At 31.8% G+C, this 72,089-nt stretch overlaps 3 protein-coding genes across 5 annotated transcripts in view; 1 reads left to right on the forward strand and 2 right to left on the reverse strand.

Moving 5' to 3' along the window:
- LOC143056241 (C-type lectin domain family 10 member A-like) overlaps positions 1 to 6,005 on the forward strand; it is a 7,340-nt gene extending 1,335 nt beyond the window's left edge. Inside the window, exons 2-6 of the mRNA XM_076229328.1 lie at positions 1,662 to 1,756; positions 2,393 to 2,483; positions 3,194 to 3,325; positions 4,532 to 4,625; positions 5,924 to 6,005. Of these exons, the coding sequence (XP_076085443.1) occupies positions 1,662 to 1,756; positions 2,393 to 2,483; positions 3,194 to 3,325; positions 4,532 to 4,625; positions 5,924 to 5,954 (443 nt within the window). The 3' untranslated portion in view covers positions 5,955 to 6,005. The remainder of the gene's footprint in view (positions 1 to 1,661; positions 1,757 to 2,392; positions 2,484 to 3,193; positions 3,326 to 4,531; positions 4,626 to 5,923) is intronic.
- Positions 6,006 to 6,941: 936 nt separating this feature from the next.
- On the reverse strand, positions 6,942 to 25,788 carry LOC143056240 (sushi, von Willebrand factor type A, EGF and pentraxin domain-containing protein 1-like). Of its 3 annotated transcripts, none has more exons than XM_076229324.1 (14): positions 25,547 to 25,788; positions 25,142 to 25,203; positions 17,416 to 17,433; positions 16,446 to 16,661; positions 16,013 to 16,270; positions 15,130 to 15,156; positions 14,435 to 14,644; positions 13,239 to 13,490; positions 12,384 to 12,410; positions 11,389 to 11,418; positions 9,957 to 10,133; positions 9,254 to 9,430; positions 8,545 to 8,721; positions 6,942 to 7,944 (listed from the first exon to the last, which is right to left on the reverse strand). In XM_076229324.1, the coding sequence occupies exons 2-14, from the start codon at positions 25,191 to 25,193 to the stop codon at positions 7,694 to 7,696; spliced, it is 1,872 nt and encodes a 623-aa protein (XP_076085439.1). In that variant the 5' UTR covers positions 25,194 to 25,203; positions 25,547 to 25,788; the 3' UTR covers positions 6,942 to 7,693. The 3 variants fall into 3 exon arrangements, with proteins under 3 accessions (XP_076085439.1, XP_076085440.1, XP_076085441.1); XM_076229326.1 differs by having other exon boundaries at positions 7,807 to 7,944; positions 8,555 to 8,721; XM_076229325.1 differs by lacking the exon at positions 9,957 to 10,133 and having other exon boundaries at positions 6,943 to 7,944.
- Positions 25,789 to 28,270: 2,482 nt separating this feature from the next.
- On the reverse strand, positions 28,271 to 56,126 carry LOC143056189 (SCO-spondin-like). Its single transcript, XM_076229270.1, has 34 exons — positions 56,117 to 56,126; positions 54,795 to 54,908; positions 53,451 to 53,621; positions 52,912 to 53,082; positions 52,263 to 52,433; positions 51,330 to 51,500; positions 50,582 to 50,752; positions 50,046 to 50,216; positions 49,508 to 49,678; positions 48,771 to 48,941; positions 48,240 to 48,410; positions 47,703 to 47,873; positions 46,967 to 47,137; positions 46,428 to 46,598; positions 45,888 to 46,058; positions 45,150 to 45,320; positions 44,659 to 44,829; positions 44,160 to 44,330; positions 43,680 to 43,850; positions 42,674 to 42,844; positions 42,176 to 42,346; positions 41,677 to 41,847; positions 41,195 to 41,365; positions 40,713 to 40,883; positions 39,985 to 40,155; positions 39,490 to 39,660; positions 38,987 to 39,157; positions 37,849 to 38,019; positions 37,311 to 37,481; positions 36,515 to 36,685; positions 35,393 to 35,569; positions 32,641 to 32,817; positions 32,137 to 32,151; positions 28,271 to 30,889 (listed from the first exon to the last, which is right to left on the reverse strand). The coding sequence occupies exons 1-34, from the start codon at positions 56,124 to 56,126 to the stop codon at positions 30,807 to 30,809; spliced, it is 5,364 nt and encodes a 1,787-aa protein (XP_076085385.1). The 3' UTR covers positions 28,271 to 30,806.
- Between the last annotated feature and the right edge of the window lie 15,963 nt (positions 56,127 to 72,089).

Here is a 72,089-nt window from a genome sequence, read left to right on the forward strand (position 1 = left end):
TGTACTGTTTAGCAGTCAATGATTATAACATACAAGATTATATAAAGTATCCAATCCTGCATCTGTCTCCAGTCCACATCTTACAGTATGCCTATTTGTCAATTAAAGTATACATTTTCTGCCTCAAATGGTTAATTTAGAATTCTTGTCACAATAGTATCATCTGTAACCATATATCTGACACAATTTAGCTAATATATATACGAGAAGTGTTCAAACAAAGCCACATTTGCAATAGTTGTATGTATGCAGATTCCAGTCTGAGATATAAATTCACTTAAAATGTTATAGAGATGACTGCTCACATCTGATTTTTGCATAACTTCCAAGCATAGTTATTGTTTTCTATATTAAGAACTTGAAAATCATAAAATCAAAGCATTTACAAGTTAAATTATTTGTTTTATGACACAGGGGGTAGGCAATTTTTTTATGTTTTTTGCCCCTGGGGGCCTCAAATTTCCTAAATCATTCTGCTGTTTCTAGCAATTTGGAATATTCAGTACATATTCAGGATAGAACACACTATTGTAAGTTTTGTTGAGATATTTTTGTGTTTCTAGCTAGTATTTATTATGCCGTGGTTACAAAAAAGCAGATTTAGGTGTTACGGCTAACTTTTGGCTAATCGACAGGACACAAACACCCCATACATAATAGTCAGGAAGGATCTATTAGTTTCAATGACTGCGAAGAGTAAATATAAGCACTTTTTAACAATTTAACTTACAAATATGCAAATATTATGAATTAATTTTGTATTCAGGACTTTAAGTAAACTATGCATAATGTAAACTGTGAATTTATGCTGAGTCATCATATTGAAGGCCCAGAATTCTATCAATATTCATAAAATATTTATAAAACTTCATATTTGAGTTAATTTCTTTAAAATATGTGAAAGAAAGCAAATTCGGTTTAATTCTGAATGTTCTCTTTTTTCACCCAATATAGGTTGCATTTCTGTAAATATTGACAATGCAATTTCCCATAGGAACTCCTTTTACGGATAAAACTGTACCACTTTTATTATGAAGTTTTGAAAAAAAAAATCTTATCCTAGAATTGAAAGTTCATATGCACTACAATTTTTTTCAAAGGTCAAAATATAGGACTGTGCGGCATATTTTCAACGTTTATATGCCCTGAACTTCTCAGAGTTTAAACTAACACTAATGTTCTTAACTACCCCTACCTCGAATGAAAGGTTACCACAGATTTCAATGTAAACAATATGCACATGTTTATTTACTGGTAACATTCCCAAGTTATGTCTCTGTGGGATGGAACACAGAGAGCATAACTGAGAACCAGTATGTAAACAAAATTAATTTTCTATGAATATTCAAGATATCCCCAAAAGAGGCGTTGTTTGAGAAACAGCTGTATTTACAAAGTGCAACCTTAAATTGTTTTACAATTGTAATTTTGAAGCTCTTTATAGCTTGTTTTTCGGTGTGAGCCAAGGCTCCGTGTTGAAGGCCGTAACTTGACCTTTAATGGTTTACTTTTATAATTTGTTATTTGGATGGAGAGTTGTCTCATAGGCACTCATACAACATCTTCCTATACCTATATAAGCATCCTTATTGATTTCTGATGCTTTTATTGGTAATATCCCAATACTTACCCAGTCGTTTATGTATTTATTTTTTTAAAAGGGACTTCTGCTATCCATTGCCAACCTGGCTGGGATCATCATGACAGCTCATGTTATCTATTTAGTAAAGACACAGCAACTTGGGAATCTGCGAGGGTATGAAGTTTAATTTTTATCATTTGCCATAAAACTGTTTAATAATTATCTAAGGTAGCAGCATTAGCTCTGTTCATAATGTACCGAATTAATGCAAGTTAAAATGAAGATCTAATTCACAACTCAGGTGTTATGTTGAAACATACAGAGTGGTATTCCGTGTCGTGTGGTTGAGTGTATCAGTTTAAAGACACATTTAATATAACATGTCTCCCACAACGACCTATATATTTCTATAAACACATTGTGGAAAAAGTACAACATTGTTTAATCCAAGGATTCACTTTTTTGACAAAAAAGTGCTGTTCTTTACTCTGAACGATTATTGATTTGTTTCCCTCAAATTCAAAACCCAAGATGACATTATATCTTTTGAGTAAGTATAAGGCTATAACTGGAACCAAACCAACAATTACAACTCGTGTTCCTGTAACGAAATAATCGAGTACAATTGATATGACAAACCAACACACAGATTTTGGCAAACAAAAGGCTAATTTGAATAACACTGGAACGCGTGTGTTTTGATTTTGGAAAAGCTAAATCAGCAACCCTCTTTACCATGGGAAGTAGTATTGTAACTTTTTATTACGTGTACTGTTGAATGAAATTATGCGTGTTATATATTTTTTCCAGGATATATGTCAGAGCGTATCATCATCTCTTGTGGCGATCGAATCACAATCAGAGGAAGCTTTCATAGAGGCACGCCTTCACCATGAGTTCGGTAAAAATACATTTTAATAGTCTATCTACTACGGAAAGACAAACATTGATAATCTGATCCTATGGATATATGTGTTAGCTGGTTCCTGTTATCATGGTTGCACGAAACGATTTATTGGTTTGAATTTCTGGTCGATAGAATATAGTTAAGACCGTTTGTACAAGGACAATTAAAACACATCGATTTACCTTTTGAAACTTGCTCGAGTCTGTATATTAGTTTTTGTGTTCTTATTTTTATATCTAAGAAACAAACATGACAAAAGGAGAACATTGACATATCCATTTTTCTAAATTTAGGCATTTAAACGGCTTAAATTCAAAGTGATGAACATTGTCATGGGTTGCAATATCAACAACTTTCATTTTGGTTGACAGACCTTATTTTAATGATACTCGTTATTAATGGTATACTTGTATGTAAGCTCTTTACTTGTTTGTATTCATTTGGTAAATTGACATAAAAATAGCTTTAAGAAGATACCAAAATACTAACACTGCATAATGTGTAATTTGTTTTCTATAACATTGTATAAATAACGTTTACTACCGGGTTGTTCTAATGCAAACCAGAAATGTATGTCCTGCTCCACAATGGTTTCCCGTTTATGGTGTTAATGGTAAGAATCATTTTGTTAATACATTTAAGTCTTATTCTGTGATGTCATTGGTTGTAAATCGTTTTATTTCTTTTTTGTGTACAATAACCAGCAAGTTTCATGTTCTGGCTTGGAGGAACAGATCAGTTTGACAACAACAGTACAGAATGGACCTGGGTGATGACAGAGCAGAAGATAAATGAAGGATATACAGACTGGCACCCTACAGAACCAGATCATCCGGGTATGTTAATTAACATATAAAACAATACCACGTTTACAAATTTTATGACCAGGTACAGGTATTACCACTATTCTTTCTTATAATGGCAAGTGCCGAGTTGGAAATATGGCAGTTATTATCAAATAGTCCTTTTCTTTGTATGTTGGAGTTTGTAGAAAATTTTTGTTTCGGTTGTTCCGTTGTTTTTCCCTAAAAGTTGACGTGTTTTTGTCAGTTAAGGTTTAAATCTATTTAAAAGAGAGGCGATATAACAGTCAAAAACATAAATCGAAAATAAACTGACAACCCCATGGCTAAAAATGAAGAAGACAACAGGCAAATAATAGTACACAAGAAAACAACATAGAAAACGAAAGACTGTGCAACACGAACCAATCTAAAAAATGGGGATAATCTCAGGTGCTCCGGAAGACTTTTGAACAGGGTATACTTCTGTTGACTTTATTTACATATACAATCCTAGATTATATATGAAATACACCTACTCTTGCTAAAAACAATATCATCATTAACTGGTTTTAATTTTTAAACGGGAATCAATAGATAGGAAGTGACAATATTTTACAAATAACCTAGAGAATCATACTGATATGTAAACCAAAATAAGTGAAACAATCCAAACGGAGAGAGATCTTTGTAAAAGTCCAATTACATCCATCACGCATCAATCCGCATGCGAAATGAGACTCGTTTAAAATATGTTATGACAGATAATATGATTCATTGGTCAATTAGAAACATTTCAAGTAAGATTCTGCTGTCTTACTTTCTTACATTTTTCTGGTCAAAAAGACCACAGGCACATTGTGTCGGTTAACCAATTCAGACAGCGATGGCAAAAATGTTCAATTGTTGACAGACAGAAAAGTGATCATTGATGATGTAAAGCAACTCCGAATCGGAAGCCATAAAAAGTAAAATAAAAAACAGAACTGAGCTCCTAGGAAAATTCAGAACAGAAAGTCCCTAATTTAATGGCAAAATCAAACACATCAATCAAATGGACGACACCTGTCATATTCCTGACTTGGTAAAGGCATTTTCTTAAGTAAAAAATGGTAAAACTATCAAAAATAGGGGTTAAGGAGTCACCATTGTGTTATATTTATAATAACTTAAAAAAAACATTAAATGATGTTCCCGTAAATCACAAGCCATAAATTAAACATAATGATAAAATAACTTCTAATGTTTCTTATAATGTAGGGAAACAGCATTGTCTGGCAATGAGAAAAGATTTTAATTACAAATGGACTGATGACTATTGTACTGAAAACCATGGATACATTTGTGAATCAAAGTAAGTATCTAACAACTATTTTGTATGGAGAAACATTGGTCATGAGTTTGGATTATGACCAGGTACAACTTGTACCAGGTTTCTCCTGTTAAGTGTAGAATAACCTGTTTCAATCCTTTGTACAGTCCCATTGATATTTATAAATACAGCGTTCTGTTTGACACCTTTTTGGAAATATAAAGCAGATAATTTTTGCGGGTTGAAGTAAACGAATATCATACTTTATAAAATTATACTATAGAAGCATGTTTCTGGACTTACCTTCATATAAAACGCCCAAATACCAAAGTTTTTCTAACCTACAATGCTCAATTTCCGAATATTTGAGAACATTCACAAGTTATTCCATGTTTGTATTATAAAAACCGAAAAAAAGTAGGTGAAAATAAATGTTCGAACGATTCATAATCTGAAGCGATGTTTAACCTCTAGTTCTTAAATAAATGGTAAACAACAGTGTTGACGATACCGATTTTCGTTGGAATTAAATTTGTTTCTTCGAAAACCTTCTTCGTTATTAATTTTGTAAATACAAAATAAATGAAATTCATTATAAAAACACATATTACTAAATGTTTGCCTGTTAGAATATCAACAAACTGGTTAGGTCAAAATACGTTAAATTGTAAAATATGCACGTTATAGTTTACATGGTATATTTAAGATCAATATATAAATAAAATTAAAATTAATATAAGAGAGGTGAACGATACCAAAGGGATGTTAAGGCCGCATAAGTCAACGAAAAACTGATAATGCTAAGGCAAGAAAGGGAAACACGATCAAACAGCAATTAACACCCTATACAAAAACAAATAAAAACAACATACTAAGAGGCATGAAACTTACTAGAAACGGATTCAATCCTCTTTGAATATTACGTTCATAACAAAACATTAGTATTTTTGTGATTTTACTTTTTAATTGACTGCTTCATGCCCCATGCAAACATGTGTATTCTTTGTTCTGCACGAGGTCGGAGTAAATTGTTTATATTTTATGGCAGGTTAAACCGAATCATTTCACATGTTGTGATAAACTATTATTGTTAGCCAACTAGCATTAGATATGAGACCGAGCACATAACAGAATAAATGCGAAATAATTGTTTGGAACAAAACTCTATTGTAGTAACACATTCAACAACTGACAGCAAAAGATTTAAAAAAACACGACTCTTATGCGTGAAATATGTAGTGAATAGAACAATATTTTCTATTTATAATTATTATTTGAAATATTTATTTTATTATAGTTGTTTTATACTTTATGCTTATGTGTCAATTCATGTTTTGTAGCACCGAATCCGGTGGAACTATTATTGGATAAAAACCAACTATCTGAAAAGTCTAAATAAAAAACGAGACAATTCCAAATGGACCATGTTGTTCACTTTTAACATATACATATAAATGCATGATTTGCTACAAATTCTTTCGGACACCAGGAGGAATCAGTCTGCAAATTTACACATAATATTCTACTTATTGACTGCGAATATTTTTCTGTTCTAAACGCAATCTAGAGGGTCTATAGGGAACCTAATTGTTGCCCTTTTAAGTACTCCTACTGCCATCTGCATCTTTCTTATAGTGATATGTTTGGTTTTTTTTTGCTATTTTCACATTTCATGATCGGTGTGCGATAAATATGTCTCCTCACTAGTGAAATATCTGGTCTCTGCAAATGAAATAACGTCTTTTTGTTCATGGTTTCTCCTGAATTTTGGAGAAAAAAAAACGGCGTCATATGAATAACACTGTCTCGGGTTGTGAAATATAGTAACACACTTGTTGCCGTGGTGAATTCTCTATTTTGGATTATATGCTCAAATTTGTGAGACTGTATCAAGTAAGAAGATATGTATATATCTCTGCTGTTTTCTTTGTTTTAATGTATCTGTTAACGGGGTATTGGTGGTTAGTTTGGGCTGTTTCTAAGTTGGAATTTGGTTTTATATTTTTGTTATTCTTGATATGTATCCCACCATTTTCAATATTTATGGTATTTGCAAACATGATTTAAGTTTAGATGCATCGGAGAAAAAAATTAAGCAGATTACAAAATTCAATGAAATTTAATTATTAATTTGATAGAGATTTTTTTCGAAAACCTCAGCTATACATCTGGCACACAGCATTAAAGTTTTTTGTATTCTTTATAGATCTTTATAGATTTACAAGGGAGCGAAGTCATTTAAGTCAATAAACGCAGGGAAACTGCAATTAAATACATCACATCCACCAAATGAACGATCAATATTATGTGTGTGTATTACGTAAACCGTTGCCTCCCATATACATATATTTTTCATAGAAAAAAAACATTTTGTATCTTTTATTGAAACGTCTAGCAAAGCGTCCATCGATCATGGATACATGTTGGTTGTGCAAAGTCATTCATCATGTTGATTGAATATAATTTGTCTAATTAAGGAATATGTATTAATGATGCATTTCATTTAATGAAGCAAGCGAGTGATCCTAGATAGACCGATTATAGTTCTCAATAAAGCATGCTTACTATTTTGTGTAAATTACTTTCGATACTAGGGAGGAGAAAAGTGGGAATAAGGACCAAATATATAAAGCTTGTTTTTTGAAAACTTTATTTCTAAACTTAATTATAAATGGTTGACCGTTTAACACTTCATAAACAATACTGTAACGCTATACTAAAATTAACAATAAATAAACCATATAGTAGCATGTAGTTTTGCATTTACCTTCTCAATAAGTCTCTTTGTCAAAATTTAGGAGTTAAAATATATTCATTTAAAGATAGACAACTAAGAAAACATTACAAAATTCGAGGCGCAAAAGAATAGCATTCAGATGATAACAAATAAAACAAACTTACAAATCAACACTCAAAAATATACCAGAGTGTAACATGTACACCATTAGTTTTGAAAAGAAAAGAAAACAACTTCATACATAAATGGTCGTTTTAAAGCATGGCTGCAATAACAATTTCTTTGGCAAAACGTAGTCAATAAAACATATATCTGAATCACAATATAAATAATAATTTCCTTCTGTACTAAAATGTTTTAACGATTTCAAGAATCATGGATGTCGAATGTAGCATGTGTCACTTCCGGTACAAACAAGATTACTTCCGGCCATTTCAAACATATACAGACGACATGCCTTTACGCTATTATCGAATGTATATGAATTACACAACGAATCCTTGTTACATTTTTCTGCACAGTTTAAGTTAGACCTTGCTTTTGGTTGATACAGCTGAGAATAGTTTGGTAAATCTTGAGTTGCTTTCTTATAGCCACGATCTGTATTTTGACCGCTTACAATTTCTATGAAAAGAAAATGTTATCAAAAAACAATGATACTTTCTGACCAACTGATTTTAGCGGGATTTGTGTTTCTCAATCTATCTTTTTTTGTGCAGTGTTTTGTGGACAGTTTTTTTTGACGGATTTTGATTCGTTTGTAAAGTGTCACAAAAACAGTTTGCTTACAAATGGTTGTCAATCAATCAACCATACGAATGCAATTATGTCAAACAAAGTTCAAAAATATGTCAAAATATATATATGTTACACAAATGTCCCATGTAAGGAGTGGAGATTGGCACTAGCACAAATGTTTCACCCAGCCACATAGTTTATATGCCTGTCCCAAGTCATGAGCCTGTATTTCAGTGGTGTCATTGATTTAAGTCTGTCATATAATTTTTCGAAAAAAACCAAAACAAGTCGAATTGTTTCACATGTTTTGGTGTCGGGGCCTTTTATTGACGACTTTACCAAGGTATTGATTTTTCTCATTATTTAAGGTCGTACAGTTGTTAAAATTGGCTACAGTCACTGTATTTGAACTTCAATAGATAGTTGTTTCATTGTTTTTCTACCACATCTCTTTATTTTGAAACTTCTTATACCCTTGTGACTTACGTATACAAACCGGATTGATTCCTTCCCATGACAGACTAGTACTACAGACATGTTCTAGATCACCAGAGATGGCAACAAATCCAGGAATACAACTGTAGACTACTTTGTCTCCGGGACTTCTTCCTTGTTCTTCTATAACAGTGTTGGCTATTATTGGTGGTGACTGACACAAGGCAGCTGTAAAAATGGATAAGACAGCAGAGTTTATAGAAAATAGAAAGAAAACATATTTCTTTTAATCTTTGAAAATTGTCTTATCAATCAAATCTTAACATATACATATATCATTACAAATACTATACTTTTTATATTGTTGACGTTGACTATTTCATATTTGAACTAAACATTGGTGAATACATTTTGGCTCAACTTACGTTTGTGGCAGTTTCAGTCAAAATTAATATTATGTAGATTTAGGTACATGTTTACTGTGCACATTTCAATTCCTGTCATTTTTTCTCTTTCTATAAAGACTTGCATAACAGAATATTGCTGCATTTTCATACCTGTTTTTAAAGTATTGATGGCTCTGTTCGTTGTCACCGAGACCATCAGACATTTTTTATTTCAACAACTCAAGGAAAACTGTATTTAAATATGTTAAATATGGTTTTAACTGGCCCTCTAAAATCATAATTTTTTTCATAGTTAACGAACGTCGTCACAATGCAAGTGATGGTCTCGGTAAGCTAAATAAAAACTCCTTTACCACTGCAAGTTGGTCCTATCAAATCCCATGTCCCTGAACTGGTACATGTTCCAACTAAATTCCCAGCAGAATGTACGAATCCATCGTCACACACATAAGTTACTGTATGATCAACGTTGTATCCCAAAACAGAATAACTTGCATTCGGAACTAGTGGAGGTTCTGCACAGGTTACAACTGCAATAATGTCATAAATTATAAAATAAGTTAACGCATTCTTTTAACATTTTGAAAATTCCATCAAAGTCTTTAGATTTAAGATGAATAATGAGATCTGCATGCCCTTTAAATCATTTTTAAAAAGTCATTCTAGTAGTATGTAAAAACAAAAACCCTATTTACTAATATTTTCTTTATCGTAATGAAGATATGAATGTGTGAACAATGAAGTATAGATTTTATAAGATATTAACAGGAAATAAATCCGTCTAGATCTATTCAAATCAGGAACGTGTTACATCTTATCTCAAGCAGAAATAAATAAAGATATCAAAATGCAAGAAAATTAAAGAAACTTTAAAGAACTAGTATTTGCCAAATTTTCAAAACAATAAAAGCTGACATCGAAATCGAAAAAAAGAGAAAAGGCAAAAGGACAAACAACAATATACAAAACACAACATAGATATAAAACTGTCAAAATGAAATTATAGTAATCACTCGATCTTAATGACTTTTAAAATGCACAATTTACTGAGCTTACTTGTACAAACTGGCAAAGCCCCACTCCATACACCATTCAAATCACATGTGCGAACAAGATCGCCAGATGTGACGGCATATCCTTGATTACATACATATGTGACATTGTCACCAGACAATAGCCCAGTGTAGGAATTTGTAGAATATGTTATCAATTTTGGTATTGGACATGATGGAGCTTAAATATAGTCATTACATATTAAAAAGGCACAGAAACACGTCATGAACATAAAATAACATATAATTTATGAAAAAAACATATATTATAGACAGAGTAGAAAAGATATTTTTCAGGAATCAAATAAACCTAGTATAATACATTTAGTTGATTCGTACGAAGATAAAGTCTTTCGGTAAATTTGTATCGCATGTTTCAACAGACTATCGGCATTCCAATGGGAACGAATTGTGCCCCTCTTCTTGCCGACTTGTTTCTTTATTACTATGAGGCTGAACTTTTTAGGAAGAAAGATAAGAAGCTAACATTATCCTTTAACTCTTCTTTCCGCTATATAGATGATGTACTTTCACTAAATAATCCTGACTGTCCCTTTGTTATCTTTCGTCCCTCTCTCTTCTTTTACGGAAAATGTAAGTTTAGTTGGTTTACTTTCCATGTTATTTTTTAAGTACATTTTAGACACATTCCTCTTTCAATATAAGGATTCGACTGGTGATTTCTGTCACGTTAAATCATTTGTAATATTGCTAACAAATCATGTTTGCTGTTTGAATTTGATCTCTATCTACAGTGTTTTTTGCAACAAAAACCTCGAAAAGTATTAAAATAGGCATACTTTGTAACTATGTTAAGAAGTGCATGGTTTTTTAAATTTTACATATGTGTAGCTATTATTGTGACTGACAGTTTTGATTATTTTTAGTTTTCCTATCTATAATATTTTCTGCAAAAAGAACACACAAAAACTGGAAATATTAAATCAACAGTAATCAAAATGATCAAATACCGTAGTAAATTGACTAAGAGGAGACAAATGAAAGTAACGCCCAACATATTTCAAGAGAGGACTTTCATTTTTTTCTTTTTTTCGTTTGTTACATTTAATTGGAGCGGACAAAACCAATACACGTCGGACACAAGGAATCAAAGATAGTACATTTATCTTCTTCACTAATATTCTACATTTGAAAATGCCCGTACCAAGTCAGGAATATGACAGTTGTCCATTCGTTTGATGTCTTTTATCCTTTGATTTTGCCATTTGATTTGGATGCAGGAATGGTTTAACTGAAAACGAATCAAAATGAAAATGTAACACGTGTAAAAAGGCGGAGGCAGTTTGCAAAAAAACGAAAGAGAGCAAAAATTGTCAGGAATTTTCGACTACATGATGTAGATATACGTCTCATGCATGTGTAGGTAATGTTTGGGTGTGGCAAATAGATTTATTCACCGAACGACTGAAACGTACCTTGTGTAGTAGCTTCGACTGTTGTTTGTTCTAAATAAAAAAATCAATATTTATTTTTACTCAATTTGTGAATTGTCTGATGTGTTGTTTATTTGGCTTTTTCCCTCTTCTTGGAGAGGGATCTCTTTTATCATTTAAATTCAAACCATCTATCATTACCTTAACGGAGGCATTTAAATTATGAAAACTTGGTTATAATTTGGATTGATTATGATGGTGTATGCTGACTGTGTTAAATTGTTCTTAATCTTATATTTCTAAACCAAGTAGATTTGAAAGATTCATTGGTTTTGTCGGGTTAATCCCTTTTCCTTCGATTAACCCTGATACCTATGTGCATTGTTTAGTTGCCATATGCATGTCGAAACTCCGACTCAAATATTTTGTCTTTAGGTCGTTTTTGTATTTTTTTTCATGAAGCTGTGAGTTTGTTATATTGATTTTGAAAAACAAATACTTTCTGTCTTTTAAAATAGCTTCTTTTTAACTGTTTTTCTAATAGTCCAAATACATGATTCACATTAGAGCCATTCCCAAAAGTCACTCGATTGGAACTTAAATTCACTTTATAACAATCCCATGTGCGTCAATTAAGGCTAAAAAATTATAGTTTCGTGTTTCTAAAGAGAATACAAAATTTTTAAATGTCTAAGGCGATAACCCAAGACTTTAATTTTGACAAGTTCTGGAACACTTTGATCAGTTATATGTATGTGACTTTATGTGCACAGAAAGGTTAACATAGTATTGCTAAGGACAAGTCGAAGTCGGATTATGAATTGTTTCAAAGATGTCATGGAAATCAAAATCAAAATCACTATTGGAAACGTTAGTTCTATCGTTTAAAACAGGACATTTTTAATAAATCATTAGATAGTTTTACGAATTTTTACATCAACAAAAGATTAAATTCATGAACTGAACTTCTCATTAAATTCATGAACTTCTCAATTGTTTTATATACAAATATTAAGTATGAACTGACGATTACATACCACATATGTCTGGTACAACTGGTATTGCTGCAAATTGTAGATACAATTAGTTAAAAACTTTATATATTCATAAGTACACATTTAAAATGTGGTTGATAATATTATCAATATAAAAGCAACTGTACAACAATCGCAAATAACGATTAAATAATAAACAAAAACTACTTACATAAAATTGCAACTGTCTCGAAACACACTGAGTCCACCATACTTATTGAAAACATTTTTTTTAATAAACAGCAATTTCAGCTCTTTAAATTTTAAAGACAAAATAAATTGCAATTTATCAATTCAAAAAAGATGAATCTATGAATCCTAGATAGGCAGTAGCAGTATTGTTCGAGCAGTTTACGTACAGACTTGTAAAGTTCGCATTGTAAGAAAACGTTGTGTTCATCCTCAACTTCACCGATAGTACAAGAATCACAAATTGAATCATCTGTTTGATTTAATATTTGATTTATTTACATTTTAAATAAATTTTCGCTTAATTGCATTTTACGTACTATCTTTATATTTTTTGTAAGGATGTCGAAATAAGGAATTTATAGATATTTTGTTTTTAAATTAATAACAGCCTATTTTTTTCAGATTTTTTCCTATAGAGTATATTGAATATAAAATTTGCAAGACTATATATTAAAAGATATGTTGCGTAGAAAGTAGGTAGACGATCTATAAAATATTCACTAAAGGTGGTACATAACACTACAGGGAGATACCACTCTGTAATATCAGCTGAAAGTTTTAATCACGTGATACTGTTATGCCATTATGAAGCTTCTCAATGATCAAAATTAGTGTTTGTCAAATTGCTATATATCCAACCAATTTTTTCCAAATTTAATCACGTACATAAACAATCAGCAATTCCACAGAAATCGTAGTAATTATCCTCAGATATGTAACACCACGGCCTTCCCTTTAGTCCACCGGGATCTCTACAATACGCTCCTGCCAGAACAACCGATCCTTCGGGAAAATCATTGTCTGTATACCCATGACTGAGAGAGTCCCATCGGACACATGGTGTCCCATCATAGGTGCAGATCTGCTTGCCCTCATACCACATAGACTGTCCATCAGCGCTATCGTAGCATTCCTTGTCTATATTAGAATACCAAAAAAATAGTTACTGTAACTATTCATTCATTAATCATTATTAATTACATGCGGTATGGGCAGCTGGAAAAATAGGCGTTTATTTACGGTGAAGGCCTTCAGTATCTCAGATTTTGTATTGGAAATGTGTATGTATGTTATATTCCAGAGAGATAGTTAATTTTAAACGATATACTATAGATTTATTGTATATATATTATACAAAGAGGCAATGAAAATGCAATAAGTTGTTTGAAATGTAATTTCTAAGAATTCCGTCAGCAAATATTGAACATCATTATTAAATATACGCATATATTCAGAGGTCACACAGATATTTTAGATGCTTTTTAGAGATCAGGACAAAACACTTAAGTTCTATAATTTCGTAAGTAGATTGGATCGCGCGTGGTTTTCAATAGAAAGACTTGAAATGTAAAAAAAATTCCTTTTGTCATCTGCTAATATTTTTTCTTTAAATTGGTATGGCGTGTCTACACTTGCATACCTTTTTTTCGCCTGTCCCAAATCAGGAGCCTCTGGCCTTTAATTTGTTAGTCTTGTATGATTTTTAATTTTAGTTTCTTGTGTATAATTCGGAGTTTAGTATGACGTCCATTATCACTGAACTAGTATACATATTTGTTTATGGACCAGCTGAAGGGCGTCTCCGGGTGCGGGAGTTTCTCGCTGCATTGAAGACCCACTGGTGACCTTCGGCTGTTGTTTGCCTTATAGTCGGGTTGTTGTCTCTTTGACACATTCCCCATTCTAATTCTCAATTTTACATGGAAAAGAATTACACCGTTATTATGATTAAACAGAAGGTTTCATTAAATGTTCGACAGTCCATAAAAAAAACGCAGTGCACTTTTCGTGAATGTTCCCTTTTCTGCAAAGTAAATGTGTTTCTACTTCACTTAATGGCAAAAATAGCTGAAATGAAATACCTCCACATGACCGGGATCCGTTCGTCCAAACACCATTGGCTTGACAAACCTCCACCGGACAGAAACCATTGATCGGTGAAACCTTGGATAACAGATTTGCACACTTGTAGTTTATAACTGTTCCGTACGTCGTTGGTGGTGTGGTGATTGGGTATATTTCCGTACAAGGATGGTCAAATGGTACCTGTAAGTCTGCCGGACCACAATCAGCTAAGAAGGCAAAGAGATGTAAACTTAACTAGGCACTTTTCGTTTGTTGAAGGTTAAATATTCATCTTCAAATTTATTTATATTTTATTGTGTTACTGATTTGCTGTACCATTGACGCATATTCTCACGCTTGAAAATATTTTTTGACAAAAATGTAAATAGTGTCTAAAGGATTTTTTTTTTTTTTTATTCTTAGATTTTTTTATTTTTTTATGATAAATTCTTTATTTGATGAGAGCGATTATATGAATCGATCATTATAACTTAAGTTAGCCAACTGTACTTCTATGAGATAAAGGATATGCTCAATGTCGACCGCGTGTATCACCTAGCCTTATTATTAGATAAATACTTGTCTAGGTTGGTATATCTTACTTCTATGAGATAAAGGATATGCTTATTGTCGAACGTGTGTATCACCTAGCCTTATTATTAGATAAATACTTGTCTAGTTTGGTATATTTTAATCTTTTTTAAAAACTCACCACATTCCCCGTAATCTATTGGCACTTCTGAAATTGTTAAATATAAATTGATAACAATGACAACGATGAGGATGAAGTATTAATCACAATTATGACGACTAGTAAATAAAAATAACTGTGTCAAATTATGTGTCATGTTTTCCTGTGCTTTTCGAGTTTGAAAACCGATTAAAGACCTTCAACGATTTTGTTTTTAATGTTCTATTATTGTAATATGATACGCAAGCCTAATGTTAAGAAAATCACAATAAAGGAGGTGAGAAAACCTTTTCTCTTTTGACTGGAATACATGTTTTTTTACATTCAATATAATAAATAATGTAAAAGCTAGAGACATAACGAAGACTGTATAGCTGACCTTGTGCGCATGCATTATATTAAACTCTGTATAATGCATTCGCACAAGGTCAGCTATACATAAGACGCACTTTTACTAATACAAACTAGTAAAATATTAGTTTAAAAGGTTATTTGTTTAGATAACTGAAAGCATATTTTGTGGTTTTATTAGGATGTAAAGATGTAAAGGAATTTTGAATGAAGCGTCGAACAAAGATTTCTCGGTGCATTGGAGAGCCATTGGTGACCTTCGGCTGTTATCTGCTCTCTGGTCGGGTTGATGTCTCTGTGAGACATTCCCCATTTGCATTCTCAATTCTAATTGTATTTAAGTTCTAATGCTACAACAGGAAGGTATGCATGATATTATTTTTCTTTCGTTTGTTTGCCTTAAAATAGTTCTACTAATATTGTTGTAATACTTTAGGAAAACACGTAAGATCATGTAAGATGCGTTCTATTGGCTTTCTGTATCAATTAAAATATTCACAGAGTAAGTAGAGGACAAACAATAAGGATGATAATAGCTTTACATAAATCTTACCTGAACATTCTGGTATTTCACAGATTTCCCAGAGAACACTAGAATTGGTTGTATAACACCATGGTTCACCGACAGAGCCTGCTGGATCACGACAGTAATTCTTGGCATCATCGATACTGACATCCGGGAAGTCTGCGCTGATGTATGTATGCGCATGTGGGGTTTGCTGATTCCACGCTTGACATGTCGTTCCAGACAATCCACAGTTGCGTTTTCCCGCGTATAAGTGTGATGACCCGGATGTATAACATTCATCCTCTGAAATCAATTTCAATCATGGAATCAGTTTGTGGTTGATCTTATTATTTATTGAAAATCAGATGCACAATATACATTTTTCTATTTATATTTCATTGATTATTCTTCATTCTAAAATTACTTTTTTGATATGCAAAAGTCTTTCTACATATAAAAAAAAGTGGATATCACTTACGAGCACACGATAGGTAAGCGTCTGTCCAGTTGCCAGCATTATTTGGTGTGCAAAGTTCCACAGGGCAAAAGTCGAATTCTGCAGTTTGAAGAGAATACAGACGAGAAGAGCAACGATACGTGACGTTAGAACCATAGGTGTTTGTGTACGGGGTAATCATGTGCATGGTCAAACACGTGTCGTCAACAAACACCATGTGGTCGTTATCCACACAGTCTGTCAATCAAAATATTCAAATTAGAATGGATGACATTTCACTAAAATAGCTACAGTAATGTTAACTGTCTAATATTTACATTATATTTGATTTTGATTAAATACGCAAATGTGATATCTCAGTAGTAAAGCAAAGATAATTACATGTAACAACATTAATGCATCAGATCAAGGTACATGTAACATTACAAAAAAAATGGTAATCTAAGCACCAAGAAAACTTTTGATCACACTATATCAGAGAAAAAAAGTATGTTATTCTATGAATTCTACATACATAATATACAATCAAATATTTACACAACTAACGAAATTGATATTGGCCGATTAAGTCAAGTACTATAGGTAACTTAACACAGAGCCGTATATGAGTTGCTACGATGTCAAAGAATAAAGTCAAATTTCTGCTGAGAAAGACTAAAGGTTTTTATATAATGATGTGCAAATATGTATCATCGAACATGTCAGACACTGGCCAAGCAGCAGTAGTACCCGTATGTTACTTCCATCTGATTTACAGTAGTGTTGGCTAGTGTTTTTTGTTTTTTTGTTGTTTTTTTTTTTTTTTTTTTTTTGGGGGGGGGGGGGGGGAGCTTTTCGATTTCTTAAATTCTTGAAATTTTTTGCATTGTTGATCAATCTTCTATTATCATACTTTTTTCACGTAATGATGCTACATTTTCAGATTGTTATGGAGTAAAATTTATCTTACCATGCGCTAATACGCTATATGTAAAAATGAAATGTATCTTACCTTGCGCTAATACGCTACCTGTAAAAATGAAATGTATCATTGTGTTTACATGGTTATTAGTAAAATGAATGTTCCTTAATATAATGATGGTAGTGTATAAATGTATCACTGACATATAAGCAAATACTATTGGAAACATTTTACGAAACCATACACGGTGATAGATGAGCAATATATACTAGTATACGTTAAAATAATATCAAAGAAAACCCAAAGGTATAGGTATCCAACAAGACACAAAATCAGTACATGCCAAAAAAAATATCGCACACACACAAACCAAATGAACACGACATGTAATAATAGTGTATGTTCAAAGAATTATATCTAGTTGTTTTATGATTATTGAAATGTGTTTTTAATTTGTCTGAAGTAAGAAGTAGAAAGGTCTTTGTTGAAAGTGTCAAGCGGCAAAGTGGTAAAAACAAATATGTGTCCCAAGTACACGGATGCCCCATCCGCACTATCATTTTACTATGTTCAGTGGACCGTGAAAATGGGATAAAATCTCTAATTTGGCAGTAAAATTAGAAAGGTCATATCATAGGGAATATGTTTACTAAGTTTCAAGTTGATTGGACTCCAACTTTATCAAAAACTACCTCGACCAAAAACTTCAACCTGAAGTGGGACAGACGGACGGACGGACGGACGACACATTGACCAGAAAAAAAGTGCCCCTAAAGGTGGCATAAAAAAAGAAGGATAGACAACACATAGATAAAAGGAAACAACACAACGTTTTATAAAACAAATTTTCACATATATAATGATAATATAGAACCTTAGTTGAACAATATACATCGGCGACATCGATAATTCCTTTTCTATCAGTCAAAGTAAGAATAATATCGTCAAAAACATGTAACGGATATGTGTAATTGTTACATCTAAGCTGTCCGTTTTGCTTGCATATTCTTCAGTTTTCATCAATCGGGTCTGACAAAGTCAAATTAAAGTGTCAACATACAATGTGAATGTGTTATTCTAATTATTATTATTTTTTAAAAGATGGAAACGGGTAAATAAGTGATGTCCCTATCAAAGTTGAATAAAAACTCTCCTGAACCAAACTTGTTGAAACCTAGTTCTTTAAATCGAATTTGTGTATCGAAAACAATATCAATGTCGGTCAATCGTCCGTATTTCCGTGTGAACTCCAACTGGTATATGTAAACAATTCAATATTTAGAATGACAACAATGCCACAAAAGTAAATTTGTAGAAATGAAGTTTTTATTTAATTAACATGACAATCACGTGATCATTCAATGGATGACAGTTTGGTCTTGACTGATTATATCATATGATTAAATACTGACAATTAAATGGCATCTAAATTTTCTTTGTATTATAACGATTTTCAATTCAAAATTTAGAAGCAGTTGGATAATATTATACAATTTAAAATCTAGCAGTTTAAGAAGTTCGATTTTTCTTTACTCAAATTTTCAACAACATTGTGTTTATTTTTATTGTATATTGTACACTATTACGTCATCAATTGAACAGTTCGTCTGTACTAACTTTTTTAAAGAAATTAATATGGAATGCATACAAGAAATTATACTAAACAAATTATTTTAACAACACTAAAGTTAATTGAATTGGTGAACAAGAGAAAGAATTAATTTGTTAATAATAGTCACGATATTAGTTCGGTTGAGGTACTTTCTAGTGGAAACTTATGGATTTAACATTGTTTTGTGGCCACCATAATAACAGTCTTTAACAGCTATTTTTATTTGGTTTTCTAAGCCAGAAAGTAGAACTTTTAATTTTGAAACAAACAAAAATGTTTGCACTTAACAATTTTTGCCAGTTCATATTTTTCCAAAAGAACTGTATATCACATTTACATAATTTGGACACAAAATTTCCAGACTTTCAGTTGATAAACTTATCATGTAAAGAAAATCATCCTTGGTATAAAAAGCAGTAATACACAACAACCAGATATGGGTCAGATATTTATGCTGCTACACGTTGACGGGAAGATTGGCTTAACAGACAAGTGTACCAAATATACACTATCACATAAAAAAATAAACCATATAAGCACGAATGTATTAGAGATTTTATGCATACATTAAATCCAAAATATACTTAGCAGTAGTCCTAACCAAAACTTAAATATAGCTGCAGTTTATGGAACCCACGAAAGATGTAACATCAGCAAAAGGGGGAAAATGCATGTATTATCTATTATAACACCAGCAGTGTTTGTATCACATAAAAGCTAGGAACAGTCATTGTTTTATTATAAAAATAACAGATACTTTAAGAATGATCAGCCAATAACACTTGTTCTTCATTCAAATTACAAAAACATTAAGGTGTGACACATTGCAACCAATGACAAGGTTCCTCTACCAATATTAGAACAGTGACAAAACTATGCTTTCTCAATGGATAATGAATCAAAAGATGTGAATTTTGTGATGACACAAAACATATAGTGAAGTATTATTTCACTTAAAATGGCTGCGATATAGCTTTTTGTGCTAATGGGTCGTAAACAAATCGAACGTCAATCAGGCATGGATTTTAACATGAAAATGATTGTATGACAACAGCTATCAATTTAAGGAATTATAACTCTGTCTTTAGTTTGAAACAATAAAAGAGATTTCGAACAAAAATTATCATATTAGGCATCTGCACTCAAATTGAAACCTTTCAGAAATGAACATCAAAGAAAAAAAGAAAAGCTTGCCAATTGTTTGTCACTCGGAAGCTTGCCAATTGTTTGTCACTCGGAATTATACTGTAAACAAACTGGTTTTCGTGAGCGATTCATTTTCGAGACTTTTGAGAGTAGAAAAATAACGCGAATATAAATCGCGGCGAATGTGTATAACTATGATCTTCCCTTATTAAGACAGTTCCTTACACCGACAGTTCGGTCCTATATCATTTTCAAGAACTTGGTCCTAACAGTGACTTTTTGGCCCTAGAACATTTTTAAAGAACAATGCCTTACACTGACTTTTCGGCCCTAGAATATTTTAAAAGAACTTGGTCCTAACAGTGACTTTTCGGCCCTAGAACATTTTAAAAGAACTTGGTCCTAACATTGACTTTTCGACTATAGATCATTTAGAGGAACAATCCCTACCAGTGACTTTTCGAATCTTGAACATTTTAAAAGAACAATTCCTACCAGTGACTTTTCGACCCCAGAACAGTGTATAAGAACAATGCCTAACAGTGACTTTTCGGATCTAGAACATTTTAAAAGAACAATTCCTACCAGTGACTTTTCGAATCTAGAACATTTTAAAAGAACAATTCATAACAGCGACTTTTCGGATCTAGAACATTTTAAAAGAACAATTCCTACCAGTGACTTTTCGGATCTAGAACATTTTAAAAGAACAATTCCTACCAGTGACTTTTCGACCCCAGAACAGTTTAAAAGAACAATGCCTAACAGTGACTTTTCGGATCTAGAACATTTTAAAAGAACAATTCCTAACAGTGACTTTTCGGATCTAGAACATTTTAAAAGAACAATTGCTAACAGTGACTTTTAGAACATAGAACATTTTAAAAGAACAATTCCTACCAGTGACTTTTCGAATCTAGAACATTTTAAAAGAACAATTCCTACCAGTGACTTTTCGACCCCGGAACAGTTTAAAAGAACAATACCTAACAGTGACTTTTCGGATCTAAAACATTTTAAAAGAACAATTCCTAAGAGTGACTTTTCGAATCTAGAACATTTTAAAAGAACAATTCCTACCAGTGACTTTTCGACCCCAGAACAGTTTAAAAGAACAATGCCTAACAGTGACTTTTCGGATCTAGAACATTTTAAAATGAACAACTCCTACCAGTGACTTTTCGAATCTAATACATTTTAAAAGAACAATTCATACCAGTGACGTTTCGAATCTAGAACATTTTAAAAGAACAATTCATAACAGCGACTTTTCGGATCTAGAACATTTTAAAAGAACAATTCCTACCATTAACTTTTCAAATCTAGAACATTTTAAAAGAACAATTCCTACCAGTGACTTTTCGACCCCAGAACAGTTTAAAAGAACAATGCCTAACAGTGACTTTTCGGATCTAGAACATTTTAAAAGAACAATGCCTAACAGTGACTTTTCGGATCTAGAACATTTTAAAAGAACAATTCCTACCAGTGACTTTTCGAATCTAGAACATTTAAAAAGAACAATTCCTACCAGTGACGTTTCGAATCTAGAACATTTTAAAAGAACAATTCAAAACAGCGACTTTTCGGATCTAGAACATTTTAAAAGAACAATTCCTACCATTAACTTTTCAAATCTAGAACATTTTAAAAGATCAATTCCTACCAGTGACTTTTCGACCCCAGAACAGTTTAAAAGAACAATGCCTAATAGTGACTTTTCGGATCTAGAACATTTTAAAAGAACAATGCCTAACAGTGACTTTTCGGATCTAGAACATTTTAAAAGAACAGTTCATACCATTGACTTTTCGAATCTAGAACATTTTAAAAGAACAATTCCTAAGAGTGACTTTTCGGATTTAGAACATTTTAAAAGAACAATTCCTACCAGTGACTTTTCGACCCCAGAACAGTTTAAAAGAACAATGCCTAACAGTGATTTTTCGGATCTAGAACATTTTAAAAGAACAATTCATACAATTGACTTTTCGAATCTAGAACATTTTAAAAGAACAATTCCTAAGAGTGACTTTTCGAATCTAGAACATTTTAAAAGAACAATTCCTACCAGTGACTTTTCGACCCCAGAACAGTTTAAAAGAACAATTCCTACCAGTGACTTTTCGAATCTAGAACATTTTAAAAGAATAATGCCTAACAGAAACCTTTCGAATCTAGAAAATTTTAAAAGAACAATTCCCAACAGAGACTTTTAGGCCCTAGAACATTTTAAAAGAACAATTCCTAACAGAGACTTTTCGGCCTTAGACCATTTTAAAAGAACAATGCCTAACAGAAACCTTTCGAATCTAGAACATTTTAAAAAGAACAATTCATAACAGTGACTTTTAGAACCTAGAACATTTAAAAGAATAATTTCTAACAGTGACTTTTCGAATTTAGAACGTTTCATAAGAACAATTCCTTACAGTGACTTGTCGAACCTACTAGAACATTTTAAAAGAACAATTACTAACAGTGACTTTTCGGCGATAGAACAATTTAAAAGAACAATTCCTTACAGTGAATTTTTGTCTATATCATAACATTTAAATTTTCTACCTGACTTTTCGGCCCTAGAACATTTTAAAGAACAATTCCTAACAGTGACTTTTCTACAATAAAACATTTTTAGACAGTTTTATCCAAATCCTTTCGGAAGTAACATGTATAGCTCTGAAATTTTCTAACATTACTACCCTGTAATATATGCTGACAGTCCAACCGTTGATCAATTGCTGACAATTTTTTCTTTAAAAACCCAGAAAAACTTTGATAAAAGAGAACCAAGTCAGAGTTTTCTAATTTTGGACAACCACATGAATATGTGTCTGGATCAAACTAGTTTTTGTTTGTTTATGTTTTTAGTCTGAAATTAGGTTCTAGTTTGAAATGTCGAACATAGTTTTTATCGATCCAACTGTTTTGTGTTTAAAACAAGGTCATTGGACTACGTCATTGGACATTATTTTTATTGGAACGAAAATATCGATTATGACATATCAAAAAAAGGGCAAAAAAACTTTGTAACAACAACGCTTTAAAAGTCATCTACAATTGAATGCTGAGAACATGACAACGTAAACACCTAAATATGGGAGCCAAACAGAAGAATTATATGTAACATTGTAACAATTAAAGAATACATGCTATTTCGCGTTCCATCTGTATATTGTTTTTGCTGGATTTTCATACACAAAACAGTTTTGATTTTTATGCTTTAGATTAGAAATATGAATATTATTATGTCGCAACAGCGGTATGATTATAAGAAACATTTCTTTAATTATTCAAAGTTGTTTTTTTTTTGTAAAAGACGTGCTAAAAAGAGGGGCATCCCTTTGACTTTGCAGGATGTTTTAGATACGCAGCAACGCTGGTTTTGAATAGATAACTAATTTTGATGAAAGTGAATGCCAGGCTTTATGCGTTTTAAAAATCATGCAATACTTTGACGGGTTCATATGTAGCCTATTTAAGGAGCCGGCTCATTATATTTGTTGTTAGTTTAAATGTTATCTTCTTAAGGGGTCTTGCGGGCAAAAATTATTATTTTTCAAATATAGGATTTCGCTATATTTTTCTATAAATGAATTTTATCATAATATACTTAATAGAAATATAAAACAAAAGATGGGGTTACCGTTCATTTAAGCTCACAATCTGCCTTCGAAAAAAAGCATTCATTTTTTGCTGAAATTTTTGTACCCTCGAGCCTCCTTAAGAATGAAATATGTGTCACTGTGCACTAAGAAATACAACAACCATCAATTAATCAGAAATATTTGTAAAGAAAGATTAAACAAATTTAAGACGTCTGTATTGAAGCAGCTCCTGTTTCGCAGCAAGTACAAATACATTTTATGTATACCACAATGTTCAGATTCATAAGTAATTACTGTAAATTCAGAAATTATTGCGTGCATTCATTATTGCGATTTTGTCAATTTAGACTTAAATGCGATTTTAATTTTTACGATTTTCCTCAAAATCATGGTAAATTCATGTAAAATATTTCAAAATGCGAGTTTAAATTATTGCGTTTACAACTCTGTAGCATTTTTTTTCGCAATAATAAAAACCTCGCAATAATTTCTGAATTTACAGTATAGGATTTATTTACGCAATAAAAATATTGAATATGGGAATTTCAACCAAAGAGCAAGATGTTAAAGATTATGTTTTTGATGAAGCCATGGCTATGTTAATAACTTAATCATCCACTAGCTGTTTATAAATTGTACATGTATATACGATTCGAAAAAAAAGTTCTTTCCTGACAAAAATGTTTAATATGATTAAATAGTATCATAGAGTAAGTTATCTATCAACTTTCTTTGAGTCTTTTCGAAATCACTATTCTACTATTTTCGTAGCTGTGATTTTTTTTTAAATGTATTGGATGCATATTGTACCTATTGTCCTGATATATTTGAATTATTTGTAGACCAAAAAGCAGTTCTAGTTTTTTACACTTTGGATTTATTTATTTTTTCGATTTTTTTATTTTACAATTTCAACTTTGTAGCATATATGAAATATTTTTGGAATGAATGTACATGTATGCACACTTTAAACGTCTGTTCATACAAACGTTGGTAAGTGTTCCCCGTCCACGATATATTTTTTTTCAAAATTGACCGATTTTCAACAGCTAAAATTCTGGCAAACCGGTCTACACATTGTCAGTAACTTTCAAAAAGTTGCCTCTGAGTAAAATTGTACGTTTGCAGATATAATTAGCAAAGGAGGTATTTTGTATACAAATAACTAAGGATTTTACTTTATCCCCTTTTTCTCCAAATAAAAAAAAATCATTGTTTCTCCAGCTATGTTGACACATAGAAATCACTTCTGTCGTCTAGCGTTGTCGTTCGCGTAGCCTTTTACTACGAACGTGGGTCTTATGTAGGTCTTATGTAGGCGAGGCACGAGTTTTGCGTTCTAATTTTATACAATGAAAGCCTGACATTTTATAATGAGTTCGATTGCGCACCTTGTTTTTTATGTATTTTTTTTTTTAATTTATTTTTTTACAATATATGAGAATCTTACCTAGAAGTGCGCTATTCCAGATCATAAAAGTCAAAATGACAGAGTAAATCATCTCTGTAAAACTATAAAGAAAGCATAATGAGTTTTAAATGTAAACGTTATATTATAAAACTAATGATGAATTTACATCAACCATATTTATTCTACTCTATTTTTGTTTCAACATAGAATATCTTAAGTTAATATACTTAAAATAAAATATGTGTAATATGTAATATATCTGTTGTATATATATGTTGAATAATTGAATAAAGATAAAAAAAAAAATAAAATATGTGTTTTCGTTTAAAAAAAAAAGAAGAAAGAACTGTGTAAATCTAAGAAAGAATGCATTACACGAGAAGATACATATGTAAAAAGATACATATATAAAATCAGGAATTTATTAATTCAAAGATGTCTTACCTTATTTGCTGAATTTCTTGAAATACAAAAATGTGTCGAACGATATAAGCTCTATGAAAACAATATAATGGAAAGTTCCTTAAAATACATCTTTATTGTAAAGTTTATTTACTTAAAAGTAAAACTATTGCATGTAATTGGATCTTTGACCTATTGATCTTATAATTTACTAAAGAGATAGAAATAGTTAGTTATTACAAAGTATTTAAATAACTATGCAATATATGAACTTGTGACTACTTAAAATTTTATGTGATCATTTCAAATATTTAAACTAATAATATGCATTTTTGTTTCCTTGTCAATAAAGGTGATCAAAGATAAAACTACAGGTAAGTCCCGGAGGTAAGTAAACATTATATATAAAAACGGTACTTGACTTAAATTTCACACCTGCGATTGTAGTATTTATTCTCATGTAACGTTTATTAAGGTTGTAAAAGTGCAAAGGATTGTCTTGCGTATCGATATATCTGATACAAGTAGAGAGAGAGAGAGAGAGAGAGAGAGAGAGAGAGAGAGAGAGAGAGAGAGAGAGAGAGCGACATTTATTTTTTACTCATTTCTAACATTCTCCTTCCTTTTTTTCCTTTTTTTTTTGGAGAGAGTGGGTAGAGGTTGGGATGGGTAGAGGTTGATGTCCTTTTCTACACTGTATTTTTTATTTGCTCCTCTACGTTTTCTGATTTATTTCACTGATGCTTACACCCTCTACTGTAGTCAGATGTATAGGTCTCAGCAGCGTTTTTTTTTAACATTTATCAATGATTTCTAAGTGTAAGTCAAGAGATGAACTAGACCAAACTGTTCCAAAAAAGTCATATTTCAAATAACCAACAGTAGGACAGAAAACATGTACGTTGGGAATCTAGTTGTTTTTTGTTTTTTTTCTCGGTTTTTTCCATTCCTATGCAATTAGTACAGCGATATAATCATAAAAAAGTTAAGAATTATTGAAATATTTTGTTTTAGTTTAATGTTCCTCAGACAGTTGTCACTGGTAACTGTTGGATAAATTTGATTGGTGGGATTCATATTAATCTGTAGGCCTTTCTACATGGACCTACACTCAGTGTTACACACAATGGGCTCTTCTTTCTTTTTTTTTTTTTTTTTTTTTTTTTTTTATATATCTATTTTGCCAATGGGATTCAAATGATTTGTTTTTTCTTGCTGAAAATGCTGGGGCCGGTTTCACGAAGCTATCCTAAGACATGTCATAAGACATACCTTAGGACATGTCTTATGATCCTCTTATGACTATCCTAGGACATATCTCAGACCTCGTCTCGAAGCTGTCTTAGGATCATCTTAGCTAAGACATCCTAAACCTGTCGCAAGTTCTTTAAATTTTCAAATAAAAATATGATCTACGGAAAAAAATCATGTAAATGTAGTATAATGTCTTACCATAAATTATTCTAAACGTATTGATTAATATAATGACATAATTTGCAAAATAAATATAAAAAATAAAAGTAATTTACATATAAATTATCTTTAAACAATACATCAATATAAATATGAAATTTTCAATGCAAAATTAAGAAAAAAGAAAATAAAATTATGAAATTGTTTTGGTACAAGTGAGTTGTCTTGAATTCAATTTCGCCTTTATGGTTATAAAAGGTTAAGAGATAAAATCGTGCAATTTTTATATCAATACATCGAATTTTCATTGTTGACAAATCCTGATAATCCGTCAATGTATATATGTTTTAAGCAGGAACAGGAGAATAGATAATTAGATAATAATAAGATATTTTTTTCAAAATTAATATAAAATATGAGTGTAATTTATATAAATAAACGTATAACTATCTTAAGACCATCATAAGACACCTCTCGCGTTGTCCTAACTTTATGACCAACTGTCCTAATTTAGGACCGCTTTGTGAAACCCACTTAGGACTAAGATATGTCGTAAGACCATCATAAGACATGTCTTAGTCCTAAGACAGCTTCGTGAAACTGGGCCCAGATGTTTATAGTATGTTTTAAATAAATCACTTTTTGGTATATTCTATTGACGTAGATACATGGAACGTCACTAATGGCTTACTCTAGTGGTGTTTTTTTCTATATACAAAAAGAAATGTGGTATGATTGCCAATGAGAGAACTTTCCATAAGAGACCAAATGACACAGAAATTTACAACTACAGGTCACCATACGGCCTTAAACAATGAACAATACCTTACTTCTTCCCAAGTCTCAGAACGACTCAAACCTTACCTGTACTAAGTCGGGAATATGCCAGTTGTTATCAATTCGTTTAATGTGTTTTAGCTTTTGAATTTGGCTTTGAATAATGGACTTTCTGTTTTGAATTTTCGTCAGAGTTCGGTTATTTTGTGATTTTACTTTACACTTTGTGTAAAAGCCTGTCTCTTACTTATTAAAGAACATATATCAAGTTGTTTGATGTTTGTTATGTTGTGAAGCTGTCTCATTGGTTACTACAGCCTAAATTTCATTTTCCATAAAAATAAATACATTCAGGAATCAAAAATTAAATAAAAAGGACAATGCTTTTAAGATTTGAATTGATCCATAGGCTGGTTCTCTCCCTTGCAACGCAATATACGCGGGGTATCTGAGTCACTCTTTTTTGTTAATATCTATCAGAGCCAAATTAACGAGCAACAGGAAACCAGTGCAAATTTGTATGTCTACAATAACCAACGGCAATCATAACCTCAATAATAAAATTACCAAAATTACTGCATGTAAAACATTTATTAGTCAATTGGACGGATATATAAGTTTAAACAGATTACAAACATAACTAAGAAATACACAAATTAATAGATACAAAAACTAACATAGCAGAGGAACAAAGCAAAGCATAAAAGGCAAATATACATGAATAAAGACAACAATAAAAATAAGTTTATTTGCCGCTCTTCATTTATGATTAGTATAAACCATTCTCTAATGGGTTTTAGAGAGATTGAGGAAATAAATGCACTCAATGAGCTGCAGAATAAAGTCTGTTGATGCACTATTAAACTACAGACATTTTATTTGTATTCTCAAAACTGAACCATGAAATAAAAAAATAATACAATATAAAACTAAAAGTATTTAGTAAATTGTGCCTTAGTTGTACTCTGTCGATAGCTACTCATCAATGAGCTAATCGGTGTATATAATTCAATTTAATATTAAATTAACATATTTCAATATGCATACAAATATACAATTATAACATATACATCATTTTTATACACAAGCCAATATGTACAGAATAACAAAAACCCACGTATTTATACACAGAAGGGGGCATTAACTGTCAAATTCACATTTACTGATTTGACCAAAATTCTCATATTGGATAAACGTATATTCAGGATACGAAAAATCAAACAGACAAATAAATATGAAAAAGAGACCAAATGACACAGAAATTAACAAAACACCATACGACCTTCAACAGTGAAAAAATCCATATCGCAAAGTCAGCTATAAAATGCCCCAAAATTGCAAATGTAACAGATCGTATAACAAAGTAAACGAGAAAACTACCAACCAGATTTATGTACAAAAAAGTGAACAAAAAGAAATATTAACACAGCAACAAACGACAACCACTGATTTACAGACTCCTGACTTGGGACAGGCACATACATACATAATGTTGCGGGGTTAAACCTCACCCCTAACCTGTGCCAGAGGTTAAACAGTACAGCAAAAGAACGAACTATAAATATCATTTTAAAAGGCTGAACTCATTAGATGAATAAATATGTATAAAAATTTCGTGCGTATTTCAGACTAGGTACCATCTAAGTAACCCTGTGGATGACTTCCGAAGACTACCGACAGTCATACAACCAGATATAAAAGTAAAAATAGAAATAGAGCTTCAAGCTGGTACAGTCGTATAGTGACGATATTTAGGTCCGTTTAATTTAGTACTGTACATGTCGTGTTACAGATTAATTAAATATGTATATCATGTCTCTCTTGTTTCATTATTCGCAGTGTTTTTTTTTTTCTCTCGTTTTAACGAATGAACTACATGCTGAACACATAGGCACCCAATTACAATAAAGGTTAAAAAAAAAAGATGACATAAATACGGGTTCAAATGATAATAAATTGTTAACCTCAACCAAATATTACATTGTCGAGTTTTAGCTTCATTTGACAAAATTGACCAAACAGGCTTATATAAACGAAATCGAAATATCATTTTTACATTCAACTTTAAAAAAAAAAAAGTCATCAAGATATTTTCTTTATTGTCTAATACATAGCCGCTTTAAAAATAAAACATGAATAATTAAAAAACAAAATATACAACAATGTAGTGATTGTATTTACAATATAAAACGTCTCTGCGTTGTTTTTTTCCAAATAAAGTAGCAGCTGTAGGCACATAATGTAACAGTAGCTTAGGTAATGCATGTTTTGGCTAAACAATGAAAAAAACTACCATTAATATGAGGTCATGTCTGTTTAAAACTTTGATGGTTTAAGGATATTCGCTACTCTAGTTTTTTTTCATTTTTGCTAGATATTAGGAATCCTCTGGTTTTATCTATTTAGTACCATTAAAAATGTTCCCCTCTACCCCCTACCTTTTCACTTCATTATTCTATCATACATAAATTAAAAAAAACAATATTTGAAAATCCTATTAAAGCCTTGTTATTTTTTAATATTTTTTGTTAGAAAAAGGGTGCCATTGTTTAATGTATGAAAAGTCTAGAGAGATTTTTTTCCCGCCACATTTTTAATCACTTATATCTCGAAAAAAAGCACACAGACCCTTTATCTATTTATTCTGTTTTTTTTAGTCCATGTGTTTATATATTATCAATTTATAATATTCTTTTAAAAACATTGTTATTTTGAACCAGAGAATTGAATATCCTGAAGGCATATGTTTGTTAACAAAAAAAAAGTTCTTTTGTTCAGGGTCCAACAAAATATATAAGAAATGCTTCCATGACACTTTCGAAAAATATTCCATTGTGATACAACTATGATGAATCGAAAAGAAAAGTGTCTTCCGGTCTTACATGTTTCCATCAACGCTTTATGGATTACCATTTGCCAACACATGCTTATTGTGTACCTGTGTGTCAGTCACGTGGTGTTAGTACACAGGTTAGATTGTTCTACAAATGTCAGTTTTACCACTGGTATACATCCAACAATAGACACCTACCCGTGTGTCAGTACACAGGTTAGAATGATCTACAAATGTCAGTTTTACCACTGGCATACATCCAACAATAGACACCAATTATCATCGCCACACAAATAACACTGCTGATAGAACTCCAAACAGTTTCCAATTGAAGCTTAATCTCGTGAAACCACTTCCCATATCTGAAACGATAATATAAAACGTTGGTTGTTAGATAGACTTTTTAATTAGAAAACATGACTTATGTTCGAGAAAACATAAAACATTGTTTGTTAGATAGACCATTTATTTGGAAAACATGACTTCTGTTGGGGAAAACATAAACATTGGGTGTTAAATATACCTCTTAATTGGAAAACATGGCTTTCAGTGGAGAAAAAGCAAAACGTTGGTATCTTGAATTTAATGATAATCAAAGTTCATTAAAATGTATGTTTGTAAATCATTATCCAAAATAAGCAAAAAGAACCTTAATCACATAAGATACTAGAATTTTGCATGATTGCCAATGCGACAACCATTTACTATACGCACAATGACGTATATATATAAGCTATAATTTTTTTTTTTTATAGGCAACTATACGTCACATTATGAATGATATTGCTGACATTAAAGACCGTCTATATAATAAATAAATAGTTAGTTCACTTTCTTTACTGCATTTCAAAAGTAACCTGACGTATCTTCCATCATCAATATTGAAGATTAAGGATTTTTGCTCCTCTTAATTTTGTATTTTTTGCAAGATTTTCGGATTCCTCTGGTTTTATCTATGTATTGCCATTCAATATTTTTTGCCTTAAAACCCTTGCTATTTTTATTAAATTTTTTGAGACCAATGTTAAAAGTATGAAAACTCTAGAGAGAATCATTTGTCGCCAAATTTTTAATGACTTAAAATTCTAAGTTACTAGTTAATATGTTTAACAAACGTATGTGCCATGTTATGCTATCCTTGCATAATTCAGTTTTCTGTGTTCTATCAAATCAATAACTGCAATGAGTTATTTGTTCATGACACAAATTCACTTCATGTACAGCAAAACACAAAAATTAAAGAAACAACGCTTTTATTGCTGTTCTTGTAATGTCGTCATACATGTGACCTGCTTTTCATGTATAAATGTACGATTTTAAAGCACAGGGTCTCGGTTAGCGGATATAAATTTAAAAAAAAATCAATCAGGGTATTTATATTTCGTATTCCCTGTCCATTTTAATACAGCAAGATGTTAAATATAGCGATGTACAATTTACCTTTCTTACCAGTAAACATAATTTTTAAAAGTTTTTCTGTAGTCGATAAAAATCCGAATATGATAGTTATAGTACCGTTTACTTCAACCATCTGTTATTAATTCAATTATGACACATTAACCACTGTTTTTAAACATTTGTATATATTAAAAATTAAAGTTATACATACCAAAGTTAAGATAGCCTGAAAAATAGGAATATAAACATTAAATAGTTGGTAAAAGTTAAATCACATTAATACTGAACTCCAATACAAAATAAATAAAAAGCAAAATCCCTAATTTAATGGCAAAATCAAAAGCTCAAACACATCAAACGAATGGAAAACAACTGTCATAATCCTAACTTGGTACAGGCATTTTCTTATGTAGAAAATGATGGATTAAACCTTGTTTTATCATGTTATAACAGTTCTAACTTCGGGAGCAACCATTTAACTTCAAAACATTTTCTGTTTTTTTTTATCAAACAAATTATTTGTTTCTAAAATTCAACACTATAAGGTATGGGGAAAATCTGAATCCAAAAAAGCAACATTTTTGATTTGCCTTACCATTTTCTATATCTTTTTTTAACTAATATTGCAGCAATTATAATACAAAAAGAACTAGAAGCTTTCCATTCCCTACAAATCAGTATTGGTTGATACAACGTAAACAAATTATATTTTTACCTTTGCATGGGCATCCTTGAGATTCACATGAGGTCGTGTCTGTACTATTTCCAGTGCAATATGTCCCGCCATTTGTCGGTTCAGGGTTTGTACAAGTTCTTTCTCTTGTCAATACGTGCCCGTGACAGCTGTATGGACAAGCACTCCATGATGACCACGGTGACCATCCTCCATCAACTTTAATGTAAAAATATATTTGATAATTAGTTTGAAGATAAGGGTAATTTGTGTGATAGCCAATGAGACAACTTTTAAGAAAATAGTTCAGACAAAGTGGATTCAAAAAGTATAGGCAACTGTAAGACCTTTAATAATGAATAAACCCATACCGACTGTACGACCTTCAATAATGAATAAACCCATACCGACTGTACGACCTTCAATAATGAATAAACCCATACCGACTGTACGACCTTCAATAATGAACAAACCCATACCGACTGTACGACCTTCAATAATGAATAAACCCATACCGACTGTACGACCTTCAAGAATGAACAAACCCATACCGACTGTACGACCTTCAATAATGAACAAACCCATACCGACTGTACGACCTTCAATAATGAACAAACCCATACCGACTGTACGTAAAATGCCATAAAAAGGCCAGACATGAAAAATTATAAACAATGCAATTGAGATTTCAACAACCTAAAAAAAATATGACAGACATTAACCAAAAACACCCACTGAATTACAGGATCCTTGTTTTTGGATTGAAATGAACCGACTTGCCTCATATGATAATGAGAATACAATGGTAGATATACGAAGATGTGGTATGAGAGCCAATGACATAACTTTATCATCCAAGTCACAATATATTAAAGTAAACCATCATATGTCGTTGTACAGCCTTCAACACGGAACCTTGGGTTTGATTTTAAACACATTTTATTCATTAAGATATGAAAAGGATTGAGCAACAGGCACAGCCACAGGCACTTGTCTCAGAAAAAAATTTCCTATATACCTTATTATAACACAAGGTACTTAACTTTCATTTTAGAAAAATGTCAGGTGGTGACGAAGTTCCGTTATATGCCGCTTTATAGGCTGCCAACCCCGCTAAAACTTGTTATATCGTAAATCTAAATTGATTTATCTTTACAATGGTGTATAACATGCCTACATTTGTTGTCGGAATCATCCGTAGCAATCCTACCAAAGTATGTCAATCGTAATAATTTTGCAAACCGCTGAAGAATTGGCAATAAACGCGTCACATCTCCTTGTATATCTCGGTTTCCGATTGGCCAATTCTATGGGAAAGTCTAAATGATTCTCGGAGTTATCTGATCTTGTTTCATTTCATACGTGAAGTCAAGAGAGAGTCTGCAAGACATTGACGTCATGGGAAAATTTGTAACTTATTAGACATACCACAAACAACACTTGTTAGATTTTTTCACGGTATATTATACAATTTTACTAACTGTATGATAAGTTCTATTCATACGAAAACTAACATTTTTTTTTAAAACAATTTTTATAACAAATCATTTACTGCGGACGTGTATTGCCAATTCTTCAGCGGTTTGCAAAATTATTACGATTGACATACTTTGGTAGGATTACTACGGATGATTCCGACAACAAATATAGACATGTTATTCACCATTGTAAAGATAAATCAATTTAGATTTACGATATAACAAGTTTTAGCGGGGTTGACAGCCTATAAAGCGGCATATAACGGAACTTCGTCAACACCTGACATTTTTCTAAAATGCAAGTTAAGTACTTTGTGTTATAATAAGGTATATAGGAAATTTTTTTCTGAGACAAGTGCCTGTGGGCACAGCCTATAAAAGCTCTCTTCATATTACATGTTCAAGGTATAATTCAATAGTAACAACTGTATTCAAAATAACGCAATACAGTGGAACATGCATGCTACTTGTGAGCACACACGAGCAAACATATGTTAACAGTGTTACTTACTAAATGCAAAGTATATTTAAATATATAGGCAATTAATCATCAGTTATCATAAGTACCTTGAAACATGTAAATATCTCATACAAATCATTAGAAATATATATATGGCTTGAAAGAGACACTAAGCTTGCTTAGTGGAATAAATGGATTAATGTTGGAGTGTAGAAAAAAAAATAAAAAATAAAACTAGACAAAAGAAAAATTAAGTAAGTTTCAAACAAAACGTTGAGTGTCACTGATATATTTCTGAACAGATTTAAAAATAGCAATATTCATATCATATGAAAATAATCTGTTTCCAAAAAGTAGTAAATCAATATTTATGTCAACATTATCAACAATGGAGTAAATGGAATCAAGAAGGATCTGTTTTACATCATTATACTTAGGGCAAATAAAAAAGAAATGTTCGTAATCCTCAACAGGATGGTTACGGTTTGTGCAAAAAGTGTTCTCGGATAAGAACTGATTAAATAAATGAGATTTAAGGTTGCTAGCATTATTTCTGAGTTGGCTTACACCGATCAGCGATATAAAGAGAGCCTCGTAAATGACATGTGAAAAAAACATTCAAATAGGAAAACCAACGGTCTATAAATCTATATAAAAATAACAAGAAACGAGAAACACTTTATGAACCACATAAACAAACGACAACTACTGATGTCTCTGTTCTATATCCCATTTTATCACAACCATGTCAGTTAAAGCACACATAGAAATATCCATAAACAAATCCGTAGTAGTTGCTACAATATCTTCAAACAGAAATAATTAATCAGTTTCCTATTAATATGTTTTTCTTTACCTATGCATGGACAGCCAAGGGATTCACACGAGGACGTTTCAGTTTCACTACCAATGCAATATTTCCCTCCATTTTGTGGCATAGGGTTTGTACAATTTCTCTTCCTCGACAAAATCTCTCCTTTGCAGTTGACCGGACAATCAGTCCAAGATGACCATGACGCCCAGTCTCCATCCACTGAAACAAATGATCAGTTGTAACTATATATTATATAACTATATACCTAATTCCTTTAAATATAAAAAAGAAGATGTGGTATGATTGTCAATGAGACAACTATCCACAAAAGACCAAAATCACACAGACATTAACAACTATAGGTCACCGTACGGCCTTCAACAATAAGCAAAGCCCATACCGCATAGTCAGCTATAAAAGGCCCCGAAAAGATAATGTAAAACAATTCAAACGAGAAAACTAAAGGCCTTATTGATGTAAAAAAAAAAAAAAAGTAAAAATCTAGAATTGTTACACAGCACATGATTATGTACAAAGATGGAATTAATTATTAGATATTATCTATCGTAAAGATTTTATATTATCTTAACATATAGGAAACAATTGTTTTTTTTTTATCTATTTTTGTAGATAAATTTAGATTTGAGAAGCGAAATCATATACCATGAGTGATTTGCTCCTCTTTATCCCCTTATCCGAATCTTATTCTATGTATGCATTTTTATCCCTGTTTCCAAATATTTTCCTATTAATGTATTTTTCCTTATCTAAAATTTATCCCATAAATAGAGACGCGAAAAGGGGAACGTGTATTTCTCCAAAATATCCTTGTTTTTTGTCCCATAAGTGCATTTTTCCTATTTATCCGAATCCTTGTTCATTAGATTATTTTCCTTTTTTATCCAAATTTCATCCTATAAGTGTATGTTTTTCTTATCATAATCTTATCCCATGAATGTATTTTCCACTCCAAATGACTTTATTTCAATACAGGTTATTATATGTTTTATATTGTGCTCATTTTGCTAGGTTGTATAACGTCATGTATTTGTTTAATACATTTGAATATTTTCTCTTTAATGAGATTTTACTTCATTGACAATCATACCACAATCTTATTTTATATATAACTGAATTTACAGGTAAAATTGTTTGACTATCTACCTGGACAATCTGCTGTTTGACATGACTTGAACTCTATATCATTTCCTTGGCAATCTGTTCCATTGTTCTCAGAGGCTGGATTTGAGCAGGTTCTGGTACGATTTAGATATTCACCATTACACGTTTCCGGACAGCTTGTCCATGATGTCCAAGTTGACCAGTGTCCATTCACTATTATAAAATAAATATCAACATACCTTTGTTAGATCGTAACGCTTTATCTAATTCCAATTGACCCAGTCATATAACCATCAAATGTTACCATAAATCTATCAAGTTTTGATGGCGAACACGTTATACTTGACCATTTAACTTTAATTCTAGGCAGGAAAGCGTATTTTTACAATTTATGAACCGAAACATTTTGCTCATTATGAAAAAGTACAATCACAAAAATACTAAACTCAAAGGAAAATCAATTCGGAAAGTCTATAATCACATGGCAAAATCAAATAACAAAACGCATCAAAAACGAATGGACAAGAACTGTCATATTCCTGACTTGGTACAGGCATTTTCAAATGTAGAAAATGGTGGATTGAACCTGGTTTTAAAGCTAGTTAAACCTCTCACTTCTATGACAGTCGTATCAAATTCCATTATATTGACAATGATGTGTGAACAAAACAACAAAAACAATAGTTAAAAATGTCACAAAGACTGCTGAAAGATTGTATAATTCAATAAACTTGTTCATATCCTTATTCTTTCACTATAATGACTTTTTGAATCATTGACAAATATACCACCATTCCAATTGTTGTCTACATTAAACTAAAATAGTTTGGCTGTATACCTGGACACTGTGCTTCTTGACAGGATATATACTCTATATCTATTCCCTGGCAATCTGTCCCATTGTTGTCAGACTCTGGGTTGGAGCAGGATCTGGTTCGACTCAATTTTTCACCATTGCACGTTTCCGGACAGCTTGTCCATGAACTCCAAGTTGTCCATCCGCCATTCACTGTGCAAAATAAATATCAAAATTACTCTGTTAGAAAGCCCAACGTCTTGTCTTACCCAATTTTAATCGGTCATATTACAACCAAATTCATCTATGTTCATCTTACTTATTACTATCTTTTCTACCTAGCTGTGATTGCGGACAATTTTTACTTGACCAGTTAACTTCACTTTTGTTATGCTAAGGCCGCTTACAGTTTGCAATACAGTATGCGTTTTGCTTAAAATGAAAAGCTGTTAAATCATTAATAGTCGAATATATCCTCCTCATTGTTTTAAGATATTTAATTCTTATTTTAATGAAAATGTAACAAAATATCTCTTGATTTATGAGTAAAACTGAAAGAAAATAAGGTTTGGCTGTATACCTGGACATTGTGCCGCTTGACATGACTTGAACTCTATATCAATTCCCTGACAATCTGTTCCATTGTTGACAGAAGCCGGATTTGAGCAGGATCTAGTACGATTTAGATATTCATCATTACACGTTTGCGGACAGCTTGACCATGGTGTCCAAGTTGTCCATCCTCCATTCACTGTTTAAAATAAATATTAACAGTTCTTTGATAGATTGCTTAATGTATTGTATGACCCAATTTTTATCAGTCATATAACAACCAAATTAATTTTTGCTCAGTCTACTTATTAGAAGTGGAATCAGGCAATCCCTAGCAGCGCCTTTGATTATTCATCTTACTTATTGATATCTTATCTACCTAACTGTGAAGGCAACAATTCTTTATTGACTAGTTAACTTCACTTTTACTATTCGATGGCCGCATACAATGTGTAATACAGTATGCGTTTTGCTCATTCAGAAAGCTAATTTTACAACATGCTTTGAATTTCAAATTTGTTGAAAACAGTATTGTTTGAAGCTTTTATTAAATAAGAACTATTTGATTAAGCAAGAACTCCGTTTAAGGTGGCTCGGGCCTATTCGAAGATTCTATCAGAAGTGCCGTATTTTTGGTTATTTTATTCTTTAAAGAACACGAATCAAATTGGTCAAAAAAAATACGGGGTCACGGACCATTTAAGCTCAAAATTTTACTTTTAAATAGGTAGGTAAAAGCGACCATTTTTAATGAAATGATAGGGAAAATAGAGGTGTTGACATATTTTTATCGGAATATCAAAAAAACGTTCTATGACAATTGGTCCAAAACTGTAATATGAAAAGTGAAAAGCTGGAATATAGCTTCAAAGAATGAGCCAATAAAAAACATAGGTCACCGATAAGGAAAAAAAAATATTTTGCCATAAAACCCGAATTTTGGCAGGAAAATGGGGAAAATGGGTGATATGTCATGTTGACCCTTTAACAAATACGGATAATAACGAAAATATTCTATTAGTCACATAACTACAATGATTAAACATTTCTAATCAATCAAAATATTTAAAAAAAATTATATCGAATTTACGACAAATACTTTCGTAATTCATGCGGGAAATTATGCGCAGTAGAATAGTCCCAAGCCACCTTAATGTAATTCTTACCTGGACATTTTGCTGTAGAACATGAAATTGTTTCCGTGGTGTTTCCTTGACAAACTGTTCCGTTATTTTCTGGAGAAGGATTTGTGCAGGATCTAGTCCTAGTCAGGTCCTCATCACCGCAAGTTTCTGGACAATCACTCCAGACTGACCATTCGGTCCATCCGCCATTAACTTAAAAATGGAAAATATATCCAATAAGTTGTATTTATTTTTTTAAGGTTGCAATTTGAACAAATGGCTCCCTGTGAACCTGTGACATACAGCTCACAACCTTCCATTTATTAAAATTATAAATTTAAAATCGTGATACCAAAACAATACTTTTATTTCAGTAAAAAAATGAAAAATATATAACTGAGGGAGTTTTAAATCCATTATTCGTGAATATGATTTTGCAACATATTCTGAATTTTAAAATTTGTTAAAAAAAAATCTTTAATATCATTAGCTTTTCGTTTCCAACTATTCAATGAAACAAGCACTTTTTTTAATGTATTCATTACCTGGACAATTTGCTATATTACATGATATTGTTTCCGAACTGTTCCCTTGACAAACTGTTCCGTTATTTTCTGGAGAAGGATTTGTGCATGATCTAGTCCTAACAAGGCTCTCATCACTGCAAGTATCTGGACAACCACTCCAGACTGACCATTCAGTCCATCCGCCATTAACTGAAGTACAAAATATATTAAATAATTACCATTTGTTTTATATATATTGTATTTGGAACGATTTGCTCTTTATGAACAAGTGGCAATTAGCTCAAAAAACTTTTATCTCTTCGTACGCCTGGTGATCCGCACTTTCTTGAGTGTTTGTACAAAAGCCGATATACACAAAATCTTAAGTTGCTATATTTATACTAAAAACATTACTACTTATAAAAATTGTAATGAAAATTATATTTCTAAAGTTTGATATATTTTTCTATATTCAAATTATCCATCTGAGAAAAAATATTCTTAAACGACCCTTGCGTTTTATGTATTGTTTACCTGGGCAATTTGCAGTGTAACATGGAATTGTTTCCGTGTTGTTTCCTTGACAAGCTGTTCCGTTATTGTCTGGAGAAGGATTTGTGCAGGATCTAGTCCTGATAAGGTCCTCATCATTACAGGTTTCTGGACAATCACTCCAGACTGACCATTCTGTCCATCCACCATTAACTAAAGAACATAATATTTCTAATATTTACCATTTGCAGTTAGACAATTGCAAATGGAACGAATCGCTCCTATGAACAAGAGCATTTAACTCACAAAACGTTTTTTCTTTCGAACACCTGGCGATGCGTTCTTTATTGAGTGTTTGTACAAAAGCCGATATACATAATATCGTCATTTTACCAAAAACATTACTACTAACAATGAATAATCGAAAGTCATATTTTAAAGTTTGATACATTTTTATATACTGGAACTATATGAAACTGAACAAAATGACAATGATACATATATAAGCACTACTAGCAGGATTTCTTAATATATCAGTCGTGAAAGGGATTTTACAACATGCCTTGTATTTCCAATTCGATGAAAAATCTCTTATAGCTTACAGCTTTTTTCTAAATTTAAATGATTAACAGCTTTTTCTAAATTCAACTAATTAACAGCTTTTTCTAAATTCAACTAATTAACAGTTTTTTTCTAAATTAAACTAATTAACAGCTTTTTCGTAATTAAACTAATTAACTAAACTAGCACTTTTTTCGTGTATTTCTTACTTGGACAATTTGCTATAGTACATGATACTATTTCCGAACTGCTTCCCTCGCAAACTGTTCCGTTATTTTCTGGAGAAGGATTTGTACATGACCTAGTCCTAACAAGGTCTTCATCACCGCAAGTTTCTGGACAATCACTCCAGACTGACCATTCAGTCCATCCACCATTAACTTACGGAAAAAAATGTATCCAAAAAGTTGTATTTATCTTTTTAAGGTTGCAATTGAAACGAATAACTACCTTTGAACCAGTGATATATAGCTTACAACCTAGTGTCTTACAAAGCATAAAGAATAACATTATTTAAACAAAACATTAAATATATCATTTTTCGACCTTTAAAAAATGTGGGATTTTTTAATCTGTCGTGAACATAATTTTACAACATGCTTTGAATTCCAAATTTTTTGAAAACTGTATTGTTTGAAGCTTTTTCTTAATAAGAACTATTTAACTAAACTCCGTTTAATGTATTTCTTACCTGGACATTTTGCTGTAGAACATGAAATTATTTCCGTGGTGTTTCCTTGACAAACTGTTCCGTTATTTTCTGGAGAAGGATTTGTGCAGGATCTGGTCCTAATAAGGTCTTCATCAACGCAAGTTTCTGGACAATCACTCCAGACTGACCATTCCGTCCATCCACCATTAACTTAAGGGTAAAAATGTATCCAATAAGTTGTATTTATCTTTTTAAGGTTGCAATTGAAACGACTAACAACCTTTGAACCAGTGATATATAGCTTACAACATAGTGTCTTACAAAGCATAAAGAATAACATTATTTAAACAAAACATTAAATATATTATTTTTCGACTTTTAAAAAATGAGGGGTTTTTTAATCTGTCGCCAACATAATTTTACAACATGCTTTGAATTTCAAATTTGTTGAAAACTGTATTGTTTGAAGCTTTTTCTTAATAAGAACTATTTAACTAAACTCCATTTAATGTATTTCTTACCTGGACATTTTGCTGTAGAACATGAAATTGTTTCCGTGGTGTTTCCTTGACAAACTGTTCCGTTATTTTCTGGAGAAGGATTTGTGCATGATCTAGTCCTAGCAAGGCTCTCATCACTGCAAGTATGTGGACAATCACTCCAGACTGACCATTCGCTCCATCCACCATTAACTGAAATGGAAAATATATCCAATAAATTGTATTTATTTTTTTAAGATTGCAATTGGAACGAATGGCTCCCTGTGAACCTGTGACATTCAGCTAACAACCTTTCATTTATTAAAATTATAAATTTAAAATCGTGATACCAAAAAAATACTTTTATTTCAGTAAAAAAATGAAAAAAATATTACTGAGGGAATTTTAAATCTATCATTCGTGAATATGAGTGTTGAACATGTTCTGAATTTAAAAATTTGTTAAAACAAAATCTCTAATATCATTAGCTTTTCGTTTCCTACTATTCAATGAAACAAGGACTTTTTTATGTCTTTATTACCTGGACAATTTGCTATAGTACATGAAATTGTTTCCGAACTGTTCCCTTGACAAACTGTTCCGTTATTTTCTGGAGAAGGATTTGTGCATGATCTAGTCCTTACAAGGCTCTCATCACTGCAAGTATCTGGACAATCACTCCAGACTGACCATTCAGTCCATCCGCCATTAACTGAAGTACAAAATATATTTATTAATTACCATTTGTTTTATATAGATTGTATTTGGAACGATTTGCTCTTTATGAACAAGTGGCAATTAGCTCAAAAAACTTTTTTCTCTTCGTACGCCTGGTGATCCGTACTTTCTTGAGTGTTTGTAAAAAAGCCGATGTACACAAAATCTTAAGTTGCTATATTTATACTAAAAACATTACTACTGATTAAAATTGTAATGGACATTTATATTTCTAAAGTTTTATATATTTTTTGTATATTCAAATTATCCATCTCAGAAAAAAATATTCTTAAACGACCCTTGCGTTTTATGTATTGCTTACCTGGGCAATTTGCAGTGTAACATGAAATTGTTTCCGTGTTGTTTCCTTGGCAAGCTGTTCCATTATTGTCTGGAGAAGGATTTGTGCATGATCTAGTTCTGATAAGGTCCTCATCATTACAAGTTTCTGGACAATCACTCCAGACTGACCATTCTGTCCATCCACCATTAACTAATGAACATAATATATCTAATATTTACCATTTGCAGTTAGACGATTGCAAATGGAACGAATTGCTCCTATGAATAAGAGCATTTAACTCACAAAACATTTTTTTCTTTCGAACACCTGGCGATGCGTTCTCTTTTGAGTGTTTGTACAAAAGCCGATATACATAATATCGTCATTTTACCCAAAACATTACTACTAACAATAAATAATCGAAAGTCATATTTTAAAGTTTGATACATTTTTATAAGTAAGCTTGTCAATACTAGAAAAAAAATATTTTCGACATATCTGTGTTATGGATATCTTACTCGGACATTTAGCTGTCATGCAAGAACTTGTTTCCGAGCTGTTCCCTTCACTAACTGTTCCATTAAACAAAAACATTTTTCATAGTTTTATCAAAACCTCAATTTAACTGATTGATGGACTATGTCTTTATCATATGATTTAGCTTGTCCCTATACCTTCAGCAAATGCAAAATTAAAAAAAACACAGTAATATGCACAGTAAAACTAACTTTAAAGGAGGTCCGAGGCCAATGTCGGAATAATTTATCAATGAAACCAAACAAAATGACAATGATACATAAATAAAAAAAGGACTACTATCAGGATTTTTTAATATATCATTCGTGAAAGGGATTTTACAACATTCCTTGCATTTCCAATTCGATGAAAAATCTCTTATAGCTTACAGCTTTTTTCTAAATTAAACTAATTAACAGCTTTTTCTAAATTAAACTAATGAACAGCTTTTTCTAAATTAAACTAATTAACAGCTTTTTCTAAATTAAACTAATTAACTAAACTAACACTTTTTTCGTGTATTTCTTACCTGGACAATTTGCTATAGTACATGATACTGTTTCCGAACTGCTTCCCTGGCAAACTGTTCCGTTATTTTCTGGAGAAGGATTTGTACATGACCTGGTCCTAATAAGGTCTTCATCACCGCAAGTTTCTGGACAATCACTCCAGACTGACCATTCAGTCCATCCACCATTAACTTAAGGGAAAAAATGTATCCAATAAGTTGTATTTATCTTTTTAAGGTTGCAATTGAAACGACTAACAACCTTTGAACCAGTGATATATAGCTTACAACCTAGTGTCTTACAAAGCATAAAGAACAACATTATTTAAACAAAACATGAAATATATTATTTTTCGACTTTTAAAAAATATGGGATTTTTGAATCTGTCGTGAACATAACATACTTTGAATTTCAAATTTGTTGAAAACTGTATTGTTTGAAGCTTTTCCTTAATAAGAACTATTTAACTAAACAATAACTCCGTTTAATGTATTTCTTACCTGGACATTTTGCTGTAGAACATGAAATTGTTTCCGTGGTGTTTCCTTGGCAAACTGTCCCGTTATTTTCTGGAGAAGGATTTGTGCAGGATCTAGTCCTAGTAAGGTCCTCATCACCGCAAGTTTCTGGACAATCACTCCAGACTGACCATTCGGTCCATCCGCCATTAACTGAAATGGAAAATATATCCAATAAGTTGTATGTTTTTTAAGGTTGTAATTTGAACGAATTGCTCCCTGTGAACCTATGACATACAGCTCACAACCTTTCATTTATTAAAATTATCAATTTGAAATCGTGATACCAAAAAAAAAACACTTTTATTTCAGTAAAAAATTGAAAATAATATTACCGAGGGAGTTTTAAATCTATCATTCTTGAATATGAGTGTTGAACATGTTCTGAATTTAAAAATTTGATAAAACAAAATCTTTAATATCATTAGTTTTCGTTTCCAACTATTCAATGAAACAATCACTTTTTTAATGTATTTATTACCTGGACAATTTGCTATAGTACATGATATTGTTTCCGAACTGTTCCCTTGACAAACTGTTCCGTTATTTTCTGGAGAAGGATTTGTGCATGATCTAGTCCTAACAAGGCTCTCATCACTGCAAGTATCTGGACAACCACTCCAGACTGACCATTCAGTCCATCCACCATTAACTGAAGTACAAAATATGTTTATTAATTACCATTTGCTTTATATAGATTGTATTTGGAACGATTTGCTCTTTATAAACAAGTGGCAATTAGCTCACAAAACTTTTATCTCTTGTACGCCTGGTGATCCGTACTTTCTTGAGTGTTGTACAAAAGCCGATGTACACAAAATCTTAAGTTGCTATATTTATACTAAAAACATTACTACTTATGAACATTGTAATGAATATTCATATTTCTAAAGTTTGATATATTTTTTAAAGTATCCATGTGAAAAAAAAATATTCTTAAACGACCCTGGCGTTTTATGTATTGTTAATTACCTGGGCAATTTGCAGTGTAACATAAAATTGTTTCTGTGTTGTTTCCTTGACAAGCTGTTCCGTTATTTTCTGGAGAAGGATTTGTGCAGGATCTAATTCTGATAAGGTCCTCATCATAACAAGTTTCTGGACAATCACTCCAGACTGACCATTCGGTCCATCCGCCATTCACTTAAACATAAAATGAATCCAATAAGCTATTATTCTATTTTTAAGGTTAAAATTGAAATGACTAGTTGCCGATAAAACAGTGGCACGGAACTTACAAAGTATCGTCTTTAAGAACGCCTGTTGATGAGTTTTGTATTAAGTGTTTCGTGCAATAGCTGTGGTATAAAAAGTAAAATCACAAAAATTCTGAACTCCGGGGCAAAATTCAAAAAGGATGTATCAACTGGCAAAATCAAAAGGTAAAAAAACAATCAACGAATGGATAACAACTGTCATATTCCTGACTTGGTACAGCCGTTTTCTTAATGGAAAATGGTGAATTAAACCTGCTTTTATAGCTAGCTAAACCTCTCACTTGTATAAGTGATATCATTTTTACAACCTGCATGCCAAGGAAATTACTTTTTTTTATACATGAAATTGAAATTTCTTTTTTTGTTAATTTCAGATAACAATGGGATCTGTCAAGTTACCAGTAGTAAATGTATTGTTCTTGTTTGTTAAAAAAAACAAGTCTGTTGGATATAATGTTGTCTTTCTTGGTAGCTCCATTTTATGTATTCTTACCTGGACATTGTGCTGTAGTACAAGAAATTGTTTCCGTGTTGCTTCCTTGACAAGCTGTTCCGTTATTTTCCGGCAAAGGATTTGTGCATGCTCTAGTTCTAATAAGGTCTTCATCTCCGCAAGTTTCTGGACAATCACTCCAGACTGACCATTCAGTCCATCCACCATTAACTTAAGTAAAGAAGAAATCCATTATGCTTTATTAATATGTCTATGGTTAAAATTGAAACTACTAGATCCCGAAGAACCAAAGGCATATAGCGTACAAAGTGTCGTCTTTAAAAAAAAACACATAGCAAAACGCACAGTAAAACTAGTTTACAAGAAGTCCGAGTCCGATGTTAGAATAGGTAACAAAATAAAACTAAACATAATGACGATGAGACAAACATTAACACAGGACTACTAGCAGTTACTGACATGCCAGCTTCAGATCTCATTTAAACTGATGGCAAAATTATGTCTTCATCATATGATTAATCTTGTTCTCACTGATAACTAATGAAAAAACAAAAACTCTTTTTTATATACATTTCTTACCTGGACAATTTGCAGTGTAACACGGAATTGTTTCTGAGTCGTGTCCTTGGCAAACTGTTCCGTTATTTTCTGGCGAAGGATTTGTACATGATCTAGTTCTAATAAGGTCTTCATCTCCGCAAGTTTCTGGACAATCACTCCAGACTGACCATTCTGTCCATCCACCATTAACTTAAGTAAAAATAAATCCATTATGCTTTATTAATATGTTTATGGTAGAAATTGAAACTACTAGCCCCCGAACAAAATCGAGTCATATAGCGTTCGAAGTATCGTCTTGAAAAAAAATCATAGCATCTACGCACAGTAAAACTCAGTTTACAAGAAATTTGAGTCAAATGTTAGAATACTTTTCAAAAGAAGCTTAGCAAAATAACAATGATACATAAATTAACAAAGGACTACTAGCAGTTAAAGACATATGAGCTTCAAACCTTAATTAAACTGATTGAAAAATCATGTCTTTATCATATGCTAAAGCTTGCCCCTTCTGATATCTAATGAATAAACAAGCACTCTTTTTTAAATGTATTTCTTACCTGGGCAATTTGCAGTGTAACATGAAATTGTTTCCGAGGTGTGTCCTTGACAAACTGTTCCGTTATTTTCTGGAGAAGGATTTGTGCAGGATCTAGTTCTGATAAGGTCCTCATCATAACAAGATTCTGGACAATCATTCCAGACTGACCATTCGGTCCATCCGCCATTCACTTAAACATAAAATGAATCCAATAAGCTATTATTCTATTTTTAAGGTTGAAATTGAAATGACTAGTTCCCGATAAAACAGTGGCACGAACTTACAAAGTATTGTCTTTAAGAACGCCTGCTGATGAGTTTTGTATTAAGTGTTTCGTGCAATAGCTGTGGTATAAAAAGTAAAATACAAAAATTCTGAACTCCGGGGCAAAATTCAAAAAGGATGTATCAACTGGCAAAATCAAAAGGTAAAAAATCAATCAACGAATAGATAACAACTGACATATTCCTGACTTGGTACAGCCGTTTTCTTAATGGAAAATGGTGAATTAAACCTGCTTTTATAGCTAGCTAAACCTCTCACTTGTATATGTGATATCATTTTTACAACCTGCATGCCAAAAAAAATACTTTTTTTTATACATGAAATTGAAATTTCTTTTTTTGTTAATTTCAGATAACAATGGGATCTGTCAAGTTACCAGTAGTAAATGTATTGTTCTTGTTTGTTAAAAAAACCAAGTCTGTTGGATATAATGTTGTCTTTCTTGGTAGCTCCATTTTATATATTCTTACCTGGACATTGTGCTGTAGTACAAGAAATTGTTTCCGTGTTGCTTCCTTGACAAGCTGTTCCGTTATTTTCCGGCAAAGGATTTGTGCATGCTCTAGTTCTAATAAGGTCTTCATCTCCGCAAGTTTCTGGACAATCACTCCAGACTGACCATTCAGTCCATCCACCATTAACTTAAGTAAAGAAGAAATCCATTATGCTTTATTAATATGTCTATGGTTAAAATTGAAACTACTAGATCCCGAAGAACCAAAGGCATATAGCGTACAAAGTGTCGTCTTTAAAAAAAACATAGCAAAACGCAAAGTAAAACTAGTTTACAAGAAGTCCGAGTCCGATGTTAGAATAGGTAACAAAATAAAACTAAGCATAATGACGATGAGACAAACATTAACAAAGGACTACTAGCAGTTACTGACATGCCAGCTTCAGATCTCATTTAAACTGCTGGCAAAATTATGTCTTCATCATATGATTAATCTTGTTCTCACTGATAACTAATGAAAAAACAAAAACTCTTTTTTATATACATTTCTTACCTGGACAATTTGCAGTGTAACATGGAATTGTTTCCGAGTCGTGTCCTTGGCAAACTGTTCCGTTATTTTCTGGCGAAGGATTTGTACATGATCTAGTTCTAATAAGGTCTTCATCTCCGCAAGTTTCTGGACAATCACTCCAGACTGACCATTCTGTCCATCCACCATTAACTTAAGTAAAAATAAATCCATTATGCTTTATTAATATGTCTTTGTTAAACTACTAACCCCCGAACAAAATCGAGTCATAAAGCGTTCGAAGTATCGTCTTGAAAAAAAATCATAGCATCTACGCACAGTAAAACTCAGTTTACAAGAAATTTGAGTCAAATGTTAGAATACTTTTCAAAAGAAGCTTAGCAAAATAACAATGATACATAAATTAACAAAGGACTACTATCAGTTAAAGACATATGAGCTTCAAACCTTAATTAAACTGATTGAAAAATCATGTCTTTATCATATGCTAAAGCTTGCCCCTTCTGATATCTAATGAATAAACAAGCACTCTTTTTTAAATGTATTTCTTACCTGGGCAATTTGCAGTGTAACATGAAATTGTTTCCGAGGTGTGTCCTTGACAAACTGTTCCGTTATTTTCTGGAGAAGGATTTGTGCAGGATCTAGTTCTGATAAGGTCCTCATCATAACAAGATTCTGGACAATCATTCCAGACTGACCATTCGGTCCATCCGCCATTCACTTAAACATAAAATGAATCCAATAAGCTATTATTCTATTTTCAAGGTTGAAATTGAAATGACTAGTTCCCGATAAAACAGTGGCACGAACTTACGAAGTATTGTCTTTAAGAACGCCTGCTGATGAGTTTTGTATTAAGTGTTTCGTGCAATAGCTGTAGTATAAAAAGTAAAATCACAAAAATTCTGAACTCCGAGGCAAAATTCAAAAAGGATGTATCAACTGGCAAAATCAAAAGGTAAAAAATCAATCAACGAATAGATAACAACTGACATATTCCTGACTTGGTACAGCCGTTTTCTTAATGGAAAATGGTGAATTAACCCTGCTTTTATAGCTAGCTAAACCTCTCACTTGTATAAGTGATATCATTTTTACAACCTGCATGCCAAAGAAATTACTTTTTTTTATACATGAAATTGAAATTTCATTTTTTGTTAATTTCAGATAACAATGGGATCTGTCAAGTTACCAGTAGTAAATGTATTGTTCTTGTTTGTTAAAAAAACCAACTCTGTTGGATATAATGTTGTCTTTCTTGGTAGCTCCATTTTATGTATTCGTACCTGGACATTGTGCTGTAGTACAAGAAATTGTTTCCGTGTTGCTTCCTTGACAAGCTGTTCCGTTATTTTCCGGCAAAGGATTTGTGCATGCTCTAGTTCTAATAAGGTCTTCATCTCCGCAAGTTTCTGGACAATCACTCCAGACTGACCATTCAGTCCATCCACCATTAACTTAAGTAAAGAAGAAATCCATTATGCTTTATTAATATGTCTATGGTTAAAATTGAAACTACTAGATCCCGAAGAACCAAAGGCATATAGCGTACAAAGTGTCGTCTTTAAAAAAACACATAGCAAAACGCACAGTTAAACTAGTTTACAAGAAGTCCGAGTCCGATGTTAGAATAGGTAACAAAATAAAACTAAACATAATGACAATGAGACAAACATTAACACAGGACTACTAGCAGTTACTGACATGCCAGCTTCAGATCTCATTTAAACTGATGGCAAAATTATGTCTTCATCATATGATTATTCTTGTTTTCACTGATAACTAATGAAAAAACAAAAACTCTTTTTTATATACATTTCGTACCTGGACAATTTGCAGTGTAACACGGAATTGTTTCTGAGTCGTGTCCTTGGCAAACTGTTCCTTTATTTTCTGGCGAAGGATTTGTACATGATCTAGTTCTAATAAGGTCTTCATCTCCGCAAGTTTCTGGACAATCACTCCAGACTGACCATTCTGTCCATCCACCATTAACTTAAGTAAAAAATAAATCCAATATGCTTTATTAAAATGGTAGAAATTGAAACTTCTAGCCCCCGAACAAAATCGAGTCATATAGCGTTCGAAGTACCGTCTTGAAAAAAAAAATTATAGCATCTACGCACAGTAAAACTCAGTTTACAAGAAATTTGAGTCAAATGTTAGAATACTTTTCAAAAGAAGCTAAGCAAAATAACAATGATACATAAATTAACAAACGACTACTAGCAGTTAATGACATATGAGCTTCAAATCTTAATTAAACTGATTGAAAAATCATGTCTTTATCATATGCTAAAGCTTGTCCCTTCTGATATCTAATGAATAAACAAGCACTCTTTTTTAAATGTATTTCTTACCTGGGCAATTTGCAGTGTAACATGAAATTGTTTCCGAGGTGTGTCCTTGGCAAACTGTCCCGTTATTTTCTGGAGAAGGATTTGTACATGATCTAATCCTTATAAGGTCCTCATCATTACAAGTTTCTGGACAATCACTCCAGACTGACCATTCGGTCCATCCGCCATTCACTTAAACATAAAATAATCCAATAAGCTATTATTCTATTTTTTAAGGTTGAAATTGAAATGACTAGTTCCCGATAAAATAGTGACACGAACTTACAAAGTATTGTCTTTAAGAACGCCTGCTGAATAGTTTTGTATTTAGTGTTTCGTGCAATAGCTGTGGTATAAAAAGTAAAATCAAAAAAATTCTGAACTCCGGGGCAAAATTCAAAAAGGATGTATCAACTGGCAGAATCAAAAGGACAAAAAACAATCAACAGTGGATAACTGCTGTCATTTTCCTGACTTGGTAAAGCCTTTTTCTTATTAGAAAATGGTAGATTGAACCTGCTTTGATAGCTAGCTAAACCTCTCACTTGTATATGAAATATATTTTTACAACCTGTATGCCAAAGAAACTACTTTTTTCATACATGAAATTGAAATTTCTTTTTTTAATTTCAGATAACAATGGGATCTGTTAAATTAGCAGTAGTAAATGTAATGCTCATGTGTGTTAAAAAAAAAGTCTTTTGCTATTATGTTGTCCTTATTGGTAGCTGTTTAATTAATAATTCACTATGTTTTATATAATTCTTACCTGGACATTGTGCTGTAGTACAAGAAAGTGTTTCCGTGTTGCTTCCTTGGCAAACTGTTCCGTTATTTTCCGGAGAAGGATTTGTGCATGATCTAGTCCTAATAAGGTCTTCATCACCGCAAGTTTCTGGACAATCACTCCAGACTGACCATTCTGTCCATCCACCATTAACTTGATAAAAATAAATCCATTATGCTTTATTCATATGTCTAGGGTTGAAATTGAAACTACTAGCTCCCAAAGAACCAGAGGCATATAGCGTACAAAATATTGTCTTTAAAAAAACATAGAAATACGCACAGTTAAATTAGTTTACAAAAAGTCCGAGTCCGATGTTAGAATAGGTAACAAAAAGAACTAAGCAAAATGACAATGATACATACATTAACACAGGACTACTAGCAGTTACTGACATGACAGCTTCAGACCTCATTTAAACTGATGGAAAGGTTGTGTCTTCATCATATGATTATTCTTGTCCTTTCTGATAACTAATGAAACAAGAATATGTCCAAAGTACACGGATGCCCCACTCGCACTATCCTTTTCCATGTGCCATGGACCGTGAAATTGGGTAATTATCTAATTTGGCATTAAAATTAGAAAGATCATATTATAAGCAACAAGTGTACTAAGTTTCAAGTTGATTGGACTTCAGCTTCATCAAAAACTACCTTGATCAAAAACTTTAACCTGAAACTCCCACTTTCATTTTCTATGTTCAGTGGACCGTGAAATTGGGGTCAAAAGTCTAATTCGGCTTAAAAATTGAAAAGACCATCTCATACGCAACAATTGTACTAGGTTTAAAGTTGATTGGACGGAACCACAGACGGACGGACCAAAGGAGCCACATACCAGAAAACATAATGCCCCTCTACTATCGTAGGTGGGGCATAAAAACAAAAACTCTGTTTTATATACATTTCTTACCTGGACAATTTGCAGTGTAACATGGAATTGTTTCCGAGTCGTGTCCTTGACAAACTGTCCCGTTATTTTCTGGAGAAGGATTTGTGCAGGATCTAGTCCTAATAAGGTCCTCATCATTACAAGTTTCTGGACAATCACTCCAGACTGACCATTCTGTCCATCCACCATTCACTTAAACAGAAATGAATCCAATAATCCATTGTTCTATTTTTAAAGTTTAAATTGAAACGAGTAACTCTCGATAAAACGATGGCATAAAGCTCCCAGAGTATCGTCTTTAAGAACGCCTGGTGATGAGTACTTTTTGTAATTTTTGGTTCAAAAGCTGTTAGATGTAATTCATTTTTACAACCTCTTTGCGAAAAAAATAGCTTTTAAATACATCAAATTGAACGATTGAAACCAAAAATTATATCTAATGTCAACATAAATGTCTTTTTTTTATTTTAGATTATGGTGAAATTGCTTATTCTATAAGTTCCATATTTCTTTTATTTTATTAGTGAAAACAACGGCATTTTTTCAAGCAAGCTGTCGTTAATATAATTTTCACATTTGTTCAAAAACAAGTCTGTTTGCTTTAAAGTTGTCCTTATTGGTAACTCTTTTTTTTTATAAAAAATAAAATATCCAGTTTATGTATTCTTACCTGGACATTGTGCTGTAGAACATGAAAGTGTTTCAGTGTTGCTTCCTTGACAATGTGTTCCGTTATTTTCTGGAGAAGGATTTGTGCAGGATCTAGTCCTAGTAAGGTACTCATCCACGCAAGTTTCTGGACAATCACTCCAGACTGACCATTCTGTCCATCCCCCATTAACTAAAGTAGAAAATACATTTTATTAATAAATACCATTTGCAGTTTAAAGATAACAAATGGAACGATTTGCTCCCTATGAATCAGTGGCATTTAGCTAACGAAACTTTGGTATTTTCATACGCCTGTAGATGGGTACTTAAAGAGTGTTTTGTAGAAAAGCCGCTGAATACAAAATTGTAATTGTGCTACCTTTATATCAAAAGCATAGATACTGTCTATAAACGTAATGAAAAATCATTACAACATAAAAAGACACACTTTAAAATCCATTGAAATACGAATAAGTTTGATCTATGATACAATATAAAGCTTGTTCATACTAAAAAACAATTTTCTAAAACAACACCTGTCTGTTATAGATATCTAACCTGGACATTTTGCTGTAGTACATGAAATTGTTTCCGAGGTGTTTCCTTGACAATCTGTTCCGTTGTTTTCTGGAGAAGGATTTGTGCAGGATCTAGTCCTAGTAAGGTCCTCATCACCGCAAGTATCCGGACAATCACTCCAGACTGACCATTCTGTCCATCCACCATTAACTTAAATGGAAAAATGTAGTTAAGACACATCATCACACACCATCTTTTCAGAGTTCAAATATTTTATATATATATATACATAATGTATTGTTTGTATGCATGCTTTGTAAATATTCTACTGTTATAAATTGTTATGGGAGAAGACTATATAAGTTTGATTAACTTGTGTCTCATCCCTTTTGCACATTTACGCAAATAAAATATGTTTAAACTAAACTTTTTCAGTTCACATGTATTTTGTTGATATTTCGTGAATATTGATATAAATCAATTTAAATTCACGCAATTGGTCTTTGAAAAAACAATTTTAATTGACAGGTAATAAACATGACAAATGATTATAATTGTATAGGAAGTCTGTCATTCTCCTTGGTTACAAAATAATATGCCAAAATAAGAATAAGTAATAGTATGGATGTTGAACGTGGTAGATAAAACAAAACAGCATTGGAAAATATAATATATCCTTTATGCCATAAAGAGGTTGAAGATGAATTCCATTTTATCATAGCATATACCGAAATTAAAACTAGGATCAAAATATTTAATAAAATTTCTAGTATTATCCCCATTTTTAATTCAATAAGTAAATAGATAAACTGTTTGTGATTGGTGGCTTAAATCATAATGTTTTATATATATATATAAATGACTGAATAAATAGTCAACGATCAATCTTACAGGGCGATGGATCAGGTAATATGATTCTGTACACTACAAAATATAATACATAACAAGTCAAAAAGGGTACAGCATCACCATTAAATAACTATAAAATGAACAAATATTAGATATTTCGGATAACAGATATCCTTCTTCAATAATAGCACAATGTCAAATGAATCATGTCAAAATATTCAAACTGAGAAACATTTTCTAAATCTCGAAATTTATACAATTTAAGCGAACACCACAGATGCTGATACAATTTTAAAATTTCCAAACACGGCGCAAAGATTACAAAGATATGCCAAATGAAAATAGTTATTTTCGATGTGAACTGGCACAACTCTAAATTGGAACCCCCCTTTTTTTGGCCGATCAATGCATTTGAATTGGAGCATATAGTTGGAACCCCCCTTTACTCTGGGTTGGGAGCCCCCTTTTTAGAATGACTGGATCCGCCACTGACATATCTACACATAAGATTATGGAAAAGATATAAAGGCTTACTATTTTCACATCTGTCACCGAAGTAATTCCCGACACATATACAACAGGCTGGTGACACGGATGAATCACAACTTCCGCCATTTTGACAATTAAGACCGTCACATGGTTGAATGCCTGCACAATAAAAAAAAAAGAGCATTAATGGTACTGTGATACTCGTATTATATATTAATAGTCGTTAATATGCAATTTAAAAAATACTGTAGTATAATATGATAGCTGTAATGATGAAACGCTTAGAAGACGGGGGCTTTACGTACAAATGTGTTTTATAATTGTTATTCCGTTTTATTTTAAATATTTGATAATATCAAATGTAAAAAAAAAACAAACTTCAAAGGTTCACATGATTAAGACATAATCTTTCAATCAGTGTAATTGAGGTCTGGAGCTGGCATGTCAGTTAACTGCAAGTAGTATGTTCATTTTGTTTATTTTCTTTTGTTACATCTTCTGACATCGGACGGGGACTTCTCTTGAACTATTAGTTTCTTGTGTATAATTTGGAGTTTTGTATGACGTCCATTATCACTGAACTAGTATACATATTTTTAAGGGGCCATCTGAAGGACACCTATGGGTGCGGGAGTTTCTCGCTACATTGAAGACCCATTGGTGGCCTTCGGGTGTTGCCTGCTCTATGGTCGGGTTGATGTCGCTTTGACACATCCCCCGTTTCCTTTCTGAATTTAACATAAACAATTAATATAAACAGAAATCAAAGTAATTAGTACATCATAAAACAATATATATACTTACTAAATGGTAATCCAAGTGCCGCTCTGGTGTTTGACATATAGTGTGACGTCCTGAAACCACCACATCCGCCCATGTGCATTTCCCAGTCAAAGTAGAAATCAGTATCCATATAGTTGTTCATTTGCAATAGTTCAGAGTTATCCATCCACCCCTCCATGAACCTCACATGACTGGAATAGCCTAGTCTTCCAGGTGATGTGTTGTTTGGATTATAGTAAAATGTGATATAACTGTTCGGATTGGCATCACAATTTCTGAAAGTAAAGTCCTTTCCGGCTGCGCGGTACCCTTGTGTATTTTTGTTTCTTACTAAACTCTCAGGTAAAAAGCCGAGAAATAAGTACGGTTTTAAACCTGCGTTACGGCTATCTGGACCTTGATACGCAGTATTGGTGTTGTATCCAAAATATAAAGTAGACAAGCTTTGGAATGAAGACAAGTTTTCTACGATAACTTCTTTTTGTTTGCCATTGCTTTTTCTATGGCGAATTTTGGCAAAATCTAGAGTGGTATACAATAAAGTAATGTTTAAATCTGCAGCATATGACTGTTTTGAGATGTACGTGTAACCATAGTTACTTTCGAATGAACAATACACGCTGATTGCATTCCCATTGTGATGAATGACGTAATTTCCATTTGAGTTCCGGTTGTCGGCCATGTATATGTCTTTGCAAGAACCTATCCGAAACGAAGATGTCAAAAATAAGTTTAATATTGTTATAACATATTGTATATATATATATATATATATATATATATTCTTTATTGTCTCCAGAAGGAGAGTGAAATAATAAACATAATAAACACAAAATCAAACAATTGAACAAAATTGGCAAGCTTAATCAGAATGTCATGATCAGATTGATTTAGTCAGTATCAGTAACGGATATTACAGTTATTTTAATCTCGTAGTAAAGTTCCAAATGTATAGATAAATCGAACACATATGGCTGTTAATGTCCCTAGTTGGTCGTTTTCTAGTGGAAAATTGTCCGAATTGCAGGGTAGTAAGTAATACAAAAAGTTCTTCATCAGACATATTTACTAAGAAGTTACTGAAAGTTATTGGATTGATATAGATAATTTCACACCAAAAGTTACCACGTGTTTCGTTGAGATAGTCACATGAAGCAATTCTAGTGTGAACTAATGGATCCAAAAACATTTTACCACATCTGAGAATATATTGTCCAGTGGCAGTGTCTCTTACTAAACAACAACCAGAAATCAAATAATGGGCTTGTTTTCGTAGGTTTCTCTTCTTAAAAAGTGTTTTTTTTTTTTCTTTCTCTCTGACAGATCCTAGTCGTAAATACATGTACATGCAAAATCATACAAAATGTTTGCTTAGTTTTACATTTTGTATAGTACAATACTAGTATTCTTTTCGAATATTATACCTGTAGACCTTTTGATGAATGTTAGTCTTGCATCATTGTAGAATTGTAATTCGTTACTCAAATTTTATCATGAATGTGTTGACAATTTTTTTTTTTTTTTTTATTTTGTTAATGTTTTGTGATGTCAAGGGTATTATCTATCTCTGAATAAAAAAACATTTTTTAAAGTTTCCTTAATCAAAACCATCAATCACATACCACTTGAGACGATTCAACAATTAATTGTATATACTGTACATGTGACAATAGCGTTAACACATAATATTTAGAACATTCACATTGTAAATATGTTATAAAGTTTAGAGGTGTACTTCTTTACTATTACATTTTTCGGAACACCTCGGTATTTATGATGTCTTTCCATTGATTTCAGGCACGTGCTATTTAAACTTACTATATGCACTTGTCTTGTACGCCAGACAAACAACAGCCACATAGATGATCCACATCTTTAATTCCAGGCTTCTACGCACAGTACCAAACATCACACTTCCCTGAAACGAAAAGTAGACACTTAGATTATAATCAAAGTACTGAAGTACTGAACATCGGATGACCACAAGTTCTTGTGGATGGTCATAAGCACTTGTCTCAGAAAGTAAATCACATCTCTCTACCTGATAGTGGGGTTAATATACAAATAAAGACATGGACGTTTTATTTATTATAAATAGTACTAGCTTTAGTTGTATTCTTTAATGTAACATCTCTGTGCATTAAATAAATAGTCTGCTATAATTCTGTATAGAATGGTTCTCATTTCATGTAGTATTGTTTTACAATTTATAAATATTGATCAACGTGTATCATTAGTACACCGGATATAGGTACTAACCAAGCGGGCATGATAGATTTTGACCTTCCACGGTAACGAAAATCTTTGTTTTGCTTTATCAATATTCAATTTATATTTCTCAACATTTAAAATTCCTGCTCCCAAATAATTTTCGAACCGATATTTTCCTATTCATAAAACAACTTTGATATTCTAATAAGAAAAACTAACTTGTACATGCGCAAATAGTTGTGAATGTGTCAACACCAACTTTCAATTTTGATACAGTTCTTGAGACATTTGCAAGTTTTATCTGAGAGAAACCTAATACAGGGCAAAAGTAATAGTTACCAATCATAAACCTACCTGTGATTACTCATTCCTTGAAACTTTTTGGGTAATAAACGAGTATGAAAATAAAGTTTTTGTGTACGGTGTACAACAACTTAACTATGCACCGTACATAATGATTTATGTGGTCAGCTAAACACCGTACACAACGCTTCTTTAGGGATAAAATATCGAAAAATAACATATGTATGAAAGATTTCAATGCCAATTATTGAAACAGCTATACTTTTTAACACACACATTGACCCTCTATCAGACAAAGAGTTGCAATAAATATAGAATTATATCGGATGAGACGAGGGCCAACTTCTTTGACAAGTATTTGCACATACTTTTATAATGTTTTAGTAATCCCTCTTGTTTTGGGAAAATAATGAGACATCTGTAATCATCAACCTATAGCTACGACCAAATCATTTCTTAAAACAACAATTATGTTTAAATTGAAGTACAGATTGATATTATGTAAGCAAAGCAAAGATTTTCGTTACCGTGTAAGATCAAAATCGCTCACGCCCGCTTGGTTAGTACCTATATCCGCTGTACGATGATACACGGTGTTAATTGCACTTAAATAAATATCGAATTAGAATTGAATCAATAAAATTTGATAAACATTAATATAAGCTAGTTTATTGTGACTTGGATGGAGAGCTGTCTCATTGTCACTCATACCACATCTTCTTATATCTATGTGACTTGGATGGAGAGCTGTCTCATTGTCACTCATACCACATCTTCTTAAATCTATGTGACTTGGATGGAGAGCTGTCTCATTGTCACTCATACCACATCTTCTTAAATCTATGTGACTTGGATGGAGAGCTGTCTCATTGTCACTCATACCACATCTTCTTATATCTATGTGACTTGAATGGAGAGCTGTCTCATTGTCACTCATACCACATCTTCTTATATATATGTGACTTGAATGGAGAGCTGTCTCATTGTCACTCATACCACATCTTCTTATATATATGTGACTTAGATGGAAAGCTGTCTCATTGTCACTCATACCACATCTTCTTATATCTATGTGACTTGAATGGAGAGCTGTCTCATTGTCACTCATACCACATCTTCTTATATATATGTGACTTGGGTGGAGAGCTGTCTCATTGTCACGCATACCACATCTTCTTATATCTATGTATGTTATTCATGTCCTTCGATACCAAATTTAACAAATTCAAGTGAAGGTTCCAATAATGTCTCAACATTCATATTTAGAATACAATCTTGTTTTTATTTAGCACCAGATAACTCCTTTTGTCATAAAACACTGTCAAACATCACAACATACTATCCACACTGATCTGTGTCCACACTTTTTAATTTAGCAAAATCTATTTCCTTGTTTGTGTTATAAAGTAAAAGTTGTCTGCAGCGCTTATCGAAATACCGTACACAAAATATTAGCAAATGCTATAAATTGATAAAAAAAAAAGTTCATTTATTTCCCCTTATTATGTGATGAAGTAATGAAATTGGCATTTGTTATACTTCTATTGTTGTGGGTTTTATTTCTACTTATCAAGTGCATCAGTGAAATAATAAATACAAATAAACAAATGCAGAATCCTAGATCCTAGTACAAACACACAATAGTTCTAGTAACAATCTGGATATATCAATTCTTACTAGGGATGTCAACGAGTACTCCAATATTCGAGGATCGCTCGGTAGTACCGAGTATCGACTACCAAAATGTTAAGCTTTAACAAAAGATATTTTATTAAGAGCACCTCCTGGGAAATTAAATATTAATCTTAAATTATTTCTTACACGTACAATGTCGATATTGGAATCTTGATTTCTATTGAATTTTAAATAGTATAAATATCAATTTGTACTAGGAGGACTCTGGATCAAACTTAATATAAAAAAAGAAGATGTGGTATGATTGCAAATGAGACAACTCTTCACAAGAGACCAAATGGCAAAGAAACTAACAACTATTGGTTACCATACTGCCTTGCTTTAACAATGAATAAAGTCCTAACCACATAGTCGGCTATAAAAGGCTCCGAAATGACAAATGAAAAGCAATTCTAAATAGAAAACTAACGGTCTGAAAGTATGAAAATAATAATGAACGGAAAACAAATATGTATAGCATAGCAACTAACGACAACCACATAGTTACAGGCTCCTGACTTGGGACAGGCACCTACATCTATAAGTAGCGGGTAAACATGTTAGTGAGCCCATACTCTCCCCTTATACACATTTGAACTGCAACATATGCGGCGTATTGCATTTGCGTGCATAACCATTACATTTGCGTCCAAAAATCAGTACGTTGGTGCGCATTGTAATAACATTTATGTGCAGTTTTTGATTACATTTCCGCGTTCTTTTACATTTTTTTTTAAACTAAGGTAAATACGGGTGGATTTCAATTTCTTATTTATTCAACAATTATAATTATTTTCAGGCAGTATAAGTCCATTTTATTGTGCACAAATATTTAGTCCTGGATATGTATACAGATAAAAATGTAAAAACACTTAGTATTTCAAATATACTAGTCAACAAAAGTTACGATACACAAGTTTATCATAGAATATGATTGATGGGAAAAACAATTAAATTATCCAAGGAAATACAATCGTTTGCAATTCAAATGCATATGATTTAAAGAATCTGACCAAATTGGAGAGTGAAAAAATACCATAGTATTGGGAACAGCGATAAAACTGTGGAATAGGATGACAAAAGTCAGCACTAAACTTCAAATATCTGTCAAAGCATTTAAAATTCTATGCAAACCATGTTTAAGTTTCAGGTTTGAAGTTTTCAATCGATTTTTGAATTTTGGGCGAAAATACAATTTTTGAGATAATAAAAATTGAAAAAAATAAAAATCGCGTGTTTGCCTTAAGAAAATAACAATCTAAATATTACAACATTTGGGCAACTATTGACTCTGGTACAGTGGATCAAATTTCATTATATATGGAAAATAAATTGCCTGGTATCGTTTCTTTTGTTGACTACTATAGGTTGATGTACTGAATAAAATTGCTCATTGTAGGGAGCATGAAATGGTTCCGGTCCGTTTGTTGAAATGATTTCGTGTCATTTAAAATTTTAAGCAGCCCTTGTTTAAGTTTCAAGTTTGGAATTTTTAATCGATTTTTGAAATTTCGGGTGAAAATACGATTTTTGAGATAACAAAAATAATAATAATTGACAAATAAAGTTCTATATGCCAGAATGGAGACATCGGAGATGAACATCATTTTGTTTTTGTTTGCCCGGCTTAAAACATGATAGAAGATGAAAGGACAAGATTGATACAGAAAGAACTAATCAGTAGACATGATATTTTAAAATTCAAGCCACAAAAAACTTAAACACTCAGACAGCTTTGCAATTTCATCAGATGTATTAACAATAAAATTACTCCTTCTTCTTTCTTTTTTTTTCTATATCTTTATTCTGTCAAACCTTTGCAATTACAATGATATACAGACACTACATGACATCAATAATACAGACATAAAAATCTCTCTATGGATGAACACTAAAACTATTTCTTTAAATTTGTGTATTTACTTGCATTGTATTCTTATATTTTATCTATAATTCATTTATTAAATTATTTTTATTTATTTATTTGTTTAACTACTTTATTTATTAAACTATTTTATCTATTTATTTATTAAACTATTTTAATTTATTTGTTTGTTGAACTATTTAATTAATTAATTTATTTATTTAACAATTTCTATTTATGTGTTTATTTATATTATGCATGTTTCAACTCCTCTGTAACCTGTATACTTTCAGGGTTTTATGAGAAATAAACTATCTAATAAAACGTAAAACATGTTTTTTTTTTAAATTACCTGACTTCTGCTTGTTGTCCTGTTGACTATCCAAATTCCCGTACACCAATTCGAATCTACAGTACACAAATATCCGGTGATGGGGATACACAGTAAAGGTATCTATCAGTCAAAATTCTAGAGCGGAATAAAAAAAACTAACCGACATGAACCCGTTCCCCGGACATATGTGACTAAAATCAGTGGAACTATAAGTTAAAAGTTATTAATTCTATTTTCATCCTATAACTCGTATAAGGATAAGTGTCACATGCTAAAAAATGTGAAATAAGAATAAATTACGTAAATACTATGGAACTAATTACACAACCGCCATGTAGTCCTTTCGACTATTATGACGATGAAACGAGTCCCTATTCAACGAGCTTATCCTAATCCCTAACGGTTTTTTTCGGAAAGTTATAATTATATTATATAATATACTTTATTAGTATAAAATCCAAACAGTAGGATTATTGCTAAATTATACAAATATAAAAAATTAAACAATACAATCATGAAATATTGACAAATATAAATCTAAGTTTGATTTCCCTCCTAAATCCGTGACAACACGCCTCACCCTTAACGAGCTGTAAAATTGTTATATTTAGAACAGTGATTAAAAAGAAATAGTTAGCTTTATTTTATGTTTAGTCATATTTTATAAAATAAAAAAAATATAGTAAAATTCAACCAAACATGTAAAATACACGTTTCACGCCTATTTGTTTAATATAAGCTATAAAAATATTAACCTCGGGGCAAAACGAAAAGATTTTAAAACACGTGATTGAGTTTTTTAGAGGGTCGAAGATATTCCTATATTTGTTTAATTAATAACCAAATTTAGCCAGACCCTTTATCATCGTAGTTTAGTTTGTTTTTTTATTTATTTTTCATGTATTATTGTGTCAATTGAATTTTCATTCAAAAATATTGAAATGATTTATAATGTATGGTAGCTTTTATATGTTTTATTTATTTTAACCAGAGACATATTTAACCCATTTGTTGAATTCTCGTCATCTAAAAGACATGTTTACGAGATATAATAAATTATTGTAATTTTCGTTTAGCTTAATTGTGAAAGCAAAAAGTAAACAGTTTATTTTTTCGAAAGACGAGAAACATTCAGTTTGGATATACATGAAGTAAAATATAAAAAAAATAAATTATACAAAATTTACACCAAGATGTCGTTAATCGTAAAAGCTGTGCTTCCGTATATGGCTATATGACTGATGCCTCAATATGTCCGGTCGGAATGTGAATTTTAAATCCGATGATACGATTAAATTGTGATGCAGACCGAAATGCATGAGGAAATTTAATTTTTCTAATATACATATATAAGAAGATGTGGTATGAGTGCCAATGAGACAGCTCTCCATCCAAGCAACAATTTGTAAGATAAATTCAAAATAGGTCAAAGTACGGTCTTCAACACGGAGCCTTGGTTTACACCGAACAGTAAGCTAAAAAGGGCCCAAATATTGACAAGTGTTAAACTAGTCAAACGGGAAAACCAACGGGAAACGCCAAACACTTATGAACCACATCAACAAACGACAACTACTGAACATTGATTTGGATTTCTGACTTAGGACAAGTGCAAACATATGCAGCGGGTTGAAACATTTTAATAGGGACCAACCTTCACCCTTACCCGAAACAATAGTGTAACATCACAACATATCTCTTTATTATATAATTCAAATAATTGAATATAAAGGCGGTTATAAATAATAAGCCTTACTAAAGAATTAATTGTCAGCTTTAGATCATATCATGAATTTATAAGCACTATCGAATCAGCACTTTCAAAGTGGATTTTTTTTTAATAATGAATAAACTAAATTCCTGTTTGTATTTTACAATATCTATTGGTAACTACTACACTGAAGTGTTTTTTTTTTTTGTTTTATTTTTTGTAATTCGGAATTGTGACACGGATAGAAAGGCACGGTTTATTATTTTTTTATCGTTTGAAAATTGAAGAGAAATTTAAAAAATATATATATATTATCTCTTTAAACATCAAATTATTGGATGGAAAGGCAGTTATTAATACACCTTACTAAATAAATAATCGTCAGCTTAAAACTATAGTATGAATACATTTAAATGAATACCTGAGTCAGCACTTTGAAAGCATATTATTTATAAGATAATGAATATACTATATTTAGCAGTTGGAATCAATACGTCTATTTTCTCTTATTTAAATCGTTTCATATTTTGGCATTCACGGTACTTGTTAAAGTTCAAGTTCAAAGTTTTTTTCAATCGATATTCAATAAACTACATAAACATAAGCTATAGTAACCTTTTCAAATCGACCGAATACCGGAATGTATACACACATACAAAAGTCATGAAAACAAACACGATTTTAAGCATATAGTGCATAGTAAGATACCTTAGCATAGAATGCAAAACAGAGTATCTTAAAAGATAACCCACATTAAGACTATAAACACGGTGGGTATGGTTGTCCTACGAGAGAACGTTCTGTGCTGGTGATTCGGTCCTGACGGGTGCTGGTGATCATTGAAAAAATGTAAACAAAGACGAAAATGATGATTTTTGACGTTTTCTCTCATAAAAAATGGAAGGAAACAGTTGAGATTTTTCGATTTTGTTTCTTATGGGATTATAAGCAAACCATTAAAAAATTGACCCTCTAAACTGTTTCAGTAAGCGTAGCACAAAAGGGTTCATTTTCAGAAAATCTAGAACTGGAAAAATAAAACAAAAATGCTCATGAAGTCCGCTTTCTATACTCAAATCCAAAAGACAAAATTATTTTGTGAAAAACCCGTGCAATTTAAGAAAATTTAGCATTTTCTCAGTTTATTTATGTCCTGATACTGTGCTGGTGGGTCCTGTCATTGTGCTGGTGGGTCCTGATACGGTGCTGGTGATTTTGGGTAAAAAGTTTGTCATATTTGAAACAAATGTTACAAAATCAATAAAATTTGGCTGATAATTGTATTCAATCGGATCTGTGACTCCTATTTTTACTTTAGTGCATCCATTTGGCTGTTTTATAAGCCCTTTCAAATAATAGTAACTCATATTACATAAATGGGCAACATCTTCCGTCCAATATCAGATGAAAATATATCTAATTGGAATAGTTTTATTCAAGATATTAAATGCCCTTCAATTGATGATTCTTTACATAATATGTTAACTTAAACAGTTTTAAAAGGTGCTTAAAGTAAAGCGACATTTATAAGAGGGGATCTTATATTGACATTAAGATTTGACTGGTTTATTCAGTTAAATATGCGTTCCACACACCGCTCGCAACTCCATCAAACCAACCCCTCCTCCTTTCCTCATTCATTGGTACAGTGGTGTAACAACACAACAAATTATCACATAAAACAATAACATTAAGAGACAAATTATTGAACAACGCATACTCGCAGCTACTGTGAAAGCTAGTTCAAAGCCGCATTTTTAACTAACACCGGTAGATTAACCAAGTTATCTTAGATAAAAATCTCACTCATACCGATTATAAAGTTCATATTTTAATGTTTGATAAAACAGAACTTTGAAAGTGTGCAGTGAATCTTGTGCTCACAACAAGCAAAAAACAAAAAGTCACACAAAAAATAAAAATAAAAAAAACACAGGCATAAAAACTATAAGCATGTACTGCACTGGCATGAGCTGTTTTAAGGATCCCATGTTTGTACAAATTTTTTGAAATTGTCAAAAGATGTTTCCATTCGACAGTGGTTCGGCAGCTCATTTAATATTTGTGCAGCATTATAGCGAAACGATTTAAAGCCGGCCATACCTGGTAGTTCTGAATCTTGGGGGTACTGTTGTTTCCTAAAATCATACTTGTTAATTCTTATAGCAATCAAATAATGAAGGTTTAACTAGGATTTTTTTGTGAATTATTTTAAATGTTTCTGTTGCAATTGATTTTATTTTTCTTATTTTTAAAGATGATAAATTTGATTTGTCTAGCAGCTGCCTTCTTTACAGTATGCTGAAATTCAATTGAATGTTTTTGCACAATGCATAAATTTAAAAAATATGTATTATGTTGAAATAAAAATAAAAATAAATACAGATACAAGAATGTAACAGTTGCTTTTTTATTTTGGAGTTCTCCCAGTACACACCCTGCCAAGGACAAAGACGTCAGTCATACTTCGGAATCCATGGTCATCCATTGTAACAGAGAGGCGAAAGATACCAGAGGAACATTCAAACTCATAATTCGACAAATAAACAAACAATTATAGCGCGAAAACATACGTTGAATGTAAAGTATGATGTCTAAACAGACCAATGTCTTTTCAATATTAATAATGGAGGTCACAGACCTTGTTTGTTTTTTAATCATATAAAAAGTAGCTTTATTTTCCTTTACTTAGGAAACAAGTAACGGTATAATTGAGTACAATAAGATGAGAGATAAAATGCTTCAAAAATCAACAGGATATATTGACAAAAGAAAACTCATATTCCTACAAAAACTACGTACCTTAGACATTTCCTCTCTTTCTAAGAGAATATTTCTCACCAGATTGTTGACTTTTTTTATAGACTCTCAAAGGAAACACTACGGATTTATTCCTGATATCATTGACATTTTAAATCATTATGGACTTATGAGTTACCTTCTTGACTATATTGAAGATGGAAAATTTCCATCAAAACAAATTTGGAAGTCTATCGTTTATAGCGCAGTTGATAGTTACAGTTAAACAATTGGTTAAACCGTGTTATTTCTGATGACAGCTTCACACGTTTCCAACGTCAGTGACAATTACGGAATTTTGGAAACACTTAAATTCTTTTAATGAGATTAAAAATTCCTTTTTAATCACTAAATTACTAACTGAATTACCAAATACATCAAGTAATACATGTGATATATGTACAAGGAATTTTAAAGATGTTTATGTACACGCTTGTTCAATTGTCCAAGTACTAATGCACAGCGCGAAGTCTGGTGGAACATTTTAAGTGACAATTTTCCAGTGCAGCTTTACTGTGAATTAAGCATGTATGACGACGAAATCCTGTTTCAAATGTTACTCGGTCGAAAACCACTGACAATTTTTTCAAGCAAAGATAAATCTGTTCATTTTCTCAAGCTGTGTCATGTACATGTTATCCATTGTGTAGCAGAATATAGTCGATCTCTTAGACAGTGTTATTAGATGTGTCAATACATGATGTGTCACTGCTTTTATAGACTATTCATATATCATCTTTTGTGTATTTACCTTATACTTTGCTGTTATACTAATAATTTGTTTGTAATTATGTTGTAACGTTTGCTTATATTCATTAATTGTATGTTCATTGAATGAATGAATGAATATATTTTATTGCAAAAGCAAACATAATGCTATAGCAAAATAACATAATATACAATTACAATAATGACAGTAATCAAACAGAGAACAACACAATATGGTCATAATACATTATAATAAGCACATAATTACAACTGCTATGCAATGATTATTTGTGATCTTAACTTCCATGCCACATTAAGAAATTTACACAATTGTTTAGTTAGACTCTTTAATTTGAGCTAGCCTGTAGAAGAAATAACAGCTTTCTATTAGTTGGCCATGAACAATAATATTTTGGTAAAAACTGTAATCTCAATGATCTAAAGACAGGACATACAAGAACAAAATGGTATTCGTTTTCAATACAATTCATATGACAGCATATACATATACGATTTTCTCTTACAATATTGACAAAACGACCAACTTCAATATTTAGTTTTAATGTTCCACTACGCAGTCTAGTCAGTATATTAATATTAAAATCATACTTTAAGTAATCTTCTAAACAAAACTCATTTTTCAATTTTCTATATAAACACAATTTTTCACAATCGTTCAAAGTAGTAAACCAGTTCTGGTAGTATTGATCATTTATACGACATTTTATATATTCAAATGCAACATTAGTGTTCTCTTGATCATTCCATGCATAATTCATACCTAGACTAAATAATAAATCACGAACATGTGATACCTAGTTTCTCTTGCCATTTGAGGCATCAATGCGCAGGAGGTTATAAATATCATATACCATATTAGGTTTATCATATATTATATGCAACCAAAACTTTATAATTCTATGTTTCCTTAAAATGAAAATAGGTAGATGACCAAGTTCACCACACAAAAAGGCGATTGGTACATTTTTACCAAGCTTTAATATAAAACGACAAAAACGATTATGAACGAGTTCAATTTCATTGGCTCGATGAAATCCCCAAATTTCAGACGCATGGTTAAGTATAGATGGCCACCATACTGTTAAACAAGAAACAAGCTTGACTATGTTCAATATATACTCGCTTGAGAGTGTCGAATAAGGAAGAAAGTGCCCTAGCTCCTTGCTGAGAAATCCTCTTCTGAGATTTCAAGAACTTTCCATTGAAATGAAGTAACATGCCTAAGTATACATAAGAGTTTACAATTTCCAGCTCCTGATTGTCAAAGAAAAAGCGGTTATTAACAGGTTGCCAACAATTTCTAAAAACGACTACTTTTGTTTTGTCATTGAATCTCATTTATGAGGAATTAAAGATATGAATGAATGAATAAATGTGACCCCTTTTCTTATTTGAAGTCAAGTTTGGAATTATGTATGCATCGAGCAATTATCTCATTGTATTGTAATTAATTATACCTATTTCCTAAATAAACTAGAAAATATAAAATTACTCCCATTTTTATAACCGATATAAAATAACAGTAACCTCGTTAATTTCAAAGAATTAAAAAAAAGGTCTGTAAATATAAAAAAGAAGATGTGGTGTGATTTTCAATGAAAAAAAAACTCTCCACATGGACCAAATAACACAGAAATTAACAACTTTTTGTCACCGTACGGCTCTAAACAATAAGCAAAGCCAATATCGCATAGTCAGCTATAAAAGACCCCGAAATGACAAATGTAAAACAATTCAAACGAGAAAACTAACGGCCTAATTTTGACAAAAAATGAGAACTCCATTATTAATATTTAAAAAAAAGGCATTGATCCATTTAGACATCACAGCAACTAGTGTTATAAGCACAACGTAAAGACAGTACTGTAAAAGTAGGGTCGAAGATTAACCTAAATACCCCACTGGTAATCTTTAGTCTGGTGGTTGTCTGCTACTAGAATTAGAGGAAGGGCCATTAATAAATGGTATTTAACAAACCTGTTTATTTACTCACAGCAATACGATTATATCGTTAGATTTCATTTGTTTGTAATTAAAAAGATAATAAAAAATGATATGGAAACCGAGACTCTGAACCTAACTGTGACCTACAGTCTAAGTTGACAGAAGTGTTACATGTACATCTGTACATACTACAAATAAATCAAAGTTTGTAAATGATAAGTCCAAATAAAATCGGTTCCGATCCTGATTGAAAAGCACTTCCTTTAAGAAAAGAAATGTTAGACTGACTGATTTTGTCTCCAAAATTAACAAATAAAACATTATAACTGTTTGTAAAATATAAGAGAAAATATGAACTGCCGTTAGTTACTCCGAACATATTTATTGTCGAAAAACTAATACAAATCAATTTACGTTTAAGGGCGAATATTTTCACTCGATGGCGTATTTGTCACATAGACTAAGAATGAATCAAAGGCATTAGCAATGTACTTCTCTTCAAAACATTTAAAATAGAGGGTTTGGACAGCAAAGCAGTTTAACACCGCTTTTACATTTTGTATATGTCTGTCCTTAGTCCAGAGTCTGTAATTAATTGGTTGTCTTTTTTTCTGTATAACATATGTGTATTTCGTAGATTGCTTTTTTTTTTACATAAATCAGGCATTGAATTGTTTTATAAGTTTTCTTTACTGAGCTTTTAAAGCCGCCTGAGTGATATGTGTTTTGCTTATTGTTGAAGGTCTTTCGGTAGCCAATAGTTGTAAACTGCTAAAGTCAGTTGATCTCGTGTGGAGAGTTGTCTTATTGGAAATCAAAACACATCTTCTTATTTTTATATTAGTAACGTAATTTTCAATTTCATTTTTATTTCATTTTTTATTTAGATTTTAAACACATGTCCGAATTTTTGTTTCTTTTCTTCTTCTTTCTAATTTTATGAGGCGTCAGACCAAAAGATTTGGAAATCAATATCTGCATGTACACTGAAGCATTTTAAGACATTGTATCAAATATAAAGTAGTAATAACACGTAAACTGAGTAAAGAACGAACGCACCCAGTAATGTACCTCTGTAAAAAACGTTAATATTGGAGAAGTTTAAATAACGCGTAATTCAAATTTACATACTCATAACGAAGTAGGGTTTTAAAGGTTTAAACTTTTCACCAGGGAGAATAATTATATGGATAAGCTGTTTTGTTACCTAATAATTACAAATGGCTAAATTGTAACTAAGAGGGCTTCAAACTATTGAAATAAATGTTTTACCTTGTTGAATCAATGAATAAATTCAGAAAAAATCACAGGGTACCTTGGTTAACAAACGCTACTTTTTTCTTAAAAACACAATTTTGATGGTTTGTCTCTTATTTTTTTTATTTTTCTATTATTATGGAATATATGACGTATCAAGGAATTGTATAATTAAATATACAATATCTGAGTTTAGTTTTTTTATTCTCTGAAGAATCGAATGTTCCTGATGATGAACTCAAACCCATCGTAATAGAGGAATTTATACATGTACCGTAATAAGTATTACATGCAGTATAACGCAAACTTCCTGAATATATTGGCATTTGAAAAATCCTGAACTCAAAATAATGTGTAGTTTAAATTTCGGTGTTCTATTTCAGTAAGACTCCATTAAATCTTCCAAGTCCGGAAGTCAATAAAAAACTGAGTTTGCGAATTCAAATCACGAAAATAGCAACAACATCTGAATCGGGAGACTCTTTGAAGTTTGGGAATCATTTTTTTTTAGTTTCAAATGGTTTTTGTTATTTAGTGAATGACTGTAATATTTTTTCTGTCTATGAAGTAATAACATAAAAAATGTGGTGCACACGGAATAACCCGCGTAGCGAGTTATCTTAGAGTTTGCACCACATTTTTATGTTATTTCGAGTAAACAGAAAAATATTACAATCATTTCTGATAATTTAATTCTAAATTTCAATTTAAGCCGGGTAAATCATAAAAAAAAACGTTGTTGACGTCATGGTCACACGACAAAATTATGTCTATGAGCTGATAGACAAAACACTGCCAGCCAATCGAAAGACGGGGTACATACAACATTAAATTATCTTCGAAATGAACACATTATGGAACATGTGACTCGTTTTTACTGACCGGGGCAACAAAAAAAAAGAAAGCCTTAAGAAAAATTAGATTTACAATGCAATTATTCATGATAATCTGATAAACAAACTAAACATTTATTAACTAATACGACTATAATGGTTGATCTGAATAATAATTGTATTGATTGTATAAAATTTTTCTCGTGATTTTATTGCGGATATCCAGCTAGATAAAGAGAGACAACTCTATAAATCGGAAACCCAGTTGAAATAGAACAAAAGAATCGAAGCTCTTTGTTAGAGAAGGCGATAAGTGCTTACTGTAATGTTTACTATAGAAACAACAAAGTTAAAAGTTAATAGATAGAAATAAAATGACAATTTTCTTCTCAATTACGAAGTGTTCTATTTTAAAAACACCATTTCAATTTTGCATAAGGTTTAAATTTATCTATTACATAGTTAAGCAAAACAATTAGATATCAAGTCGACGACATGGGTATCTATCAAGTTCAATGTTGGATGTAGAAAATGCATAACCTCCGATTTTTTTGAAGAAAAAAATCCACGGACGGAGAACATATTAATCTATTAGTTCAGTAATTTTCGTGTCTGCCCTTCCATTATGTGACTCAAGAAAAAAATCTAAAAAATGGGTAACAATTGTGTTGAAAAGAGAAAATCGAGCGAACCTTTCTATGTTAGGGCGTGTTTGAGTTGAATATTTTGTCTTGAAAACGTACAAGGCAAGAATATTTGATACATTATCTCGCTTCAGATTCTATTATTTTTATATATTAAAGCTACAGGTTGACTTTATAACATAAACAAATCACAGTACTAAAAGATGAAATATATGGGTCAAGTGAAATACCTATCTCATGATCCATCAAAAACA

The sequence above is a fragment of the Mytilus galloprovincialis genome, chromosome 13 (genome assembly GCF_965363235.1).
Source record: "Mytilus galloprovincialis chromosome 13, xbMytGall1.hap1.1, whole genome shotgun sequence".
NCBI classification, from domain to species: domain Eukaryota; kingdom Metazoa; phylum Mollusca; class Bivalvia; order Mytilida; family Mytilidae; genus Mytilus; species Mytilus galloprovincialis.

Coding starts and splice junctions, on each gene's coding strand:
- LOC143056240 (XM_076229324.1), bottom strand. CDS start 25,193: ATGATTTACTCTGTCATTTTGACTTTTATGATCTGGAATAGCGCACTT. Junction 11,419..12,383: donor AGTTGTACCAGACATATGTG/GTATGTAATCGT, acceptor TTTTTTATTTAG/AACAAACAACAGTCGAAGCT. Junction 10,134..11,388: donor AGTCGAAGCTACTACACAAG/GTACGTTTCAGT, acceptor ACTATATTTAAG/CTCCATCATGTCCAATACCA.
- LOC143056189 (XM_076229270.1), bottom strand. Junction 40,884..41,194: donor TTCTACAGCAAAATGTCCAG/GTAAGAAATACA, acceptor TTTTTCCGTAAG/TTAATGGTGGATGGACTGAA. Junction 39,661..39,984: donor TTACACTGCAAATTGCCCAG/GTAAACAATACA, acceptor TTTGTACTTCAG/TTAATGGCGGATGGACTGAA.